General features: G+C 41.6%; 1 protein-coding gene across 1 annotated transcript; it reads right to left on the bottom strand.

The window, feature by feature from the left end:
- Positions 1-19,730: 19,730 nt before the first annotated feature.
- Positions 19,731-59,298, bottom strand: LOC124572279. The gene is made up of 4 exons (XM_047131126.1): positions 57,764-59,298; positions 54,064-54,171; positions 53,805-53,958; positions 19,731-19,946 (listed from the first exon to the last, which is right to left on the bottom strand). Exons 1-4 carry the CDS (start codon positions 59,296-59,298, stop codon positions 19,731-19,733), a joined length of 2,013 nt encoding a protein of 670 aa, XP_046987082.1.
- Between the last annotated feature and the right edge of the window lie 12,791 nt (positions 59,299-72,089).

Below are 72,089 nucleotides of genomic sequence, written 5' to 3' on the forward strand. Positions count from 1 at the left end.
TACTTTTCTTGCCTGTCCTTTGTACACTCATGTGTTTTCATGTGTGTTGAGAGTCATCACAATTCTGACACTTGCAGTCAGTGGTAAATGCATTTTCCATAAGTTATGACTTTGGGCAAAAAACTTTCCAAAACATTACACATTTGATATTTAATTATACCCTGTGAGCCAGGATAATCTATAAAATATGCCACTCATAACAGAATGGTTTCATTGGCTGATTGTAACTTCAGTTGTCATTGGATAACTGTGAAATTGAGCAAATATCTTTGGAGTGGAATGCATTTTAGTCCGATGAAATAGGTACCCATTCCACCTGCAATCCTTTCACAACTGTACTTCTGGCTGACTCTAGCATTCACTGCTGCAATCACTGAAAGTTTCTTGTTATTGCTGGTGTTTCTAACGAATTTACAAGAATTGTGTGTGCATATTACCATACATTAAACTACATGCAACAAAAGAAAATAAGAAAATTTGAGTGCAGAAAACTACACTGAAACTTCATAGTTACAAAACTTGGTTTGAGGACTGAAGCACTTAAAAATCTCTCCATTAGGGTGCATAAACAGTGGAAACAATCAACTCTGTCCATTCACTGGGGCCCCTGTAAGGATCACAGGTTAATGTTTTGAGTACTCTTTATTGGCTTCCCTTCCATGTGATGGTGGACAGTTTTCAAATTCAAGAGTGAGGAATGTCTATGGTGTACTGGTATATTTATGACTTGGAGCCATTTTTGTAATCATATGATGTAATTGTTCCTACAAAGCACTTCTCATAGCTGGATAATGCGATAAATATTAACAAGCTGACAGTAAATATTACTCCAACTTGTAAAATCTGGGAATCTAATAACTTTTCCCCTGCATTTTTTTCTGTTGGTCCTATCATAATCATTATCCTCCCCCTTCTCCTACCATTAAGAGTTTTGACTTTCCAAACTCTACCACAGGTTTCAATGTCAATTTTCAAAATTATTCACATGGAAACCAAATTGTGTTCTTTCTCATGTTTAACCTGTACAGTAACGCATAACAAAACTGTTTTGCACCCTAAATGCCTTTGGGTTCATTTAGAAAAAGATTTGCCATTTTTAGGTCTGCTTTCAAAATGGTTTCACAATGTTTCATCACCTGAGTGGTGGGGAGAGTGTTGTAGCTGGAGCAAATCTTTTCTGGCTGGGGCTTTGGTCAAGTGAAAGATTTTTAGAATCATACCAAGGAATGTAGATTAGAATCTGCCATAACCTGCTTTGGTCATTTTCGACTGTTTTTCTTGTTTTGAGTCATGGGTGCAGCTTTTGTAAATGTGAAGTAATCTACTTATTTAAGTGATGTAAAATACTTTACAGCTGTTTGGGATAACTTGTTCATTCTTCAGTTGCAGAGATATAAGGTGAGTAACATCAAAATTTTTTTAAAATGTATCACATAAATCATGGACTCATCTGTCCACGTGTCATCAGTCATGGAAGATGATGAACATTGAAACAGGAGGTGTTCTTGTACCTTGCTGATATTTGCCAACTAAGTTTCTTTAACATTTAAATAATTTTCCTTCTTGAAAATGGAGATTTGTGTTTGAAGCATAGCAGGTATTTCAACATATTTTTGACTTGTAACTGATTTTTATATATTAATTCATAAAATGATATTGCTTATTTATTATTGGAGTATTGTGGATTGATAATGTAACACAGACCACCAAGTACAATACTGATGTAATTTTCTCAAATATAAAACTTTTAAATTTTGATAGAATATTTGCCCTCAAAAGGCAAAGGTCCAGAACTCAATTCATCAAACAGTTTTAACCTGCTAGGATGTTTCATATCAGCACACACTTTGCTGTAGAGCTGAAAATATGTTCTATTGTAGTTTGATAAAGTTTCCGAATTTGTAAATTCTGAAAAAATTTTGTCAAAATATAATTTTCAAGTGTTCATCCAATGCAATAATCTCATTTAATTGGTTTGGCTTAAAACATTGACATTCACTTATGTGCTTTTGCAAACGAAATCGAATGTGGATGAATGTATCACAGAAAGTAAATCAGGATCTAGTTGTGAATAAAATGACAATGTTAGGCTTGATATAGATACTAAATTTGGTTTCCTGAAAGAAAAAAATTGTGAGTATGATTTGCAAGATTAATTCCTCAAACTTCTGCAGAAACAGCATAGATTGATTGAGAACTCCATCTGAGCTGCACGGCTGGAGGTACATCTACATACTCAACAAGCCACTGCACAGTGCTTCGTAGAGGGTACATTATACCACTACTAGTAGTTCCATTTTCTGTTCCAGTCTAAGATAGAGAGAGTGGAAAACAAATGATATATTTCTCCAAATCTGTCCTAAATACTCAAATATTGTGTCATAGTCCCTATATGAAATGTTTTTTGGCAGCAGTAGGATAGTTCTGCACTCAGCTTCAAATGCCAATTCTCTTAACTGTCATGTTCTTAGAAATGCATGTCTTCTTTCCTCCAGGGATTTCCATTTGAGTTCCCATAGCATGCCTGTAACACTTGCATGCTGATGAAATCTGCCAGTAACAAATCTAGCACCCTGCCTCTGAATTTCTTTGATGTCTTACTTCAGTCTGGCCTGGTGCAAATCCCATTCCCTCGAACAGTACTAAAGTGCAGGTAACACTAGAGTGCTATATGCAGTCTTCTTTACAGATGAACCACACTTCCTTAATTGCTCCCAATAATCCATGGCTGACCATTTGCCTTCCCTATCGCTATCTTCATAGGTACTGTGGGATGCTTGGACTTGCAAAGTCTGGTACCATTTGATGAGGACAGGAAGTAACCTTTTCATAGTAACAGCATTCTCGTTTCTCATGCTTTTTAGATAAATATCTGATGTTACAAACCTCTGGAACATGAAGTAATGAAAAATACTATGTCAAAAATTGTTACTATTAAGGTGCATTTATAAACATACAACATTAAAAATAGCACAAATACATGCAATGTATTCTACAGGGCATTTATTACGGGTTGTCTGTATGTTGGGGTGCAACTTACAACAGCTATGGTGACAGAGACCATACTGGATTTCAGTTACTTGTTTCAGATGGTGAGAGGATTATGTGTGCCATCATTCTGAACTGTCTCTTTCTCAGAAATAAACATGTGAAATCTGTTTTGAGAAACCTTTATTAGTGTGGGAGTTACGACCTGTTAAAATTTGGGACAGTTGGCAAAGCCGGTATTGCAGTATGTGCTCAATAAGACCACCATTATGCCAAACCTTCATTGCCAGTCATGCTGCACACATCACCAGATCTGTGGGTCCAGCTGTGAGACCAGGGCACCATGGTGGCCTTCTGATAAAATGCCTCCTATGTATCCTGTGACCTACAAACTGTTTTAGCCAAAAACAGTCTGACTTCAGTGGCATATTGGGGAGGTACACAGTCTCATTGGAAGGTGGTTGGGGAATCACCCTCTGATTTATCAGTGTTGGAAGCACATACCCATGGAACATATTAAGATACCTCACCCCATTCAAGGTTCCACCAATAAACACTGGAACCATGATTTTTGTCCCAAATCCCACATAAAATCATCAATTTTTCACCACCAGCACTTTTCAAGAGGTCCATGCAAAAGGGAGTTTGCATCTGACAAGTAAAAAACATTTTCTTCTCCTTGTAACTAAAAAGTAACTTTGTCACTGAAAAACACCTGTCAAGTGAAGTTAGGATTCCTATTACACTGATCAAAAGCCTCTTCTACGAATTGCACCCGCCAATCAGGGTCACCCTCAGATCTGGTACTGAGACTGTAGCTTATCTGGTGTCAAAGTTTTAAGCTGCATGTGTTGTAAACACACCAATGGCACCTGTATGTTTCTGAGAGCCAGGTCATGCTGTGACTTGGACTATCCACAAATGGTGTCAAAATTTCTGTTGCCGACTCTTCATCAGTGGCTGTTCTTGGATGTTCAATACATTGCTTGTCAAGTAACTTGGACACTGTCCTGTGTGAAATACCATTTCTCTTAGGATGCTGGGCATTGAAGAAGTCCGCATCAATCATTATGATACTTCATCCACCTCTCATTAACAAAATTTCACCATGACACACAGTAGGGACACAATGAATCACCTGCAACAAAAAGCAGAATTGACCACCTCCTAGCAGTTTCAAACTTGAACAGGCCATAACTCCTAGACACAGAGACAGCTGAAGAGAGACTTCACATGTGTGTTCTTGATAAAGGGGCATTTCAAAATGATGTGCTACATGAATGAAACCCTCAATACTAGGTACCCACACACAACTCTGAAACCTGATACTGCATATTTCACATGGACTCTATGGCAGAAAAAAAAGGAACTCACAGTGGCTGAAACCAACATACTGAACCATCAAATCCATGTTAGATAGGGTAAGCGAATGTTTGCATAACGAAGTCCACAGTAAAACAATGAAAACTCCGGCTCTTACAAGGGGAGGCCACCAATTGTGAAATTCAGATTTGATTCATACTGCGCATAATAAAAGCTCATGGCCAGAGGTGTAATGTGGCAAAGCACCAAGATGCACTTCTAAGCTGTTCTCGAGAAAATTGACAGTTAAAAGAAACCATTGCGGTGAAATACTCCCTACGATTAATAATTTTCTACAGCGTCGTGGCGCAGCGGTAAGCGCTCGGATTCATAATTGTCTTCATAGTGTTTACCACGTATACACTCCTGGAAATGGAAAAAAGAACACATTGACACCGGTGTGTCAGACCCACCATACTTGCTCCGGACACTGCGAGAGGGCTGTACAAGCAATGATCACACGCACGGCACAGCGGACACATCAGGAACCCAGGAACCGCGGTGTTGGCCGTCGAATGGCGCTAGCTGCGCAGCATTTGTGCACCGCCACCGTCAGTGTCAGCCAGTTTGCCGTGGCATATGGAGCTCCATCGCAGTCTTTAACACTGGTAGCATGCCGCGATAGCGTGGACGTGAACCGTATGTGCAGTTGACGGACTTTGAGCGAGGGCGTATAGTGGGCATGCGGGAGGCCGGGTGGACGTACCGCCGAATTGCTCAACACGTGGGGCGTGAGGTCTCCACAGTACATCGATGTTGTCGCCAGTGGTCGGCGGAAGGTGCACGTGCCCGTCGACCTGGGACCGGACCGCAGCGACGCACGGATGCACGCCAAGACCGTAGGATCCTACACAGTGCCGTAGGGGACCGCACTGCCACTTCCCAGCAAATTAGGGACACTGTTGCTCCTGGGGTATCGGCGAGGACCATTCGCAACCGTCTCCATGAAGCAGGGCTACGGTCCCGCACACCATTAGGCCGTCTTCCGCTCACGCCCCAACATCGTGCAGCCCGCCTCCAGTGGTGTCGCGACAGGCGTGAATGGAGGGACGAATGGAGACGTGTCGTCTTCAGCGATGAGAGTCGCTTCTGCCTTGGTGCCAATGATGGTCGTATGCATGTTTGGCGCCGTGCAGGTGAGAGCCACAATCAGGACTGCATACGACCGAGGCACACAGGGCCAACACCCGGCATCATGGTGTGGGGAGCGATCTCCTACACTGGCCGTACACCACTGGTGATCGTCAAGGGGACACTGAATAGTGCACGGTACATCCAAACCGTCATCAAACTCATCGTTCTACCATTCCTAGACCAGCAAGGGAACATGCTGTTCCAACAGAACAATGCATGTCCGCATGTATCCCGTGCCACCCAACGTTCTCTAGAAGGTGTAAGTCAACTACCCTGGCCAGCAAGATCTCCGGATCTGTCCCCCATTGAGCATGTTTGGGACTGGATGAAGTGTCGTCTCACGCGGTCTGCACGTCCAGCACGAACGCTGGTCCAACTGAGGCGCCAGGTGGAAATGGCATGGCAAGCCGTTCCACAGGACTACATCCAGCATCTCTACGATCATCTCCATGGGAGTATAGCAGCCTGCATTGCTGCGAAAGGTGGATATACACTGTACTAGTGCCGACATTGTGCATGCTCTGTTGCCTCCGTCTATGTGCCTGTGGTTCTGTCAGTGTGATCATGTGATGTATCTGACCCCAGGAATGTGTCAATAAAGTTTCCCCTTCCTGGGACAATGAATTCACGGTGTTCTTATTTCAATTTCCAGGAGTGTAGTTAACGGATATTCCAAAATGAATATTTATAGTGAAAGTTAAACGTTCAAATTAGAATAGAGACCCCATGAACACACATTTGCTGTGGCAGGTATGAAATGTAAACTCCATTGTTACACTTGAAGGACAGATGTTGAATGGGCCAAAATGAGCCGCCGCATAACAGCGTAGTTGCCAGCTAACTTCAAAAGGTACATGCAGTCCCTAGCGCAACTTATAACTTTGTTGAAAATCAGTGCGTATGTGAGTGCTTTGGTACACCCTGTTAAACAAGTGGAAAAATGGAAGCGGTACAATTGAAGAGCGATGCGGGCCCTTCGCATGATAGTGATGTGATCAAAAAAGATTCTATAAACAGCGAAGTGGCGAAACAACAATTGAAAGATGTGTTGGTGTATTTTGAAAGCCTCCTTCATAACAGGAATCGCATCTCAGCAGAATCGTCATCATCAGTCAACGAAGAAGCCATGGCAATTGGGGAAGAAATGTTCCAGAATACGCTGCAAATGCTCGCCAAAAAAACCCTCGTTCATGATGAGGAACTTATAGACATTAATGAAATCAACGATAATAATGCCTATGAAGACGTTAAAACGAGTCCCATTGCCAACGAATCATCAGACGAATACAAGCCAGATGAGAAGAAAAAAAAAGGGTACGACTATATTTCTCTGGATTACAAAATTAGAGCTGTCAATCTGGCCAAAGAACATCTAGGCTAGAGTCTCGAAACTCTACAAAAAGGGGTGCTCTTGTTTGACAAATATGTGCTATTTATCTAGGTGGGAAGAGCAAATCAAACATGGCGGTAGCAAATTTGATAAATATTGTACCATCGATTCATGGGTGCATGATTGCTTCTTAGAAGCTCGACAAAACTTCCAGCAAGTTACTACCAGAAACCTGCAGCAGTGGGCCTTGGGCGCTGCAAGTCAGTTCCCAGATTTCAACTTCAAAGCTTCAAAAACATGGGTCACCAAATTTAAAAAGAAGCATGGGATTCGGCAACGGAAAATCACAAAATTTGTTTCCCGGAAAGAGATGGCTACCCAAGACGAAATTTTGGCCGCAGCGGACACATTTTGGATCCAGCTGCGAACGTTGATAACTAACTTTGACAAAGATTTCATTATTAATACTGATCAAACAGTTATGTAAAGAGCTGTTCACAAATGTCATATGACATGATGATAGAATATGATAATCTGATATTTCTTATATAAACGATATTTTTTTATTTTGTTTGTCAGTGTGCCAGTACCAGTCCACGTTCAACAGAACTCTTGCCGAAAAAGTTTAAAGGCTGTTCTGGTAGCCTGAGACGACATGAACAAGGTGACGCATTCGTATACGGCACAATATTCAATCACAATGTCTGGGCGAGTCTTGCCTCTTGTTTTCATGTGCCTCCAAGAGTCCACAGGTACATTTGGACCCAGAGTACAGAACACAGTTGATGAGTACGCCAAGAAGTATACCAAGGTAGTTATTACATCCTCCAAATCCAGTAAACTAACAAAGGGTTTGTTCGTGGACTTCTTGCATAATGCTTTGCAACCATACGTACAAAAGAAAGAATTTCTCCTTCTGATCAACTATTGGGGTGGGCAAACGAACCCAGCACTATACAATGAGATGTTCCAGGATGATAAGAAGCACTATAAAAGTCATTCCTCCAAAGTGCACTCCTCTCGTCCAACCGTGTGATGTGTATTTTTACCGACAGATAAAAAATTTTATCAAGTGCCTTCAAAATTGTGCTTTTTTAATCGAGCAAAACCGTGACATCAACTCCAGAGAGGATTGTACAAAAATCCAATCCATCGTCCACCACCAATTGTCTTCTCCGAGTTTTTCCAATATGATACGATACACATGGTATGCATCAAACCTGACGAATGATAGAACAGTTTTTCATAATGTCAATCAGGTGTGTACCCCAACAGATAATTAAAAAAAAAATTGTTCTTGTAAAAACGCATCGTTTATCAGATGTGCTCGATGTCGTGCTGTTTTCTGCTTTCCATGTTTCTATGATAACTATCACTCAGGTTCATGCGATACTCCAGCTACTTCTGGTCACTAATTGTTAATTATGTGCGAGTGTATACCGAACTTTTCAATAGATTGTATCCACTTTAATATTATTTGTGATATTGTATTTTATTTCGAGTATTATTTTTCCACAACAAACGACTTTCAACAACTTATTATATGCATAATTGTTGCAACTGATTGCCATTACACCAACAACATGAAAACAGCTTTCACATCCCACAACTACCCTCCCGACCTGGTTCAGAAGCAAATTACCAGAGCCACTTCCTCATCCCCTCAAACCCAGAACCTCCCACAGAAGAACCCCAAAAGTGCTCCACTTGTGACAGGATACTTTCCGCGACTCGATCAGACTCTGAATGTGGCTCTCCAGCAGGGATATGACTTCCTCAAATCCTGCCCTAAAATGGGATCCATCCTTCATGAAATCCTCCCCACTCCACCAAGAATGTCTTTCCGCCGTCCACCTAACCTTCGTAACCTCTTGGTTCATCCCTATGAAATCCCCAAACCACCTTCCCTACCCTCTGGCTCCTACGCTTGTAAGTACCCCCAGTGAAAAACCTGTCCCATGCACCCTCCCACCACCACCTACTCCGGTCCTGTAACCCGGAAGGTGTACACAATCAAAGGCAGAGCCACATGTGAAAGCACCCATGTGATTTACCAACTGACCTGCCTACACTGTGAAGCTTTCTATGTGGAAATGACCAGCAACAAACTGTCCATTTGCATGAATGGTCACAGGCAGACAGTGTTTGTTGGTAATGGGGATAGCCCTGCAGCTGAACATGCCTTGGTGCACGGCCAGCACATCTTGGCACAGTGTTACACCGTCCGGGTTATCTGGATACTTCCCACTAACACCAACCTGTCAGAACTCCGGAAATGGGAACTTGCCCTTCAGTGTATCCTCTCTTCCCGTTACCCACCAGGCCTCCACCTCTGCAAATTTCAAGTTGCCACTGCTCATACCTCACCCTGTGTGTGTGTGTGTGTGGGGGGGGGGGCACATTTGAATTACAAAAAACAAATAATAGTTGCGTGGCGCGAGATTCGATCCGGCGACCTTTGGATTACGAACCCGAGCACTTACCACTGCGCCACGACGCTGTAGAAAATTATTAATCATAGAGAGTATTTCATCACAACGGTTTCTTTTAACTGTCGTTTTCTCAACAATGGCTGAGAAGTGCATCTTGGTGCTTTGCCACATTACACCTCTGGCCATGAGCTTTTATTATGCGCAGTATGAATCGAATCTGTATTTCACAATTGGTGGCCTCCCCTTGTTAGTACAAAAACCATGACAAACCAATAATGGTAAACCAATTTATATGACACCTACAACCACTGTCTAACAGTTGCCAAATACTAACAAGAAACTGATAGTGGATGATTTTTTCCATTAATTACAAAGAGTCGAAATAACTGTTGGTAGCTTATCATACATGATTTCTTCGTTCATTGCAACAAGCAATAACTTGCTCATAAATTCCTTTATCACTCACAATGAAATTGATATCCATCCCTTGTCCTAAAAATTTATTGTGCCACTTTTGGTCAGTTTTCATCTTTTCTTCTCATAGCCTTCAAAACAAAGCTCATTACCTTATCAAGCAGAGTAAAAAGGAATACTGGGAGCACTTTGTTTCTTCCCTGGGGACATACCTCTCTCCGTTGCAGGTTTTGTCTGTGCTCCGTAGCCTCCTGAGCCACCAGTGTCAGTCAACTCTGCAGGGTCTTATCCTCCAAGATGCCCTGTGGAATGATCAATCGGTCCTCGCAGAACACCTCGCGATGCACTTCACAGTGGCATCGGCGTCCTCTTCCTATCCTGTTACATTTCTCCAGCAGAAATGCCATGTTTAACAGACCCCCATCTGTTTCAACCCGCACCATGTTGAGCCTTATAATGAACCCTATAGTGAATGAGAATTATTTCAGGCTCTTACCTCTTAAAGAGACATGGCCCCAAGACTTGGATTCCGTCCACAGTTAGATAATCCGAGACGTGGTTGTTCCCCAGAGGCAACATCTTCTCAGGGTTTTCAATGACATTTGGCTCACGGGTGCTTTCCCATCACAATGGCCAGACGGTATAGTTATTCTTGTCCTTAATCTTGGGAAGAACTCAACTTCCCTCGACAGCTACCATCTGATTATCCTCACCCCTTCTCTTCCCGTTTCTCCGCTTTAGCGTTTGAGGTCACACTTTTTCATCTTCCTCCTCCCTGTGTGCTCCTGAAGGCCCCCCCCTCCCCCTCCCCCCCACATCTTACACATTACAGGTGACTGGGTAATGCATAATTCCCAGCCCTAGGTCGACAGGTAGGGTTCGTACATACCACTGGGTACAGATCGGGCCCAGACAGGTGTGATTGCCTGAGCAGCTACCTTCCAAATTGCCAATTTATCCATCTGTCAGGTGTTTGGGAGGTGTGACATGAGGAGTCAGTCAACTTCGGGGGTGCACCCCCTCCTGAAGCGGTCCCACAGTCGGGACGAGTGCACAAACGGAGATGCTGGCAATCGTGGCGATTCTCTGGCAGTGAGCCAATGGTCTTCAAAATCGACGTCTACAGAACATAAATGGAATGAGACTAAAGATTCAAAGACCCTTCCAGCTGCAACATGGTTCCTCATGGTCTCACATACTGAAGTGTTGGGCATCTGCAATGACAAATCCATGTATTATTCAGAAAGGTCTCAATGCCATTAACTGAACCTGTAAAATCCTGCTTTCATTTGTGGAATGGTGCTTGGCTCTTGTAGACTACTTCTGATTCTCGAGCATGACAATTGCTAACTGCCTCACTTTTCTGCGGCTATCCAGTTCACGCCGAGGCCCACGGAACTCTGAATTCTTCCAGCGGTGTTATTTATACTAGGCCACTCGACAGTCCGATCGACGTCAAAATCCGGTCTTACCTCTCTGATCAGGGTGTCATTCCCGTCCGTCAGATGAGGTTAAAGGTAGATTCCTCCTTAGTGCCCTCAAGCGCTATTATTCTCACCTTTGATAGAGTGGTGCTTCAGTCTGAGATCAGGGCAGGCTATGAATTTATTACAGTCTGACTGTACATTCCAAACCTGATGCACTGCTATCAGTGTCATCATTTCAACGACACCGGAACATCTTTCTGACACCCAGCCAAATGTTAGGGATGAACACGGGGCTGCCTGATACAGAGCGGAAAAGGAGGTGGACAAATGCAATGGCTCAAGTTATTGGTTAGTCACAAACCCTACGTTCTCCCATCTGGCACTTTTAGTTCTGTTCTTATTATCCCTTGTTCACGAAGGACATGGCCATGCAGAAGTGCGACCTCAAATACAATCTGAGTTTGTGAAATGGCCCAGTGTCGAGGTAACATTACCGTCACCCTGTCCGGCTGTGCGACGCACCATCAGATTCTCGCCTCGAGAGGCAAAGCCGCTTGCTACACAACTGGCAGACCGGAAAGGTCGGGAGGAGAACTCCCGTCAAAACTTCCTTTTCCCTCCAGCCAAACACCACTCTTGTCTTCCTCTGCTAACTGGTGAGGGTCGAAGTAGTCCAACAGAGGTGTGCGGTCTTCTCCTTTGCTGACTCGAAGATCCTCTTAGACTGTGTCGCCACGTGATGCCTTGGCCCGGCCGGCCCCCGTGTCGGTAGTACGCACTGCCAACTGTTTCTCTGCATTGGACTTCACAGACCGATAGCACGAGAGAGCCGACATTTTTGTGGACCTCGTGGCCACAGTCGACAGGGTCTGTAGTGCCACCTCGTGCTGTGGGTGGGGATGGGGTGCCCTGGGCAACCTCTGCTGTACTAGATGTGCAGGGGGGGATGTCATTGAGCCGACCTCAGGTGCGACTGAGCCAGCTGGCCAGCTCTCACTTCACTCACTTCAGTGTGGATGGCGAACTGTGTCTACCTATCTTGCCTCAAGGTGAAGGCTGCACAGGGGATGCAGGGTCCTGCCAAATTCCGTGCACTTTGCTAATAGATTCCGTGTGCCATCTGATGCTTGTTGGGTAGAGGTGGGGGGGGGGGGGTGTTCGCTGAGCTGGATCAGAATGTATCTTTTGCCAGGATAGTGGCCACTCCTTCGGCAAGATCAAGACGGTCACGTGGGGATAGGGGTTTGTTAGTTATTGGGAGCTCCAAAATTATGCTGGTCGTGTTGCTCCTCAGGAACATAGCAGCTAGGGTGGGGAAGAAGTCCAACATTTACTCAATGTGCTTGCAGGGGGGGCCTTGTCCAGAATGTGGAAGAGGCTCTTCCAGTGGCTATCGAGTGTGTGAGGTGCAGACACCTACAGATTGTTGCACGTGTTGGCACCAACGGTGCCAGTCATCAGGGTTCCGAGGAAATCCTTGGGTCCTTTCGACAGCTAGCTAAATTGGTGTAGGAGCTCTCCATCTTTCGAAGAGTGGAAGCCGAGCTGATGATTTGCACCATTGTACCCAGGGTGGACTGAAGTCCTCCGGTTTGGAGTGGAGTGGAGAATCAAACCGGAGGCTATGTCGCCTCTGTGATGAAAATTGTTGTAGATTCCTTGACCTACGCTATGGGGTGGACGATTGTAGGACTCCCCTTGATAGATCAGGGGTGCACTACACACAGGAATCAGCTACACGGGTAGCACAATACTTGTGGCTTGCACATGGAGGTTTTTGGAATTGGTTCCTTCCCATGGGAAACAAATCATTGGCCTGAAAAATTACCAGTTCATAACACTGATGCAGGAGTGCCAACTGTAAAAATTGTTAGTTGGCGCAAACAGGTCATTCCAAAAGATTTAAATACGCTAAATCTAATGTTGGTAAATTGCTTAAGTGTCTGTAGCAAGATCCCCGTAATACTCTCTGAAATAATCAGTAGAAATGCCAATATTGTATTAGGTACCGAAAGCTAGGTGAATCCAGACATAAATAGCAGTGAAATTTTGAACTCAGATTGGACAATGCTTAGGATGGATAGGACTGATGCTATGGAGGTGGTGTGTTCATTGTAGTTAAAAGTTGTTTAAATGCAGTTGAAATCAATACTGAGTCAGACTGAAATAGCCTGGATAAAGCTGTCAATCAGACAAGGAGTGACTATTGTATTAGGGTGTTTTTATAGACCATCAGCATCCACAACAAACGTTGCAGAAAATTTCAGGGAAAATCTTGAGCATATAGGAAATAAATATCCAAATTATCCATTAGTTTTAGGTGGACACTTTAATCTGGTGTCTATTGAAAGAAAATTACATGTTTATCACAGGGGCAGAAGCAAAGACTCGTGTGAAATTATTCTAAGTGCCCTCTCAACATAAAACCTTGAGCAGTTGATTAGAAAACCAACTTGAGACGGGAACATATTAGATACCTTGGCAACAAACAGAACTGATCTTTTTGAGGAAGTTAATCTAGAAGAAGGTATTAATGACCATAAATTCGTTGTGGCTTTTATGTCAGTGTGAAGTAGCAAAAAAAAAAAAAAAAAAAACAGAGAAACATCATAGAGACTTTTTTTTTGGGAAAGCAAATAAAAGTGTCATTAATGAATATCTTCATAATCAGCTCCAAGCGTTCACCACAGGACACAAAGATATTGAGCATCTTTGGTCAGAATTTAAATGTATTGTCCACCATGTGCTAGAGAAATATGTGCCTAGAAAAAATATAGGAGTGCGAAAGGATCCACCTTGGTTCAATAAACATGTTAGGAAGTCGCTGAGAAAGCAGAGAATTTTGCACAGTCATTTTAAACGTAGTCTCTGTCCTGCTGTCAAACAGAAATTATGTGAAATGAAAGCAGCTGTCAAAAGTCAATGAGAGATTCTGACGGCTATCTGGAACATCCAGTTAGTTCCGGATCTCTCAACTAACTGTCGCGCAGGATACCTTAGTAGACACAGTCGTAATCTCTAGCTCATTGTGTCAATACTTTGCTCATATTTCAAACTTTTCTAATTACTCACCAGCCTTTCTCTCAAAGAATTTGGTAGCAGAATAGTGACCTCTTACTTTTTTATATGAAAATCATGAAAGCTACAAAGCCTTTTATTCTACGCCGGAACTCATACATGCATTCTCCTCCTCCCCGCTGCTCTGGAACTGGATGCTATCCATGTCCTAATGTTGCTGCACCTATCATACCCTAGTTTGTGCTACCTCCTTCACCTTTATAACCGACTTCAGGTTGACAGTACCTTTCCCAGAAGTTGGCTGGAAGCTATCATTATTCCTGTTCCAAAACCTTGAAAGTAAAAGCATTTCCCCTCTATCTATTGCCCAATCTCTCTCACGAGTAGTGTATGTAAGATTTTGGAGCATATGGTAGATTGCCATTTAGGCTGGTGGCTGGGGTCCCAAAACCTTTTAACACCTGCCCAATGCTGTTCCTGAAAGCATTGTTCTGCAATTGACCATATTTTTGCTCTTATCACTTACATCATGAACGAATTTCTCAGGAAACGCCAAACAGTAACAATATTTATTGATCTGCAGAGGGTTTATGATACCTGTTGAAAAACAGGCATCCTCTGCATACTGTGCTCTTCTGGCTTTCGAGGCTGGCCATCCCTTTTCATCCATGAATTTATGTCAGAGTGCACATTTAAGGTGCAGGTGAACATTTCTCTATACTGCACTTTCTTCCAAGAAAACGGGGTGCCCCATGGCTCTATGCTAAGTGTTGTACTGTTTGCCAAAGCCATAAATCCAATTATGGATTATCTTCTTCCTGATGTCTTGGGCTCCCTCTTTGTGGATGCTTTTGCAATTTACTACAGCTCTCAATGGATCAGCCTTCTTGAACATCATCTTCAAGGATGTCTCGATCGCCTCTACTCATGAAGCATTGAAACCGACTTCCAATTTTCTCGCAGTAAGACATTCTGTGTAAATTATTGGCATCGTACGGAGTATTATATGCCTTCCCTACACCTACGCCCTGTTGACCTTCCATTTGGGGACATCGCCAAATTCTTGGGACTTAAGTTTGACAGAAAACTGCTGTGTCATATCATTTGGATTGCTGTCTGCAATCCCTCACATCCTCCGTGTTCTGAGTGGTATCTCCTGGGAGTTGACCGAGTGGTCCTCCTTCGTCTCTATCATGCCTAAATGCATTCGAAATTGGACTATGGAAGCATAGTTTATGGCTGTGCACAGCCATCTATTCTTTGGCATCTAGACTCTGTCCACCACCATGGATTGCATTTAGTGTCTGGAGCTTTTTACACTAGCCCTGTGGAGAGCCTTTACTCTGAGACTACTGAACATCTGCTGTCAACTCGGTGAGCTGTCCTTCTGAGTCATTGCACTTGTCATTTGTCTTCCATACCTGCTCATCTGACCTATGCCATTTTTTAGATATCTCCTTGGATTTAGAGTATGCAGGCAGCCCTTCCTCTTTACTACCACCACCGGGAGTCCACTTCTGTCAACTGCTACATTCACTCTCCTTCCAATTTCCTAAAATTTTCTACAGAAATGGGGGTACGACACAACCTTGGCTTCACCCCCAGACCTGCCTCCTCCATGACCTTTTTCAGCTTCCCAATGATAGTACCCCCCCTATAGTTTATCATCGGGCATTTGCTGCTCTAGGCACACAAATAGAGGATGCCACATTTATTTACAATGACGGCTCCAAGACCACATTTGGTGTCAGGAGTGCCTATATTCTTGGTGACACCCTGATTAGATTTCTGCTTCCCGACAAGTGTTCAGTTTTTACTGCGGAGCTTTATGCTGTTCACCATGCTGTCCAATAAATTCGTCACCATCTAGGAATACAGAATATTATATACTTGGATTTTCTCAGCTCTCTTCTCAACTTCCAAGCCCTTTATCCCATTCACCCTCCGGTCCACCAGACTCAGGACTGCCTCCACTTGCACTACTTGGAGGGCACCTATGTGGCATTCCTCTGGATCCCAGAGTATGTTGGTATACGTGGAAATGAGGCAGCCGATATAGCGGCAAAGGCTGCAGTCTCTCTCCCTTGGCCCACTGTTCGCATGGTTCCCTTTGCCAATCTACAGAGCATTTTATGTCATCGTGTTGCTCTTTTATGGTGCACACACTGGTCCGCACTCCAGGATAATAAATTATGGGACATTAAACCTCTTCTCTGTTCTTGTACCTCTTCCTTGCAGCCTCGTCATTGGGAGGAGGTAATTTTAACTAGACTCCAGATTGGGCACTGTCTTTTTAGCTACTGACATCTTTTGAGTGGTGCTCCTCTCCCGCTTTGTCCCTACTCAATCATGGATGGTGAGATACCTTTTACTTCAGTAGTGCTACTTTAATCTGCTATGCACCTGTTTACAGCTGTCGCCTGATATATATTCTGTTTTAGCAGATGATGTGCACTCCACCGATCCTGTCCTTGAGTCTATAAATGTTAGTGAGATGACGTCAGTCATTTGAAGCTCTCTTCAGGAAAAACAACCCCCCTTCAATAGCACTTTTCTCAGGTCTCCTTCCGTTTTTAGTTTCCCCTTCTGCTTCAGTTTCACTCCAATTCCTCTTGATTTACATTCTTGTTTTTATCCTCCAATAAGCCACAGAATGGGTACTTTTTTACAATGGTTGTTTTTCACCCTAAAACCATAATCAAAAATAAATAAATAAATAAATAAATAAAACAAAATAAAGACTGGAGCACCCACATTCCTTTCTGATTCCTCACACACCTATTCCCATTTGAATGTATCCTTGTGCACTGCCCAGCTTGCCCATCATCTTGAATGGTCTGTACTTTCTGAAACCTACTCAGGCAACCATTTCCCATGTGCCATCCATTACTGAATCCTATCGTACCTACGTGCACACCCAAGTGGGAGCTTACTAAGGCTGCTGTAAGAATGTTCCATTCCTCTCACCTCCTCTTTACCACACCTTGTCCCAGTCCATTGGTGGTCTGAGGTATGTGTCAATGCAATTCATGTGCTGACACGTGCTCTCCGAATTATTAATTGTCATCCTATGAGTACAGTGGCATTCATTATAATCAGATGTATGCGCAGTGTTGTTGTGTTCTTTGGGATATTAAAAAAGCTAGCTGGATTTCATGTACTAGTTCTTTTAACAGTTCTACCCCTGCCTCTGTTGTGTGGACCAACCTCTGACAGCTCTCTGGGACCAAGATCCATTTGCCAATTTCCAGACTAACAGCAATAGGGTCTACAATGAGAATGCCTGCTACTATCTCCAATACCTTGGGTCCCCATTTTGCTGAAATTTCGAGATCTTCCCACTATCACCCTGCCTTCCTCCATCGGAAATGGGTGGAGGTGGCCTGGCAATACCTTTCTCTTCTCAGAATCGTGAGTGCCACAATGTCGGCTTTACTATGGGGGATCATGCTCTCAGTTCATCCCAATCCTTCTCCGCAGGGCCAGACATTGCAGATGTTGCAGAACCTTTCTGTTGTGGGCAAGTACTTTTTCGTTCAAACGTACAACCACATCTGGCAGAGGGCGCATTTCCCAGATGTTGGTGTCAAGCCACTGTCATACTCATACCTAAGGCCAGTAAGGACAAAAACCATCCTTCCAACTACTGCCCCATGATAGTAATTTGCGAGATTCAAGCCAGCATACCAGCTGAGCATGAATCATACATTCTAATGACTGCACAGTGTGGACTTCGAGTATGCCGTTCTGCAGTTGACAATCTACTTACTTTGTCCACCCATGCCATGAATGGTTTTCTGTGGAAGTACCCGACTGTTGCCATATTTTTTGATTTGGAGAATGCCTACAACAACTACCGGAGAACTGGTATCCTCTGAACTCTTTACACATGGGGCTCCAGTGGCCCCCTGCCCCATCTCCTTCAGGAATTTTTAAAAGACAAAGTTTTCAAGGTGCGTGTGGGTTCTGCCTTGTCAGACACCTTTATCCAGGAAACTGGTGTGCCTCAGTGTTCTATCACGAGTGTCATCCTCTCTGCCATCACCATTAACCCTATAATGGCCTGTATCCTGTTGGGCACCTCCAGCTTCCTTTTTCTCGACAATTTTGCCATCTATTGCAGTTGTTGCACCCAAGTTTTAAGTGTCTGCCATTTCCTGATGGAATTCCCATTTATTTTAACTGTTTACATTTCCACTTGGGTTTGCCATCTGAGTTACTTGCCGAGTTGTCGACCTCATTTTAGTTTTTATGGTGAAGGCCATTTAATTTTTAGTTCTTGACCTCTGTTTCTCTTTGGTGTACTTTATAGACCTTTCTCCAAGTCCCTATTTTTAGCTGCCTTCTCTTACATTGATTGGGATTGATGTGTATTCATTTTTTGACTCCTCTCTGTCTTCAGGTTCTATGGTTTTGACTTGGGCGTGTATGACCCCAGTTGTTTTTTCCCCTTAAACAAAACAGCCCAATCCAATAACAAATTTACTGCTAACCAAAAATAGACTGGTCAGAATTGAAGCGTAATATCCAACAACCTTGTCAGTTTGAGAAACCTGCTGTTCTTGTTTCAGAAAAAAAAATCTCATAAATTTAAATGGTTAAAAAGTTATTAATGAAGATATGATTTCAAGCATCCCATTTTTATTCGATCACATTTTTAAAATCTGTGTTGATAAAGTTGCGGCCTGAAATTTTCTGAACAGGGTGATATTCTTACTTTCAAATATATTGCAATTGGAAGGATTTATCTAAAGTTCAAGCCTTTTTAGAATAAATTGTAAATGGTGACAATGGGAAACTGGAACAGTTCTGTCGAAAATAAGGTGATGATATCAAAAGAGTAATCATCAAGCTTTTGCAAAATGCAGATACAAATCAATGAAACATGAAATAATTAGTCCTAAAACCCAGTTTGATTCCCTTTATGATACTCTTGTTTTTTTTATTGATTAATTCATCATTTTCTTGTTATTGGCACACAAATCACAAATCACAAATCACAGAGTTACAGTTTGGCATCTCGTGGAAAGGCTACAAACAGTTGTGATCGACACCAGACAAGGAAGATGAGAAGTGTATTCAGGAGAGGACGAACAGTGACAGTTGCAGGGGTGAAATCCCATGTGTGAATTATGAAGTGTGTCCCGTATGATAACTGCACAAGTCATCCACAACTGTTAATGGAAGACATTAGGGTGTGAGCAGTTAGGTACTGACCCATCGGCACTGTACTTGTATGTGACGGAGCAGAGCGTAAGTACAAATGCGTATACTATATATTCCAAGGTTGCAAATTATATCTGGCATTATTCATATTATATGTTGTGGGAATAGACTACCCATGAGTAGCAACTCTCTCTCTCTCTCTCTCTCTCTCTCTCTCTCTCTCTGTGTGTGTGTGTGTGTGTGTGTGTGTGTGTGTGTGTGTGTGTGTGTGTGTGTGTGTGTGTACTAAATCACTCATACACACACACACACACACACACACACACACACACACACACACACACACTCACTTATTCCATATCCTAATGTACCACTGGTGACATTATGATTTTCAGGGGAGATGGTAGGCATGACAAGGAATGGAAATTTTTCACACTCTGTCAGCACCATCCCACACCCTCACCAAGGTTCCTGGGGGCCATCGCATCTATTGTCTGTGGGATGCTCTCCTGGAGCCACTCCTAGATACCTGGGTATGCCATTGGTGATGTTACCATTCAGGTCTACACTGCTGTCACCATCTGTGGCTGCTGCTTCCAGCTGTGCCCGGATGTTGTGTAGGTCGTGCAAGGGCATGCCTGCTGCTGGGGGCATGCACCACATTGTTACATTCTCCTTCACAGACATTATTTTTAGCAATGAACTAAATGAGTTCTGAGAAGTTACTGCATATATAAATATGGTTGTTAGTAAGAACTGCAGAATAGAGGAGATGGATGAGAGACAATACGTGAATAAGGAGGTACTATGAAAGGATGGCAGTAGTGCTCGAAAATACACACACACACACACACACACACACACACACACACACTCTCTCTCTCTCTCTCTCTCTCTCTCTCTCTCTCTCTGCATGATGAGTGAAATATTTTCTAATGTCCATAAATGATATCATATTCAGTTGCAAATCAGCCTTAATATAAATACTTTAGTTGAAACTTCATATCATATTAAAACTGTGGCGGGCTGAGACCTGAACTCAGAACCTTTGCCTTTTGCGGGCGAGTGCTCTACCAACTGAGCTACCCAGGCATGACACACGACCCACCTGAACAGCTTTAATTCTGCCAGTACCTTGCCTCCTACCTTCCAAACTTCACAGAAACTCTCCTGCAGACTTTGCAGAACTAGCACTGCTGGAAAAAAGGACACTGTGGAGACATGGCTTAGCCACAGCCTGGGGGATGTTTCCAGAATGAAATTTTCACTCTACAGCAGTGTGTGTGCTGATACAAAGCTTTCTGGCATATTAGGAAGTCAAAGGCCCCAAGTTCGAGTCTCAGTCTGGCACACAGGTCAAATCTGCCAGGAAGTTTCATATTAGCACACATTCCACTGTGGAGTGAAAATTTCATTCGGGAATACGTCAGTTATTGGTTGTAACAACGATGGCAACAATGCTGCTGCCAAATGAGGTAACAACAGGACAGTTAATTACAAATGACTTAATTGTAGTCATTTTTTCCACTCAGTGTAGGCAAAACTCAAAGATGTACACAGGTAGCACAAATGGAAAGTACCTTGAGAAATTTATTTAAGAAGCTACTTAATAGAGTTTTACTTTTTGTTTATGTTTGATTATTTTTGTCTATATTTCTTTCTTCCTATCTGCTCACATTTGTAGCTATTGTTAAGATTTATTGAATTAAATAGTATTTTGATAGTGAAGAATTAGAGAATTATTAGAGAAAACATAGACTATTATGTACAGAAATTCACACATCTTGATGTATCATACTACTAATGACTTTAGCCTTAAAGGAGAGCCTTTGTGATGGCAATATGTAAGTAATTAATAACTAAGTTGAATATTCTCCTCCAGATGCACATTGTAACGTATTTATGTGAAATGTTTCCCAGTGATAGGACACCGTGACAGCTGACCTGCACCTGCCATTATCATGGACCCTTCTTTATGCTGACGATGTGATACTGGCAGCAGAAAAGAAGCTTGATCTGCAGAGCCAGACTCAAAAATGGAGTGACCAGGTGGTGCAACACAGTTTGTGCCTTAATTTGAAGAAAACCAAGTACATTATATCAGACGGACATGAAATGGGAACGATCTTGATTAATGGTGAATATCTGACTCGTGTGAGTAAGTTTAAGTACCTTGGTTTCACGATCCCTGTTGATGACCACCTCACCGAAGAGGTCAACACCACAACTCTGGAAGCCTGGATGAAATGGCAAACAACAACCAGAGTCATTTTCAACCACAGGATGAAAGTGCAATAGATTTTTGATTTTAAATTATCTGTCATTTGACCAGTTGCCTTGTATGGTTGTGAGTGCTGGCCAACTACAGTTGAGACAGAACGCCACCTCAGTGTAATGGAAACAAAGATGCTAAGGTGGACAGTGGGCCACACTAAGTTAGATCATGTTTCCAATAACAGCATTAGGAAACAGTTTGGTGTTGCACTGATCCAAGACAATATGCGTTAGAGTCATCTTCAATGGTGTGGGTAGCTTTTACAGGCCGGTGATGACTCTGTGGCCAGAGTGAGTTAGACACTTGAAGTCATCGGCAGAAGACTCAAAGGATGACCTAAGCAACATTGAGCTGATACGATTCATAAAGACCTTAAATACATGAACATCCACCCAGACACCCAGATTACAGCCCGTGATAGAGCAAAATGCAGACAATGGACCCATGTAGCGGATCCCACAGGAATGCGGGACAAAAGCTGAAGGAAAAGAAGAAGAAGAAGTTTCTTGGTGATAGGTGCTGATAGGTAAAAATCAGTTAGTCAATCAGTAGAATTTTCATAGGTTAATTCTTCAAAGTAATTGCAGTATGTATATTAGTTGCCACATTTCATGTGCTGAAAAGGTTCTGCTTATCTGTGTGGATCAGCTCTTCTGAGCTCACTACTTTTCCTTTTGTGTCAAAACATGCTGAAATAGATTTCTGCTGCTCAGTGTGTCCACTGTAGTAAGACACCAAGATAGTTTGAACTCTGTGTATTGCTTGTAACATACAATTTTAGATGACAGATGGACAATATCTGCATCTATTCCAGTCAGACAAGAGAATATACATCTATTGTATCATGGCAAGCATTTCGTGGATGTCACTGCAGTCACATTTTCTCCATGAACTTCATCCATAGCACCACAGAGCAGAAGTACTCGACACAGCATGTAGAAGTGCCCATTCGTGAATTGCCTCTCCGGCAGCACAGGATCAGTACCACTCCGATCTACACAGAGTGTGAAACACCTCCTGAAAGTGCGGTGCTTGCTGGTTGCCAACTACCTTAACTCATGAACATCTTCCTTTGGCCAGCAGAGAGGAGAGAAGTGGACCTCTCATTCTCAGAATGACACATCATGCTTCACCACTACGGGCACACATGCACGCAAGTTCCCCAGATATGTGATATGCAGATGAAGCCCCTCATTGGTCATAAAATGACATACAATTGGCATATGGAGGCAACATGTACAACAACCTAGAAGAAACAGTAAGAATGGAACACCAAGAATGAAGTGCTCCAATTAAAATGGTCTAACAAGGGAACAGTGTGGTGAATGAGTTTTTGCAATTTTTTATGTTTAATATAAGTAATGTCCTGAAATCCATTATTAATTTCCCAAAATAATTCAATGCACTTCTCAATAATTCTCAAGAAATTCTACTTTTAAGTTTTCTGACTGCCTTTAATATGTATAGTGAGGTCCCTTTCTGTCAATAGGTCATGCAGTAGGATGCTCATGTACCATGTAGGTGTTGTAGGTTCAAATCTCACCTATTGCCAATTTTTAAATAAAGGTTCCTGTGCTACTAGCAGTTCCATAAACTTAAAATACACAAAAATAGAAAAAAATTCAGTGTGCAAGGCTGGTAATTATTGGTTTGCATCTCATTTCAGGCATTATTTTTTTCATTATTTCCCTTTTTTCCATTCACTTTGAATCACTAAGCCATTTAAATATAAAAATCAGCATGTATCTGCAAGGTATCATATCGAGTTGCTATTTTTATCAAAAATGCACACCTCCAAATTATAATTACATATCACACACAAAATATTTCATTGCAAATATACTTTTGAAATTACTGATCTTTTATAAAAGAATTACTGATATGTTGTAAAAGATTCCTTAAATTAAAGAAAAGCATTAAAAATTAAATTCGTTTTCATCTTCACATATTTTATGCTCCATGGGATATCCAATAAATATGCAAATTTGTCTAAAATTTGAGCAGAGCTAGGGATTGAACTTGTGCCAAACACAGAGTAGGCAAGCATTCTACTACACAGTCACATGACCTGTCAAAAAGAAGTGACCTCAATTCAACTTATCAAAGGAGCTCAGAGAACTTCAAACTTTATTGTCTCCAGACGTTTTGAGAGTTGCATTGAACTGCTTTTGCCAACTGAATTTGAGATTCAAACTTCATGTAACAAATGTAAAAACACACTAAGTTCAAGTGTCATGTGGCCTCCTCTAAAGACAAGGATGTGAGCTTTCTTCCATGCTGTTCAATCTGTGCACTGAAAAATCTGTGATGGAGCTTAGAGAGGTTTGTGAGTGGGCCTAAGATTCAGGATGGAAGGATATCAATGGTGAGATACACTGCTGGCATCGCTATTCTCAGGAGAAGTGAGAAAGAGTTACACAACATACTGAATGAAATGTACAATCTACTGATAACATAATACGGACAGAGTAAACTGAATGAAGACTGAAGTTCTGAATAAAGCAGAAGTGAGGCTACAGAAACCACAAAGATAAAGTGAAGGAACTAAACTGCCCTGGGAGCAAAAAAAAAATGTATAGTGGATGAAGCATTCTCCTTCCAGCACACTGTGCCTTGTGAGCTACTCCAGCTGCTGCTGTAGGCATCCTGTACACACCCAGATAATACACATTGTAGGAAGAAACTACCAATAAATAGCAGTTACATGTGTCAGTGTGTTTTATTATCACCCAAATCATTCGTACACCAACACTCTGACGCTGAGTGCCAAGTGAAAATCTGAATATAAACAAACACACGGAGAAGCTCAACATGATAAAAACCAGAAAAGACTATTTCGACATGCTGAGAAGTTTATAATGCATTAAAGTCTTCCCCCCCCCCCCTCCCCCCTTGCCAACCCATGTAACACTGGAGCCAGTATGTGCGAGGATGGTGGGCAGTTCTCCATTGAGACTGCGGACTACCCTAATATCAGTATATAGGACACAAGTGCCACAATATGCTGAACTGAAAGTGGCATCCCACAAACCTCACAGAGTGGTGGATCCTCCCACTGGAGGGGGCAGCCATGTGCTAGAGGGCTATGTCCAATGTGCTGGTAAGTAGACCCTCCTTCCAGCAGTGCTGTCCCGCGCTCATCTGGACCATTTCGTTGCCGGCAAGTCCCGTGGTGGAGTACGGCCATTGCCATTGCCATCCATGATCGCCGTTGAGCTTTGCAACACTTTAAGAGGCACCTATCCATAGCCAGCCTTACTACCTTTAGATGCCTTCACGCTAAAGCCCGTTATTTAATCAAACAGAGCAAGCGGATATGTTGGGAACGATTCGTTTCTTCCCTTGGGTCCACTGTCCCTCTGTCACGGGTATGGGCTACACTTCGCTCTCTCCAAGGTTGCCATCAGCAGTCCACCCTCCCAGGCCTTCACCTCCCAGATGGCATTTGTACGGACCCATTAGTTCTCGCAGAACATCTTGCGACCCATTTTGCAGTGGCATCAGCGTCAGCCTCCTATCCAGCTGCTTTCTTTCATCGAAAACAGCAGGCTGAAGCTCTCAGCTTATGTTTCACCACTTGTGAGCCAGAATCTTACAACGAACCTTTTACTGAATGGGAATTTCTTTCTGCTTTATCTTCTTCTCATGATACGGCCTCTGGCCCAGATTCCATTCATAACCAACTGCTTCAACATCTCAGTGCTCCACAACGGCAACATCTTCTTCGGGTGTTTAACCATATCTGGCTCCAGGGTGACTTCCCTTCTCAGTGGAGGGATAGCATTGTGGTTCCTGTCCTTAAGCCTGGTAAGAACCCCCTATCTGTTGACACCTATCGGCCAATTAGTTTGACCAATGTTGTTTGTAAGTTACTTGAACGTATGGTAGCCCGTCAGCTCACTTGGGTCCTCGAATCTCGGGATCTATTGTCCCCTTACAAGTGTGGCTTTTGAGAGGGAAGATCTCCAATCGATCATTTACTTCGCTTGGAATCCGCAGTTCAGCAGGCTTTTTCCCACCGCCGTCATTTGGTTGCAGTGATTTTTGACCTTCGCAAGGCCTATGACACGGCCTGGCGCCATCACATCTTACTAACCCTTCATCAGTGGGGTCTTCGGGGCCCACTCCCGATTTTTATCCGCCTGTTCCTGATCCATCGGTCATTCAGAGTTCGAGTTGGTACTGCTTTTAGTTCTCCACAGACCCAGGAGACGGGCATCCCACAGGGTTCTGTCTTGAGTGTCCTTCTTTTCCTCATTGCTATCGATGGACTTGTGGCCTTTGTCGGTCCCTTGGTCGCTCCTGCCCTGTATGTGGATGATTTCTGCATTTGGGTTAGTTCCTCCTCGATGGCATCTGCAGAACGGCAGCTCCAGGTGGCTATACGGCGTGCCTCTGCATGGACCCACTCACACGGGTTTCAATTCTCTCCTTTAAAATCGCGGGTGGTCCACTTCTGTTGCCGTACTACGGTCCACCCTGATCCAGAGCTCTATCTTGCTGCACAATTATTGCCATTGGTTCCACAGTTTCGTTTCCTGTGTCTTCTTTTCGACAACAAGCTCACTTGGCTGCCCCATATCAGACTCCTGAAGGTAGGATGTTTCCGTAAACTCGATGTCCTTCGCTTCCTTGCCCACTCCTCTTGGGGTGCGGACCGTACCCTCCTCCTCCGTCTTTATCGTGCTCTAGTTCTGTCTCGTTTGGACTATGGTTGTCAAGTTTATGGTTCAGCTGCTCCTTCCACACTGCACGTGCTGGATCCAGTCCACCATCGTGGTATCTGTTTGGCCACCGGTGCCTTCCCTACTAGCCCTGTTGATAGTCTCCTGGTTGAAGCTGGGATCCCCCCCTCCCTTTCTGTTCAGCGGTCCCAGCTTCTGGTGTCTTATGCCCTCACTATCCGTTCTCCTCCCACTCATCCTTCCCATTCTATCCTGTTCCCAGACCAAGGACGTCGCCCACCCGACTCCCGCCCTCGGGCGGGTTTACCGGTTGGGCTGCGCCTTGCATCTCTTTACCGTGATTTTCAGCTTCCTTCTTTGTCCTGTCTTCCTCGCTCCCTCCCCTCCACCCCTCCTTGGTTAGTTCCTCGGCCTCGAATTCGGATGGATCTCCGCCGTGGTCCGAAAGATTCCATCCCCCCTGTGGTGTTCCGTGCCTTTTTCCGCCAAATTTTATGGAAGTTTTGGGATACTGTTGTTTTTTACACTGATGGCTCTAAGTCTGCTGATCATGTTGGGTATGCCTTCACGTCCTCTGTTGGAACGGAAAATCATCTGCTGCCACCTACATGTGGGGTGTTTACTGCGGAATTGATGGCAATTTCCCAGGCCCTTACCTTTATTAAACAATCACAACACAACCGCGTTTTGTTATGTACAGACTCGATGAGGTGCCTTCTTGCTATTGACCGGTGTTTTTCGTGCCATCCCTTGGTCTCTGCCATCCATGACCATCTCGCTGATACTCACCGTGCTGCTTGTTCTATTGACTTCCTTTGGGTCCCTGGCCATGTGGGTATCCCGGGTAATGAGCTTGGTGATCGTTTGGCTGGGGGAGCAGTTACTTACCCCCCATTTTCTGTAACCCCTCCTGCAGCGGATTTACGGCTTCACATCAAATCCCACTTCGCACAGTCATGGGCCAATTCTTGGGAGGCTACTCCACTGTCTAATAAACTTCGTGCAATTAAGGTGAAACCAGGCCCATGGCATTCTTCCTTTCACCTCTCCCGAAAGGACTCGACCACACTGTGTCGTCTCCGCATTGGCCATACCAGGCTGACCCATGCTTTTCTTTTGCGTGATGAGCCACCCCCGCTATGTGGTTGTGGCGCCTTCCAGTCAGTAGCCCACATTTTGGTTGAATGCCCCCTTCTTTTGGCTCTGCGTGTTAAGTACAGACTCCCCCACACTTTACCTTTGATGTTGGCTGACAATTCCCGGATGGTCTCCCTGGTTCTCGGTTTCCTCCGGGAGAGTGGTTTTTATTCTCAGTTTTAAGGTTTTTAATCTCTCTCTGGTGTTGGGGCAGGGCGGTGAGTGTTTGGGTGTCTCCCACTGTAGGTAGTGTTCAGAGATTCCCGATTCACCTCACTGACCGGAATTCTTTTTCTTCCCCTTTTACTCTGTTTTTACGCCCTTTTTTTTTTAAGGCTTGGTTAGTCTTTCTATTCCCATATGTACTTTGTGCATTATAGCAGTTGTATCTTTTAAGTCGCAGGTGGTCTTGCCTATGCTGCTTCAGCATAGTGTTGGGTTCGTTTCTCTTGCCAACTTCCCTCATTTATTTTTTATCAATGACAACGTGACTGCCCTTTTACGTTTTTCCCTCTTTCCGTTTTATTGTCCTGACTTTTCTGAGATGTCCCGTTAGCAGAATGGAGTATATTTGAAACAAGGGACTGATGACCTTGCTGTTTGGTCCCTTACACCTCAACCAACCAACCAACCAACCAACCTTCCAGCAGTGAGGCTGACATGAAGTCTGCCATGCCATTGAGGTTGATTTGAGAGACCGCAGTTGGTTTTCTGTCACATTCAACAATTCAGTCTCCCACTGATGCATGATGCATCTGTGAGAAAATGGGATGGTGGCATGCAACAGGTGGGACATTGATGGACAGCACAATCCCAACATGCTTCCTTGGTGACTTTGTTAGCCATGTTGTTGTCCTGTATCACGATGTGGCCAGGTATCCAGCAAAGGGCTACATCCTTATCACAGTGTTGGAGCCACTGCAAGGAGTCGTGGATGAGCTGAAGAGCTGGTCGACTGGATACATTTGGTAAAATGCTTGCAGTGCACTAAATGAGTCAGGACACACAAGAAAACTTGTATGATGATGGCTGTGAACCCTCTCCAGTGATATCAATATGCCATATAATTCCAATTCATAATTTATAAATTCTTCTGAAAGACACACTTTAAAAACCCTATCAGGGAAAACAGCAGAACAACCGAGGACATTCCCTTGCTGGGATCCATTTGTATAAACTATGATTAAACTGTAGTACATACTTAAAATGGACAAAAACAAAGTTATAAAAACATAATCTGGAGTCCAAGTTTTCTTGTACTGCGTAAAGCCAAAAATCATTTTGGGCCTCTGTAGATGCCAAAGCGGCAATGCATTCCATCCTTTGCTTGGTTGCATGGACCCAATTCATGAACAGCCATTCAATGTTTCATCGGACCACTGAACTAAATGTGATGACCGAGGTGACACTGAATTTTTTCAGCACCTGGCGAGCCACAAGGATATGTCGCCGAATCCGGAGTGATAAGGGGTACACTCTGGTGACTCATTAGGACGCTACAGTCCTTGCCTGGTTTCCAGAAAGGAATTAATATTGCCTCCTTCCAAGTCGTGTTATACTGTCCATCAAAGCAGATCTGATTGAAACAAGAGAGAAGCTCTCCTTTCACTTCAGGGCACAGATGACGAAACATGGCATAATGGATCTCATCAGGTCCTGGAGGAGTGTCTCTGTCTGCAGACAAAGCTGATTCACTTCCAACATGGAGAACTGTATGTTGTAGATTTCTTCATTATGCAAGAAGAAACTGAACTTCCTCATCTCTGCAGCCCTCCAGAATACTTGAAAAGCAGAAGCTTGTCTGGATAACATAATAACAGTTTAGGTTTCAGCTGAACAATTGTTTACTATGTCTTCTGGTGTGTCCACAAAGACGCCATTTCTTAACAAGGTCATAAGGGGACGTGTACTACCCTTGATGAAATCCGCAATACTGATTCCCAAATTTGTGCAGTGGAAGTGGACTGATTAATGGGAGTCGTGAATTCCCTCCAGGAATCTCTTCTGTTCTTTTGTCATTCACGAGGCATGTACTCATGCAGATCTGAAGACATGAAGGTTTTCTGTAGTTGGACAGTGTTTGAAGTTCCACAGAGCTATTTGTCTGGCCCAACTGCCAATCGACAGTCGTCATTACACCAGGTTAGAGGCCACTGTCTGAGATGGTTACTAGACCCAGGAATGGACTCTGCGGCAGCACATAATATCTCAGAAGTGATATCGGTCACCATCTCCTGTACACAATACTTTTGTTCAGAAATAACATGTTGACAGCACAGCAACCAATTTCCCTTTGTAGCATCCATCTACGTGGTCTCCTGTCAGCCAACACCCTAGTTGGCAGGCAGATCCACACTGGTAAGTGGTCACTAGAATGTAAATCTGTAGCCACTTCCCACTGAACTGAGTCTGCAATAGCTGGGGAACAAAAACCAAGATCAATCGCTGAAAGAGACCCTATACCTGTGGGAAAGTGTGTCACCTGACTTGCATTCAGAAGGCAGTAGTTCTCAGAATGGACGGGTTGCTCTATCATCCATGCCATGGAGCAATTAGGAGCCAAGGGCCATAGCACATTGTGTGCATTGAGGTCTCCCACAAGGAGGAAAGAGATTGGGAGTGCCTGGAAGAGTTCTACTGCTGCCTTTGCATCCAATGCATCATTAGGTGGAAGGTATAGAGAACACACTGTGATATTAAAGGGTGCAACAACTTTCATGGCAATTGCTTGAATGATCATGGTAAGGGGGACAGGAGAGGAGCAGCATCTGTTCTCAATGAAAAAGCGACTCCACGTTTAGCCCTCTCTCCAGTAGTATTATCCTTCATGTATGAGTGGTAACCCTGTAATACAGGTGTGTCGGTGACTTTAAGATGCGTTTCTTATAAGCAGATGCAGAACGGTTTCTCCTGAAGCAGGGGCTGTAATTCTGACAAATCTGAGCGACGCTGTTGTTGTTGTTGTTGTTGTTGTGGTCTTCAGTCCTGAGGCTGGTTTGATGCAGCTCTCCATGCTACTCTATCCTGTGCAAGCTTCTTCATCTCCCAGTACCTATTGCAACCAACATCCTTCTAAATCTGCTTGGTGTATTCATCTCTTGGTCTCCCTCGACAATTTTCTCCCTCTACGATTTTTACCCTCCACGCTGCCCTCCAATACTAAATTGGTGATCCCTTGATGCCTCAGAACATGTCCTACCAGTTGATACCTTCTTCTTGACAATTTGTGCCACAAACTCCTCTTCTCCCCAATTCTATTCAACACCTCCTCATTAGTTATGTGATCTACCCATCTAATCTTCAGCATTCTTCTGTAGCACCACATTTCGAAAGCTTCTATTCTCTTCTTGTCCAAACTTTTTATTGTCCATTTTTTACTACCATACATGACTGCACTCCATATAAATACTTTCAGAAATGCCTTCCTGACACTGAAATCTATACTTGATGTTAACAAATTTCTTTTCAGAAACGATTTCCTTGCCATTGCCAGTCTACATTTTATATCCTCTCTACTGCGACCATCATCAGTTATTTTGCTCCCCAAATAGCAAAACTCCTTTACTACTTTAAATGTCTCATTTCCTAATCTAATTCCCTCAGCATCACCTGACTTAATTTGACTACATTCCATTATCCTCATTTTGCTTTTGTTGATGTTAATCTTATATCCTCCTTTCAAGACACTGTCCATTCCGTTCAACTGCTCTTCCAAGTCCTGTGAGGTTTGCTGATGACATTGTAATTCTGTCTGAGACAGCAAAGTTTTTATTTCTTCTCCATGGATTTTAATTCCTACTCCAAATTTTCTTTTGCTTGCTCAATATACAGATTGAATAACATCGGGGATAGGCTACAACCCTGTCTCACTCCCTTCCCAACCACTGCTTCCCTTTCATGTCCCTCGACTCTTATAACTGCCATCTGGTTTCTGTACAAAGTGTAAATAGCCTTCGCTCCCTGTATTTAACCCCAGCCACCTTCAGACTTAGAGAAAGCTTTTGACAATGTTGACTGGAATACCCTTTTTCAAAGTCTACAAATCCTAGAAATGTAGGTTTGACTTTCCTTAGTCTATCTTCTAAGATAAGTCGTAGAGTCAGTATTGCCTCACGTGTTACAATATTTTTACGGAATCCAAACAGATCTTCCCTGAGGTCAGCTTCTACCAGTTTTTTCATTCATCTGTAAAGAATTCGTGTTAGTATTTTGCAGCTGTGACTTACTAAACTGATAGTTCGGTAATTTTCACATCTGTCAACACCTGCTTTCTTTGGGATTGGAATTATTATATTCTTCTTGAAGTCTGAGGGAATTTTTCCTGTCTCATACATCTTGCTCACCATATGGTAGAGTTTTGTCATGACTGGCTCTCCCAAGGCTATCAGTAGTTCTAATGGGATGTTGTTTACTCCCGGGGCCTTGTTTTGACTTAGGTCTTTCAGTGCCCTGTCAAACTCTTCACGCAGTATCATATCTCCTATTTCATTGTCATCTACATTCTCTGCATTTCTATAATATTGTATTCAAGAATGATATCCATTAAATTCCACTGCAACACAGAAGTGCCTGTGGAAGCCATTGTTTAGGGATGGTTGTCCTTTTCTTTCTCCATCAGAGGTATTGATTTATTTTGGAGGTCAGGGGGAACTTTAGCAGGTTCACGGCTCTCTGGTTCCTCTGACTGGAGGTCCATATCCTCCACAGCATAGTCCCCATCAGAGAGGAGGGGAGCTTGCTGATCCGAAGGTGTAACTACACTTTCTTGGATTTGGAACAACTTTTCAAAGGACATTTTTATTTACTGATGGTAGAAGGTGGTTGCCTGGGTTGCAGGGATGGCTTAGTTGGCTTCTTATGGTGGGTAGTAGTATGTGGCTTAGGTGGCAAGCCCATTGCTGATGCTTTCGAACAACTTCAGTTTCATGTGGAAAATTTCCCCCACAGGTACACCCACAAATGCATGTACTCATACTTGAACCTATGGTCTGAGTAAGTGTGAAGGCATCACACTTAGTGACTGGCATCTTAAGGGCTGAATTAACAGATGTAGCAAAGACCCAGAGGTTGTGTAGCTTTGAAAGCTCTTTTAGCTTCACCATAGAGTATGCATCTCTTGACTTTCAATTCCTGAATTTTCCTTTCCTCGTTGTAAACCTCATACATTCTGCTCCACACTGGGTGACCCCTGGGGAAGTTTAGACATTTCAGAGGAAGTGTACAAGAATGGCCTGATTCATGAGCTGAGCCTCCACAATTGCTCATAACATCCCATAGTGGTATGGCCAAATTGTTGACATTTGTAGAATTACATTGTGTCAGGAACAAATGGGTGAACCTTAAGACAGATATAGCCTGCAAGGAATGTTCTGCTAATTCTGGAGTATTAAACATTAGAACAGACGTTGCTGATTTTTCCAGTTTTCCATTGACTCTCTTCTTACAGTTCTGCACTTCTGTGATGCCCATATTTTTCCATTCATCATGTAACTCTGTGGTTTCCACTTCCAAAATATTAGAGGAGGTTACCACACCCCTACTAAAGTTAGGGGTGTTATGTAACTCAGACTTGACTGGGTAGTCAGGTAAGGCCTTACATCCCAGAAGCTTAGATACTTGGTTCCAAATAGCAGTTTCAACTAGAAGTTGTTTCATTACAAAGTTGTTTGACATTTTTTGGAACCCAGCAATACCTTCCAATGCCTTATGAATCTAGAAATGGGAGACCTTCACAAAGGTTCCTCCTGTTCGCTTGATTACAGTGGAAGTGTTATGGCACACTAATGCCCTCTTAACGTCATAATGAGACTTCTTTTTGAAGGACTGACCAACTGAGCTATTTTGATGAGTGGGTATATGTATTACCTGACAGTACACCTGCCCTGTGAGTAGTAATAGTTTGATGGGACCATTCCATAGGGATGCTAGGGAAACAGCTGTTGACACAGGCAGTGGCCTGCATGCTAGAGCAATCCTTATACAACTGGGCTGCAGCAGGTGTCCCAGAGGTTGCCTGCTAGTTTTACCTCAACAGCCACTCACCTCATCAGGATGTAACACATCTTGAGGGTAAGGTTTTTTTTTTTTTTTTTAAATAGAGGTATGAACTTTCCTCATGGTCCAGGTGGTGAAGCCATGACCCCCATTCTCCAAAACACATAACATTCCACCACTGCACCACATGGTGGTCGCAGAAGCATGCCCAGAGCTGTGGTGATAGAAGGCTGGTGGTACTTACTAGTCTCCAGCTAAGGAACTTCAGATCACCAAGCCCGTACTCAGCACACAAATGCTGAGCCCCTGAGGGGTGGCCAAATGCATGCCATGATGATGGATAACATTGAGATAGCATAAGAGAGACAGATGTACAGATGCATAAATGAAACACCCGTAGTCTAGTTTTGAATGGACAAGGGACCAGTATAAATTGAGGAGGGTGGTTGGATCTGCATCCCATAAATTACCATTGACGACACATAGGACACTGGGGGATCAAATACAGTGGGCTGGCACTTAAGACATGTAGGAGGACCAAGAGAGATTATTATCAAGCATGAGCCCAAGAAATTCCATAGTTTTAACATACAGAAGAGTAACAGATCCAAGACTTAAGGACAGTGGAAGAAACCAACTGCAACACCAGAAATTCATACAAATGGTTTTGTCAGTGGAAACACGAAAGCCACTGTCAACGCTCTATGAGTAAAGACAATTGAAACAACACTAAAACCACTCAATGAGACAAGTCCATGCAGAACTGCAGTAGATGGCAAAATCGATAATGAAAAGGATGCCAGTGAAGACTGGCGGGAGACAGACCATTACAGGATTAATGCTGATATCAAAGAGGACGATGCCCAGGATGGAGCCATGAGACATACCATTTTCAAGGATAAAGGTGTCCGTCAAGGCAGAATCCACAAGTACCTTGAAAACTCGGGCTTTTAAAAATTCCTGAAGGAAATGGGGCAAGTGGCCATGGAAACCACACGAGTAGAGTGTACAGAGGATACCAGTTCTACAGCAGGTGTCATAGGCTTTCTCCATCTCAAAAAACATGGCAACAGTCTAGGATTTCCACAGAAAACCATTCATGATGTGAAGTACTGTATATTCAGTCTCTTTTGCAGATGAACTAGTTTCCTACAATTCTTCAAATAAATCCAAATCAAAATGTTGCCTTCTTTACTAACATACCTGTGTTAATTCCATTTCATATTGCTTTGCAACATTATGCCTAGATATTTAATCAACATGGATCATGTTGAGTGGCCCATTTCATAACTGCAGCAGTGCACCAAAGTACACTGTTTTGTCCTGCGAGTTTACCCAGCTTCTCTCTAGATGTGACTTATTCTGAATTTCCCCAAGGCTCTTTAGACAGTTAATGAAACATGGAACTGCATGTAACATATACACAAACATACACAAAAGATGTTTAACTAGATTGTATCACCACCATCCATAGTGTGGATAGGAACTTTGACTGCTGTGTGTTCAGGTTCCAGGTGAGTTGATGACTCTTTACTCACAGCTGCAGGAGTCTTGGCTTCAGTGACACAGCTTGAGGCTGTTGCAAATGGGCTTACTATGGGGGGGGGGGGGGAGGGGGGTTCATACATGGGGATCTGTGGATGTCCAGCACGTGACCTCTGTCCCCCCAATTGGTTCACAACTGTGGCTGCCCTGGGTGCTGCCCACACTGCGGTTGACCTCTCACATGTGGTTGGGTAGGAGGTGGTTCTGAGTTGATGCGAGTAGCAAAAGACTGTCCCAGGGGTCGATCACAGTGCCTGTACAGTAAGTCTGTCAACTGCAGACATCACTCAAAACTTGTTTGTCAGAGACCCAGAGTCAGATGCAGTCACCATACTCCATAGGTAGCTTCTTGGCTTTCACAGGGGGTGGGATAACATGCAGTTGCAAGCACCAGTGTTAGGCACACATTGGGGCCCTTTCTGGATATGGATACCAAAGAGGGGAACCAATCCAGTGTACTCATTGTGTGCATACCAGGAGAAGTCAATCCAGATGTGGGAAGGTTGTTCCCAGATGGCATGAAGTGCACAGGGTGCAGCCAATTGAGGGGGCTGGATCATGTTGCAACTAAGGATGTGTGTTACTTTGGACCAGAAGAGATTCTTTCTGGTTTCAGATGGCTAACTGAAGCCTTAAAGACTGCAGTCTTGCTTGCGAGATGAAGATGGAGCTCACAATCTGCAACATTATTGACAGAACTGACTGAGGTCCTTTGATTCAGAGCCTCCACTCATCTCTGTACCAGATATTAAAATGGTTCTGTGGCCATGTAGGCTGCAGATTCATTGACTTGCACCATTGAGCAGTGAGATTCTGGGTTCTGCTTTCAGAAGTAGTTTCTCTTTCAAATAAATGGAAGTAGATAGTTCTACGGGAATTTATACCTATGTGTATGAAAACTTTGTAGTTCTTTCGAGATGCTTCTGCTGAGCAATCCTGTGGGCCATATATTTTGCTAAAGCATTTCTTCAACTGGTGGGTCTTGATTTCTGGACAAATATCTATTGTGGAATTTGGCACAACAGTGTTTTGTAGCAAAGAATTTCCTATAACAAGGAATGCAATTTTTTTGCTGTGTTTCTCTTTACTGAGATGTTTTGAATTCTTTTTACTGTATGTTACACAGCTCAGCTGTATTGCAAAGATCTGTACCATCAAATACCTTGAGGACAGCAGTGTTGCCTCCCACCCCCGTTCCATCCAGCCCTTCACTTCACCCTTGCGGATGATTGTGGCATAGTGAATAACAAATTGGATTGGGTGCAGACTTTACTAAATTTCTTGGATGAAAGAATGATTATAACTAGGTTACTACACTTGTTGGGGAACACTTTGAGTGAAGTAGCAATGTTACAAAAAGCAGTTCACCATGCAAATAACTGATGATTAGGTCCTGAGCTGTTACTACCATAACAGTTCCTAGCCACAAAAACTACAGCGTGGCTGAACAGTTTATTTGCAGCACGTAGGTGAGTTTACAGAATGAAGATTTTCGTTATTCCACCACTTGTGGACTGATGTAATCTTGCTTCATCTGTGTTCATTCCATACTTGGAGTGATTCACAAAAGTGAGTGTAGATGCACACCTCCAATACTTCATGGTACATCCTTTGCAGAGAAGTAAAAAGCTATGTGAAAATTGGTATGGGTAAAGACACAAGAAGTGCTGCTAATATAGGAAGGAAAGGAGACCTATGTGATGATGTCAGCAGAAGAGTTACCACAGTGTGAGGGAGTCCCACAGTTTGCCTTATGTAACAAATCCAGAGAAGTAAAGTTGCCACTCACCATATAGCAGAGATGCTGAGTTGCGATAGACACAACAAAAAGATTCACACAACTGTAGCTTTCGGCCATTAAGGCTTTTGTCAGCAGTAGACACAGACACACACACACACACACACACACACACACACACACACACACACACACAGCGAGGAGCAGCACCAGTGCATGATGGGAGTGGGGACTGGGTGGGAGTAAGAGGAGGCTGGGGCAGGGAGGGCGAGGGATATTATCATGGGGGTGGCGGACACTGATGTGTTGCAGTTTAGATGGAGGACAGGAGAGAAGGGGCAGATAGGGGGAGAGGCAAAGTAGCACAAAGGAGAGAAATAAAAAGAAATTAAAAGAATGTGTGTGGAGGTAAAATGACAGCTGTGTAGTGCTGGAATGGGAACAGGGAGGGGACTGGTTGGGTGAGGACAGTGACTAATGAAGATTGAGGCCAGGAGGGTTACAGGAACATAGGATGTACTGCAGAGAAAGTTACCAACCACACAATTCAGAAAAGCTGGTGTTGGTGGCAAGGAACCATATAACACAGGCTGTGAAGCAGTCATTGAGATGAGAGATATCTTGTTTGGAAGAGTGTTCAGCAACAGGGTGGTCTACTTGTTTTATGGCCACAGTTTTTCGGTGGCCATTCATGTTGACAGACAGCTTGTTAGTTGTCATGCCTACATATAATGCAGCACAGAGGTTGCAGCTTAGTTTGTAAATCACGACTGGCTTCACAGGTAGCCCTGCCTTTGATGGGATAGGTGATGTCAGTGAGCGGACTGGAGTAGGTGGTGATAGGAGGATGTATGGGACAGGTCTTGCATGTAGGTCTATTACAGGGGTATGAACCATGAGGTAAGGGATTGGGAGCAGGGTCTGTGTACAGATGGACGAGTATATTTTGTCTGTGGGTGGTGGAATATCATGGTAGGAGGGGTGGGAAGGATAGTGGGTAGGGTATTTCTGATTTCAGGGAACAACGAGAGGTAATCGAAACCCTGGTGCTGAATATAATTCAGCTGCTCATACCCCTCTAATAGACCTAGATGCAAGACCTGTCCCATACATCCTCGTACCACCACCTACTCCAGTCCGGTCACTAACATCACCTATCCCTTCATAGGCAGGGCTACCTGTGAAACCAGTCATGTGATTTACAAGCTAAGCTGCAACCACTGTGCTGCATTCTATGTAGGGATGTCAACCAACAAGCTGTCTGCCCACATGAATGGCCACCGACAAACTGTGGCCAAAAAACAAGTGGACCACCCTGTAGCTGAACACGCTGCCAAACATGATATCCCTCATCTCAAAGACTGCTTCACAGCCTGTGTCATATGGATCCTTCCCACCAACACCAGCTTTTCTTAACTGTGCAGGTGGGAACTTTCCCTGCAATACATCCTATGTTCCCGTTACCCTCCTGGCCTCAACCTTCATTAGTCACTGTCCTTACCCATTCAGCCTCCTCCCTGTTCCCATTCCAGCACTACACAGCCGTCATTTCACTGCCACACTCAATCTTTTAATTTTTTTTTATTTCTCTCCTTTATGCTACTTAGCCCCTCACCCTCTCCGCACCTTCTCTCCTGCCCTCTGTCTAAACTGAAACACATCACTGTCTGCCACTCCCAACATACTATCCCTCCCCCTCCCCACCACAGTCTCCCCTTACCACCACCCAGTCACCACTCCCATCATGAACCGGTGCTGCTCCTCGCAGTGTGGTTCCACTTCTCTGAGACTGCAGACATGTATGCAAGTTGTGTTTGCATGAGTGTGTGAGTGTGTGTGTGTATGTGTGTCTACTGCTGACAAAGGCCTTAGTGTCTGAAAGCTATAATTGTGTAAATCGTTTTGTTGTGAATATCGCGACTTAGCATCTCTGCTATATGGTGAGTAGCTGCTTTCCTTCTCTGGTATTGTTACATTCCATCCTGGATTTTCCATTGTTAGACGTTTGCCTCATGTGGATGATTCAGACTAAGACACAATTATGTTATGTGTAACTGTTCCTGGGCAAGGCAGAAGCAGCTGAATAATTTAGAGAAGTGTTGTTGCCACACCTTTTTTTCAGAACATGGGCATTCATTTAGTTTAGTATCACTGTTTCCTTAGAAAATATGAAGTAAATTGTTACAAGCAATGAAAGCCAAGGATCATGACCAGAATGGATTTACAAGATATCAGATTGCTAATTAACGGTAGAAACAGTGACATTGTGGGCAAGGCATTCTGTCTCCCAGCTACCATCATGGAGCAGCTCACATAATGTGACACAATCTATGTTGTATTGGCCAGAAAAGGCCATACATTTGTTACCAACCCATTACCTAACGCCGGCCGCGGTGGTCTAGCGGTTCAGGCGCTCAGTCCGGAACCGCACGACTACTACGGTCGCAGGTTCGAATCCTGCCTCGGGCATGGATGTGTGTGTTGTCCTTAGGTTAGTTAGGTTTAAGTGGTTCTAAGTTCTAGGGGACTGATGACCACAGATGTTAAGTCCCATAGTGCTCAGAGCCATTTGAACCATTACCTAACCTTCCAAAACAAGACCCTAAACCCAGACCTACATTCGTTAAATTAATTCAAAACACAAAAAAATCCTTCAGCAGATAGAACAACATTACAAAAGAGGACTCCACGGCATCATGACTATAAGTGTACAGACTTAGAGTGCTGTATTAGTTTGCTTGGCTTATGGCAGGTGCAGTCTGCACAAAATACAAGACCTGTACACCCTTCAAACTGCCGGTATGTAACATACTTGCTGACTGGTTTATCAGTAAAAGTAATAATTATGTAAATTAGAGTTAGAATAATAGGTTATCTGTTATATGAGAAAAAGTAAGCGAGCTTGTGAACTTTAGACTGCTTTGGAATGGTGCATGAAAAATTAGTTTAAAGGAGAAACATTTATGTACAAAATGTGGAATTATGGTACTGATGACACACACTCACAAATTACTGTGTTGAGTAGATGACCCTTTCTTCAGCTTCTGCTATTGCAGCATACTGCCATTTCAATTTTTGACTGTTATCACAGACTGATGTCTATGTAACTGATGTCTCCCCACCTGTTAGGCACAGGCTGTGACAAGGATGTAGTTATGTAAACCCCATTAATAAATTTCCTGTAGAGATGGTTCTGAATGGAGCAGATCCAAAGAGGTGTCAAGGGGGGTCACGTACCATCAACCAAAACAATATTTTTGTAAAAGCTTTTATAATATCTTAAAGTTTTCTGAGCTAAGCTTTGTCAACTTCAGCATGTGGATGAATTCATGCCTGTAACCTTGTCCTTATGGACCATGAGGCCAATGTTGCCAAGTGGTGCTTGGCAAACTAATTTGTAGCCAGCACTACAAGGGGTTGCAAGTGTGGTTTAGTTACAGCCCTTATTGCTCATAATAGAGAAGTACAGACTGTGTGCAGTGGAGCTGCAAAAAGAATGGCCAGCAAATGATTTGCCTTATTTATTGAAGTTCTTGGTTTCTGAAAAGTAAATTGAGTTATGTCAAAAATTTTTGGTAACCTATAAGCAGGTAAAAAGATGTGGGAACTTTATCACAGATAAACTTTATCAAACAGAGGAGACAGCAGTGGACTAGAAGAATTTCTGAAGAGATATTTATATGGAAATTTGTTTGAAACAAAGTGAAAACCCTGACTGTGATGGCGTTATTTCCAAAAAAGACTTAAGCTATTCTGAGGAGTACAAAGATGGTGCTAACAAGAGTCATAAAAGGAAAATATCCTTCCAGGCACTACAAACTACTGTGATTCCTCGCTGTAATTTACAGTCATACTTTTAAATCATTCATTGTTCACTTATGTGACCTGGAACAATGTGATATTCGCAGACTCTGACATATATTTCTATGTGCACCCATTTCAAAGGCATCTGGTCGTCAATAAGAAGTTCGCTGCATGGCGATACATAGCATTCAAAAAATTTTGATAATATGCAGACCACATCTGCAGTAATATATTAATGATAAAACGTTGTGTTCAATCATTTAGTGTGGGTTAATGTGGAGAAACTGAGTTTTTGCAGAAAAACACAGATTCAAACAATGATATCTACTATGGTACAGGATGCTATGTTAAAACAAAACTTTTACCTCTCCCACCATCAAAACTAAAACACTGTTGTCATTTCCTGTACAAATCAGCTGTTACACCATCTTGCTCATGACAGGTGTTAGCAATGAACAGTTCAAGGTAACTGTGTGGATGTCACTATAATGTTTTTCAGAAAAGGTTAAGCAAATCCACACTTTCCTTATGTGCAACTGAAGAGTGACAGCAGGTTACAGACATACCACACAACCTACTAATACTTCACCTGGCCAATTTAGGTGAAAGAATGAACCTACTCTACGAAATTTGAATCTAATCTCACAAATGTGCATCCTCAAATGACATTTTGTTGGATAACTCTGGTCATTTAGAATGTTTCCATGAAAATTCCATCATTTACTTATACAACCACAGCCCAAATACTGATAATGAATAAAATACCATATATCTCATCCAATCAGTTTCCTTGTCTTTATTCATTAAAAATCATCAATTCAGCAGGCCATATATTTTACCTACAATTTTTAAGTTTAATTTTAAAATTAAAAATATTTAATATATAAGCCAAAAGACAGCAGCAGTAATTTCAGTATTTATTAGGAAGGTGTACTTTGTTTATATCAAAAAATTATATCTATTGTCACTTTTATCAGTTGGCAACATGGCAATGCTCCTGTGTTTATGCATCATACAAATAAAATGTGTTGTGCCATAGTTTTAATGGAGAAATTATTAGCAACAGTATGCAGAACAGAAAGTAAGTGCATCTAAAGAGTAATGTACTGTAGACATACAGCTCTTGAAATATAATAGACAAACAAATTTGTTATTTTGAATGGGGCAGCTGCAGCACCCAAATTGAAGTTAATTTCTGTAATGATGTGCCAACTGATGATTTAAGTATGTATTACACCAGTTGAAGATGGGTTAAATTCTGAAATGTATGTTGCTACAAATAAAAGGTCATACAAAGTGGCTGCTTACTACATTGTTTAAAGCAATAAAGAAATTTGTTTGGTTTAAGGCTACACACTATCTTCATTGTTTTCAACACTGATCTCTGAAATTTACCTATCTAAAGAAAGAACTGGAATGGATATATGCTAGAAGGCCTACAGTACATCAGAAAAACAATATCTTCAGGCTATCCAGTGAAGACCACTTCTGGGAAATGTTCCAAGTAGACTGATGCCTGAACACATGCACCGTGAGCTGTTTGCAAAACTGTCTCCTGATATTCTGAACAAAATAGCTACTTATGTTCTCAGTAGTAGACACAGACCTTCTAGCTTGCCCCTGCCTAGACTTCAATCTACTCAATTCTCATGACCCTTAATCAATAGAACCTCTCAGTCCAGTCCCCCCCACCCGAGCATGCACCTGTGCTTGCTCTCTCTCTCTCTCTCTCTCTCTCTCTCTCTCTCTCTCTCTGTTCAGAGGCTAGGCACAATTTCAGTTTCATACTTTTGCCAATCAAATTGATAGACAACTGGAAATGTGACAACATTTAAAAAGTGACAGGAGTGCCAGTTTTTGTTTGTGTACAGTAACAAAATTTGATACAGAATGAAATTGGAACACATTTCTCGTGGATGAGTACTGCTTACTTTTGAACTCTAAATGGGCTGCAAAATTAATTGAGTCAAAGGAGCAGTCAGATGACACCTAATGAATCTGGTGTATTGCTAGGATCATAAGAGGTTTACACTTTTCTTTTAGTACATGTCTCATCTAATTGGTGTAGTACTTTAGGAGCACAGATCTCAACTTTTCTGAATGACAGCAGTGACAGCCCATTGGTACTTGGCATTAGAAAATGATTTTTCAGCTCTTGCTGTGTCAAGTGCAACTTTATAACTTCTGAGTTGATAAAAGAATGCATTAATGATGCTGCCAATGTTCTGCATCCACTGAATGCAAATTGGTTTGGAATAATCAGTCCTTCTTGGCATGAGAGAGCAGTACATGCCAGAGAAGTATGTGAGGTTATAGTTCAATTCATTTATCTTGGCGGCTTGCGCATGCCCGCCCAGATGCGGGAGATTGCAGCGTTGCCAGTTGTACGCGCCAAGAGAAGCAGCGCCGTAGCAGTGTAGTTCTCAAACTTACGTTTAGGGGGGAGCGCGCAGTTTATGAAGTAAAGCCACCACGGCCGCATTAAACCTTTCGCTGCTACAGAGACGTGCTCCCCGCATTCCACGCCGTGCGCGATTTTGTAACCACTGCACTGCTCGCCTGTGCAGACACATAGTGTTCCGACTGCTTTGACACACTTATCATTCGATTTCACAAAAACTATTTGGCCCAAAAATTTGATTTTGACACATCTTCTTGACTGATACCTTCCCCCCATAAATGACTTAATTTTGTTTCGATTTTCAACGCAGTTATATTGCAGCATTAAATGTAGTAAACCATTGCACGAAATTTTGAAGAGTTTGCAGAGGTAAAGTTCATAGCGTATACTTTCCGTATGTTCGATTGTAGTTACCACAATGTTGAGAATGAAATGTGGACAAGATACCTAAATTTCATATAAAATTTACTGTATAACAACATCTCATTTAATTTAAGTACCAGATTGGTGTCGTATGTAATATTGAGAAATATTCCGTCTCTCGCGACTGTAATAAAAGTTTTATTTACACCAGGCGCATTTGACTTTATTTTAAAGCACTTCAATCAATCAAAAGGAAGTACACAAAATACGTTAAACAAAACTGTGGACTTACAAAAACATTAGGACTTGAATATACTGTGTATCAGTGCTCTGGGCTATGTCAAATATAATTTTTGTGTGTAGCACACACAAAAAGCATTTATTTGCTAAAACACTGATCGGCCGACACAAACGTTGAATATTGTGTTACCTCAGCACAAAACTACGAAAGGTGACTTGGCAATGGAGGAGACACAATGCTGTCCAATGAAGATGCTTCAAAAGAGAAAAACGCGTCTGGTCTAAATAAGACGCTTATTACAGTTGCAGAAGAGGAATATATTTCAATACCATTGGTAAAATTGCAACTGTGGAACAAAAACAAGAAAGAGAACATGAGTATTATTGTGTATGTGCCTTACCCTTCATTGTTGTCAATCGCTGCGATAGTCTTCTGCATCGCTGTAGTCAGTGTCGCAGTCCGAATCATCAGGTCTTAGAGTTATGACGATGGGTTCAAGCAGATTGTCAATTACAATTTCCCTGTCCATGTCCTCCTCCTGTAGCCTTTGTGCATGCCGAACACATTCAGCCCATGCTGAAGAAGTAATTCTGTCAAGTGCTTCGTGCAGAAGCCTTTCTGTATCGGCAATTTTAAATGTCACGTTTCGTTCTGCGACATACCCTTTCACTTGTGCCCAAATTAACTCTATCGGATTGTATTGGCAATGGTACGGTGGCAAACGCAAAACTGTGTGTCCATGTTCCTGTGAAATACAATCGATTTCATAAACTTTTGTGCGAGGCTTATGAAGCACTACAAGATTCAACATTTCAGCACGAGTTTGGTTGGCAGTATGTGGAATATTTTTACTTGCAAGCCATAACATGATATCGGCTTTTTTTGTACTTGTTGTGGGTGTCTTGTCAACAACAACAGAGTGATAAGTCGCATTGTCCACTACAATCACCGAGTTTGCAGGCAAGTAAGGGAGAAACTGATTCCTAAACCACAATTTAAATGTCTCAGAGTTCATTTCGGAATGATAATCCCCTGAATTTCTCTTTTTTGCCCGGAACACTAATTTGCTTTCTGGAATGAATCCAGAAGCAGAACCAGCGTGAAGCACAATTATTCATCCACCTTTACCAACTGGTACTTTAAACCCACCCGAACCATCACTCATTTTCCAACACGCTTTCCTTGTGTGATTTTGGTTCACCTATGTTTTGTCCAAGAAAAAAATGTTCTTATTCCCGGATTTTCTTACTTCAATAATATGTCTTAAAAACTGTGCCCTTGAAGCAGCGATATCACTATGTTCCATTAAAAACTTTCTTCCGTCATTTGTATGTACATATTTGAATCCAATGTTTTTAAGTATTCTATTCATTGAAGTCATGCTACCTTTAAAATTTATGGTTTCACGCATTTTCACAGTGATTTTTTTTTACAGTAGGAAATTCGCCTGTGTTGTACATGTTGAGCACTTCTCGTCTTAGAACATCTTTGTCGAAATTATCTAAATTAGTTACAGTCCTCTCACGAGTGCGATATTTCCCTGGCGATCTGAAGAGTGGGCTTCCACAGGTCTCCGTAGATAACTTTCCTTCATTGGCAATCCGCTGAACGGTTCTCAAGCTAACGCCTGTCGCTTCTGCAGTGCGTTCCTGAGATCTGGCAACATCCGTGATAGGTCCACCGTTTTCTGCTTCGCGCTTGAAAAAAGCGTGAATCCGGTAAATTATGTCCCTCGCCTGTTTATGGAGAGTTTGTTGCTTACCACCATTATCAGCCATGACAACTTGCAACAAATGCGATAAAAATTCACCAAAGAATAACTACAATCACATTTAACACTCGCACTCGCCAAGACATTCCCAGCAGACCTTTCAGAAAACTACTGAACACTCATTGGCTGTCAGCGGATGCGTGACGTCAGGTGCGTAGAACGAGCCTTAAATCGACCGCAGTCGTTCATGGTTCCAACTATACAGAGTGTTCATTTTAATTGGAGACATTGAAATATCCGCAAATCTACACATCGGATCAAACAAATTTATAACCAATTTTTTTTTGACTCAGAGGGGGACATCCAATGTTACCAAATTCGACGAATTTGTAGTCAAATTTGTTATAATTGGATGTCCCCTTCCGGGAGGAACTAATTTTCATTAGGATTTCTTTTGGCTCTGTGTGTCGTTTTCAAGAGATTTCAATGTCCCCATAAAATGAACACCCTTTACAACGTAAACAGTGTTTATAAATTGGGAAATATTCTATCTTTAGCAACTGTAACAAAACTTTCTTTATACCAGAGTCATTTTGCTTTTTTCTAAAACGTTCTGATTAAAACGAAGTTGGCGAAGTACACAAAACTGAATTTTGGACGTAATAAAACATAAAACTAAAATATATTGCCAGCGAGGCACAGTGCGCAAACATTTTGTTTTTGTCACAACGGACAGCAAATACTTGCCAAAACATAGATCAGTCGACGAAACCATTCAATATGATGTTGCCAAAGCAGCGAAGCAAAGAATTCCGTCAGACAATCAAATAGCTCGGCAACATACGAGCCGAAATTCTGCTCTAAATAATACTTTTAATACTGCCGCAAAAGAATATATCTCAATATGAATAGTAAAACAGCGACTGCGGAAGAGGCGATATACAAACAAAACGGATAACATGAATATTGTATGTGTGCCTTTTCGTTGTTTTTAATTGCTGTGAAAAGAAATATTGGAGGAGAAAATTACAAAAACTGAAAACTTATTATGATTATAATGAAGCACAGGAAATTTCAAAACATTACATGCAAACGAATAAAATTCATTAAGTAAGACACTTCGCTATTGTTTTTAAATAAATAAAATATTTAGTATGCAACAAGCCTTGAACTCAGAATCTTCCGATTAGCAGCCCAACACCTTAACCATTACGCCAACGCAGCTACTCATTTCTGGCATCTCCTGGAGCACTCTAAACGTTTGCAAAATACCGACAAACACTGTTTGGGTGACTATGAATTACTCACGTTGCGTCGAAGTACAATAGGAAATAAACAATTACCGCTGTTCTTTATTGCGAAAACGCGGTTCGTGAGACTGATACAAACACCTTTCCTTGCTATCGCCTGAATTAGGAGGCTTATTGTTTGTTTGGTTTAATTAATTAATAGAATATGAAGCAATTGGTGTAAAGAATGCTTTTTCCAAACTTTCTATAAAAGAAAGTCTGCTATCAAGACATTGCTTTTGTTCAATTACTTCATTTATGACTGAACGTTTCTAAAATTAAAGACACTCGTCCGTGCTCTGCACTGCAGTCGAGATCTGGCAACGTCGTTTTCTGTTCATTGGCTGACTGATTTGTGACGTCAAATGTGCAGAACGAACCTAAACTCGGCCGCCAAGATATATGACGCGCACCTTAGTGAAAGAAATGTACAGAGGAGCAATGATGCAGGTGAGAAGTAGTGTGGGCATGACAAAGGAGTTTTCAGTAAAAGTAGAGTAACATCAATGATCTGTGCCTAGTCCCTATCTCTTTGACCTGATTATGGATGTGCTGGTGAAAGATGTGAAGAAGGAGGCGCCATGGAATATGATGTTTGCGGATGATGTGGTTCTTTGTGAGCAGAGCATTGACAGACTTGACGAAAAGCGGGAGGATTGGAGGAAGGCACTAGAAGAAACAGGGATGAATATTAGCAGGAGAAAGTCAGAATATTTAGCACTGAAGGATGTCCAGATGAGGTCTTGCAAGATCCAGGATGATGAGCTGAAATCGGTCTGCAAATTTAAATACCTGGGTCATACATACAGAGCGACGAAGGACTGGAAAGCAAGATACAACACCAAATAAATTGTGGTTGGAGCAACTGGAGGAAAATGAGTGGAGTGTTGTGTGACAAGAAGGTGAGCATTGGGTTGACAGGGAAAGTGTACAAGTCAGTGGTAAGGCCTGCTATGATATACAGGGCAGAGACATGGCCAATCACAGTAGCCCAGGTAAGGAAGATGGAAGTGGCAGAAATCAAGATGCTGAGGTGGATGTGTGGGTTAACAAGGAAGAACAGGATTAAAAATTAATTTGTTAGAGGAGCTGTGAAAGTGGGACCCATGGGGAAAGAGATACAAGAGAGCAGACTAATGAGGTATGGACACTTACAAAGAAAAGGGGAAGAGTATATCAGAAACAGAGTTGAAGATATAAAGATTGAAGGTGCAAGAAGGAGAGGAATACTGAAGATGAGGTGGAAGGATAAGATATCCAGGGACCTAAGGGGGAAAGGATGGAAGAAGGAAGAGGCAACGGATAAAGTACTATGGAGGAGAAGGATCCAGAAGATCAACGCCAACCCTATGTGACATGGGTCAAGGCGACGATGAAGAAGAAGAAGAAGAAGACAATGTACGACATCTTCAGGTGTGCAATAAAATTCCTTCATGCATCTGAAGTCTTGTCCTTCATGACATTAGATCCACATTCCAACGTTCATGTTGCTACAATCATGGGTTGTATAAGCAACCAGTTAATCAAAATTACTACACAGTTAAGACTAGTCAGTTGCTTCAGAGTATCATCAAAGCTGTCAAACAATCTGCAATGTTTGTTGTAGCTGTGACTTATAATATAGTGTAAAAATATTAAATAAAACATTTTCTAAATCCAGCAGGTAACAGCAAGAGCATGTAGGTTTCCTTGAACATACATCTGTTGAAATCTTATTGGAGCGAGTACACTGACGGAGGCATTTTATTACGTAATATTTTGAAAATTAGAAAGTTTCTCTATCTTGCCATTTGTTAATACCAAAAGACTGACTTAACAGTAACACACCAGGTTACCAAAATGCACTTTAGTGTAAGTAGATGACAAAGCAGAAAGGATGGCATCATGCATATCTTCATGACTAGTAGTTCAGCCCTTGAAGTATCATCTATACAAGGACACTATTGAAGTTGTTCAATATATCAAAGATGCCATTGACTCCAGACCTCCAAATGATAAATCAATATTACAATAGAGGAGAATACTAGAAAAGAGATAGTTGGAAATGTTCAAGTAATCTAGTTAGTGACGACAGACTGTTGCTTTCAAAAAATGTTTCATTACAGCAATAAAATCTTTCTTTGACTTTGTTGAAAGCCAAAAGTACCATGAATGCCAATTATAGGTGAAGTTACATGTTAAGTCAACATTACGTGTCATCAAAATCAGGAAAAAATGTTTATAATAATTCTATGCTGTTTGGTTTAAGTATCTTACCAACTAGCATAAGGAGATGCACTCTGTTCCTACTTGACACCTCAACATTAGCAACATATATCCTATTCTTGTATCATTCTGCTACATCAATTGCTCAGCTACCACACACAAATGCTACAGGTGGCATGTACAATGACACTGTTATGCCTGACCTTTTGGGCTATTCAAATAATTTGGTCAATGCTGTTCATGAGATACCTGCAATTAATACTGCTGCAAAGATCTCGGTACGGAAGTATGATACAGAAATACTGACCACTAATTTCTATCCAGAGCATTCACTTCTGCCCAACACCATGTCGTGTATCTCTTCCATACACTTCAGTCATGGTTCAATCCAGGAACTGCCACAACATGAGGTCCAAATGATTGGAAAAGAGCACAAGTAGTTCCAGTTTCCAAGAAGGGTCGTCGAGCAGATGCGCAAAACTATAGGCCTATATCTCTGACATCGACCTGTTGTAGAATTTTAGAACATGTTTTTTGCTCAGGTATTGTGTCATTTCTGGAAACTCAGAATCTACTCTGTAGGAATCAACATGGATTCCAGAAACAGCGATCATGTGAGACCCAACGCGCTTTATTGGTTCACGGCACCCAGAAAATATTAGATACAGGCTCCCAGGTAGATGCCATTTTCCATGACTTCAGACTGGTCAGATACAGGCTGCCAGGTAGATGCCATTTTCCTTGACTTCTGGAAGGCATTCGATACAGTTCTGCACTGTTGCCTGATAAACAAAGTAAGAGCCTATGGAATATCAGCCCAGTTGTGTGGCTGGATTGAAGAGTTTTTAGCAAACAAGACACAGTATGTTGTTCTCAATGGAGAGACATCTACAGACACTAAAGTAATCTCTCGCATACCACAGGGGAGTGTTATGGGACCACTGCTTTTCACAATATATATAAATGACCTAGTAGATAGTGTCGGAAGTTCCATGCGGCTTTTCGTTGATGATGCTGTAGTATACAGAGAAGTTGCATCATTAGAAAATTGTAGCGAAATGCAGGAAGATCTGCAGCGGATAGGCACTTGGTGCAGGGAGTGGCAACTGACCCTTAACACAGACAAATGTAATGTATTGAGAATACATAGAAAGAAAGATCCTTTATTGTATGATTATATGATAGCGGGACAAACACTGCTAGCAGTTACTTCTGTAAAATTCTGGGAGTATGCGCATGGAACGATTTGAAGTGGAATGATCATATAAAATTAATTGTTGGTAAGGTGGGTGCCAGGTTGAGATTCATTGGGAGAGTCCTTAGAAAATGTAGTCCATCAACAAAGGAGGTAGCTTACAAAACACTCGTTTGACCTACACTTGATTATTGCTCATCAGTGTGGATCCGTACCAGGGCGGGTTGACAGAGGAGATAGAGAAGATCCAACAAAGACCGGCGCGTTTTGTCACAGGGTTTTTTGGTAAGCGTGATAGCATTATGGAAATCTTTAACAAACTCAAGTGGCAGACTCTACAAGAAAGGCGCTGTGCATCGTGGTGTAGCTTGCTGTCCAGGTTTCGTGAGGGTGCATTTCTGGATGAGGTATCGAATATATTGCTTCCCCCTACTAATACATCCTGAGAAGATCACAAATGTAAAATCAGAGAGATTCGAGTGCACATGGAGGCTTTCTGGCAGTCATTCTTCTCACGAACCATACATGACTGGATGAGGAAAGGGAGGTAATGACAGTGGCACATAAAGCGCCCTCCACCACACACCGTTGGGTGGCTTGCAGAGTATAAATGTAGATGTAGATGTAGGTCATGGTAAGTTACCTGAGCTGGTTGGTTAAATACACAAATCAGGATGCTTTGCCATCACATTTTGATTTTACGAGTTGACTGACTCACCTCCATTCTGATGTTGGGATTAGATTAGACAACAACCTCACTTCAGCAGAATTCCATGCACACTATGTCTGAATATCACATTGGCCCCAGTAGCAGAGAGGAGGTGATACACTTTACAATACAAAGAAAGGGAATCTGGCTATCTCTCACTACTCCTGTGGAGACACCATCAATACTAACATTGTTCAGGATGCATACTCTTGCTGTACAAGTTCGTGAATCATCTCAATTATGAACCGTGAATCAATGCCAGGATTAACTCCTGTCTCAAATACTGATTTTGTATGTTCAAAATCTGGCACAAGGGGAGTGTGGCAGAAGCCAGACATTTTCTGCATGTGAGATAAACACCCATTGTAAAATTTGAAGAGCTTTACTGTTGGTGTTTAATGAGTTAAATCTGATACAAAATTCGTTTACATTTGAAAAATATTGAACACTGAAATGATATTGACCAATGGATAGCCATCTGATACATGTAAATCTTCTACTACAATACTGACAACACTCTGCTATGAAGTGCTGTGCCGAGAATGAATATAATGGCACAGTCCAGTAAAAATTCAGACATCTTACCTGGCAACTTAGGAAGCAGAGGAAAGCAGGCCAAGCTGCAGTAATAGAGTGACATTTCGTTTTGGGGAGACGGTTGATATTGTAATTATGTCCAGATTATGGAACAGATTGCTGCATACCATATGAGCTGGGCTGTCTGAGAAGCCTATGGAGCAAAATATCTTAGGAGGGAGGTGCTGTCATTCTGTTTACCATAAACAATTAAGCAAGAAAGTGTAACTCAGATGAAATAGCAGTATGCTGATGCTACGAAATACAGCAGCGAGAGTGACTGGAAAGTAAAGTTGGGTCATCATGGAGCGTTCAGGAAAGCTGAGCAGACGGACAAAGCAGATCAGATGCATGACGAACACATAGCAGCCTCCCACAAGAACTACTCATTTCCAGTACAGTTATTCATTCTGCAGCAGAGCAGGCTGGAGGAGCAACCTATGTCAGTATGCTGTCTACTTGTCAAGCTGTCTATGTGATTCTGTGGAACAGCAGGACCCATTGTGGAGACTGATGTCGTTTAGTGCAAGTTGCATAGAAGTAGTGTAGATGTAGATTGATGACATGCTCCAGTAAGTGCATGTCAGAGGGTTCTTTGAACCATGTTCACATTTTTTCTCTACCGTTCCACTCTCCAGCTGCATGTAGGAAAGACAAACACTTAAGAGAGTTCAGTTTCCACATGGATACATTTAAGTTGTTAGAATTGTTGAATTGAAATTTCTCCGTACTTACATAGGTGTCAACCAAATATTTCCACATTTCTACGTAAATCTAGCTTCAATGAAAAAAGTGTTTGTTTAAATGGTTGCCATGACAATTATCATATCAGTGATTTTCTCTCCGCTTCACCTCCCCCCTCCACCCATTTCACGATATTACAAAATGAAGTGTCCTTCTTTAAACTTTTTCAGTGTACTCAATTAGTCTTATCTGATAAGGATCCCATAAACCACAAGAATACGTTGGTGTCTACTAAATGTTCTAGCAATAAAATGCAGTCTTTGGCTTGGCTTCTAAACAACATTATCATTTCAATTTAAGTTGTTTGTAACTCAAAAGCCTACATATCTAGTAGAACAGACTACCTTTTATATTTATGTGGTTTCCTGTGTAGTTGAAATTTAACAGATTTATTTTGGTACTTATGTGAATGACCTCACACTTTTTATTTATTTATCTTTTTTTTTTGGGGGGGGGGGGGTGGTATCACATTTCCATTCTTCACACCACCATACAGATATTAAGATTAAATAATTTTGCAATTGATTTTAATACTGTGATGTCTTCCTTGGATGGCAAATATCAGTATCAGCTGCAAACAATTTCAAAAGGAGTCCTCCTAAGCCATTTATATAGCTTGCCTCGAGTGAGAGAATGGCCCATTATCCATGGGATATATGCAGCTGGTGGCAATGCTCTTCCTTCCCATTGCCCCATAAAGTCTTAGGCAGGCTGATGGGCAAAGCTGGTTGGGACCAGTGAGAGTCTACTGCATTTTTCAGAGCTCTGCAGTCTTCTAAGAACCAAGCTTCAATAATGCAGAATAAGTTTTAATTTCTTCCTGTTACTAGATAGAATTGATCAGACTAGGAGATGCATGTATTTAATTCAGATGTTTGCCACATTTCTTTATATGAGCTATGACCGTCGAGTCCAAACACTACATTGGTTGTTTAATTCAATACGTACCTGAGCCAAAATGATCTAACAGTGTTTCCATGTTCACTAACCTCACTGATACATGGAATATAAGTGACCAGTCAATTTTCTAAGAAATCATCGCTCATATGAAACATGTCCAGTGAGAATCATCTTACTGCCTCATTTGTGAATTTTATGTAGATTCATTTTAAGCAAGGAAAGTATGCAGATATTTTCGCAAAGGTTCCAATGATACCATTCAGGAGTATGTAGGTCTAATATTTTAGATTTTATCATGTGTTGAGTGATAATGGCCAAAAACAGAACAAATTTCTTTGTGTCCATACATCAGCACCAGCAGCTTGACCAGTGTACATTTTGAAACCTTTATATCGTGATTATGGACTGCTTTGTAGATCATCGCTCAGTTCTTTCTTGAAAGAGCAGAATGTAAAGTTAATCAGAGCTCAATCAGTAAGGAATTCACTTTGTGAATAGAAAGTTTGGAAGATTCTTCAATAATTATTATAAACCAGAATATAGGTGAAAAATTTTTCAATAACTTATACTCCTGCTATTCCCAATTCTTGTCACATATATGATGTAAGAAGCTGTTGTAATCATGAAAATGGTAAGTTTGTTTTGTTATGGGAAGGTCACTTATTAAATTAGCAATTTCCCATTGATCATGACATTAACTTTGAGATCAAGTCGCATGGCATTCATGTTGGATAATGTGATACTGATGCAAGTATCTGTTGTGTGACAATAATTCATTGTCTATTAATTCTCAGAGCACGAGTGACAGAACAGCATTCGGGCATCTCAAGTGTGCACGCAACAACTGGATGTATCTTAGTGTTGCAGACTGAATGCCAAAAACACAAAAGTTAATCAAACTAGATGAAAGGTTAAAAGCCATGATCTGTCATACCAAATGGGAGGGGTAGGCACCAAAGTGTTCAAACCTGTGCAGTATAAATGAAAGATGAGACATGAAGGTAGGTAATACTTCACATACCAAGCCTGCACAGAATATACCCAGTAACTGAGGCACACTTTCAAAGTGTCGGCTGCATAGGACTGACAGGTCTGGTGCCATTACACAGCCGGAGCTGATGCTGCTGCCACTCGCCTCAGACAGCGTGTACTGGGTGGGTGCTTCTGCCACTGTGCTGGAGTGTAGAAAAGTCAATCATTGCACTTTATCAAAAATAACAGTTCTGTGTCTTGATACTGTTTCACTAATGCCCGTGGGTGTCAGATGAGAATCCACTCACCACACCTGGTGTGATGGTTGGACAGCCTCCTGAACCCAGCCAGCCCTCTGAGCCCAAGTGATCAATTTTTTTACGGTGTGAGTAGCATGGCTATATACTTCAGCAACTCTGCAATGGAGCAGTAGTATTGCATGTGCAAAGGAGCAGTAATGTAACAGGAGCCCATTAAGATTTTGTAGCCATTAAAGAGTGTTGGCAAGCTGAGCCGGTACAGGGAAAAGCCTCACTGAATATCATTAGCTGCAACAGGATTTATAGGCATGGTAATTTGGTGCCTCTTTGTTTTGGATAAATTCACTGACAGTGTATCAGTATTTATTCATGATTTGAAAGCTGACCTTAACTAACCATATACAATCATATCTCATCAGGCCGGTTTGCAAATTTAAGGTGGAATGGTAACTCAAAGCTACACATAATGTACCTTGAGAGATAGATTAAGGAACAGGCATCTGAACAGATTATTAAAAGGCTTTACCAACTGTATTGCAAACGGTTGAGTTGGACACTTTCTAGAGAACAGCTGAATGGTTTGTCACTGAAATGAAATCAATCAGTAGATGCATTTTCAGACATAATTACGAAGGTCAATACACAATCCTAAGCATTAAGGTAAAACGCCAAAACTGATAAGATTTATTCTGGTGGAGGCTAGACCCTGGATGTATTTTTTACGAGCATTTCCAGGCAATATGTTGCAACTACATGATATAGGTTGTGTGGAGTAAGAGACAATGATGTGGTGTCATTGAGATCAACATGGCTCAGTTTCATTGTTGGTGTATGAAATTTTCAGGACCAGATGTAATTACTGCCACTCATTGCTGATGGGTACTGTGTTGCCCCATATCCAGAAAATGCAGATCAAGGACAACAGTCCAGATGCAAACGACCACTGCTAGTGTGACATTGTCACAAGTTTCAAGTATAATGCAGGTGATACCAAATACACTGCAGATGTGTCCACTGAAGTTCAGTTTGCACAGTATTTTACCAACAGATACAGAATTGATAGTCTTGGTGACCTATCAAGTGAGATGATGAGTGCTGTGGAGCTGTTGGAATCCACTAAAGAGATGAATACATTGTATATTTTCTGCGTGGTAATATAGCAAGCGTAAGATAATAGATCGAGCTTGTATAGTCGCGAGGTGTGTGGATAACTTCAGTTCAGATGAGGTCTGTCTGCCAGGGAATTAAACTTGGACATCCTGCGGGATGATGATTAGGTATGTCAAGAGGAGACAGTCCCACGCAGACTGTCAATCCATCAACATCACATGAAGAGGTGATTCACTTTGTGCAGACAGACAGAACAGTGGTCAAAACTTTACTGTGATGACTTAGACCTTTTTAAATTGTGGTGGACCATTACCAGCAACAACAGCTATGCAATGTATGATACCAGTGGGTAGTGATGGACAAATTCATGGGAAACCATACAGAATCCTGAAAGATCTACAGCCAATAATGTAAGAATTGCTCGAGCAATAGGTTGCTTATGGGATTATTGAATGTAATGATAATCTGCATGGTGCATCTGTTTTAATTGTTTCCCAAAAAAGTCATCAATTGGAACAAGGAAGTATAGCTTTTGATTATACAGGAGACCCTGGCCATCATCTATGGTTTAATGTACTTAAATTGTTACTGGCATGGAAGAAATTATTAAGATGTGACAGACCATGCTGCATTGAAGTGGTTTCTAGGATTAAAACACTCTTCAATTAGATAACCACCAGTAAGCAGAAAGGCTGGAGTACTGTGAGCAATGAATAAGAGCACTACAGAGTGAAAGAAGGAACTTTTGCTAACACTGACAGCCAAATTTAGGGAGCAACCACAGTCTGTGACACACAGAGGCTTGTTGCGCAGAATGACTGTGGACCATGCGTGGTGGTACCTGCAGCTTTCTAGGAAAGCACTAATGCAAGCATATGACAATTTTTCGGTAGATCATGGAGGTTGGCCAAGGACCAGAAGCAGGAGCCGGATTTTAGAAATGGTATGATGTCCTCCTCCTTGCCGTGTCCGGCGACAGTGACTCCGTCAGTCTTCTCGGTCCTTGTTGTGGTAGGCTCGGATGTGGCTCGCGAATCCGAATTTCGCTTTGAATATCATGTTGCATGGAGCACAGTGAAGTTGACCAGCAGAGTTGTAAGTATACGTGTAGACAGGCTTGAGCTGAGATTTTCGGAGCTCTCTTTTAGCATCCAGGTCCATTACACGCTTTTGCTCGAATTGTTCGATTCTCTTATGTACAGTTGATCGCCACTCCGATCAGCGCAATGCTAGCTCCTCCCAACGGTTGCTTGGGATGCCACAGGCTGCAAGGTGGCGTTTAATGGTGTCTTTATATCGCAGGTGTTGACCACCTTTCCTCCTCTTCCCGCACGAGAGCTGCGAGTAGAACACCACTTTAGGTAGCCTACTGTCATCCATGCGTACTATGTGACCACTCCATCTCAGTTGATGTTTCATTATTAAAGCTTCAATACCAGCCAGTTTCACGCGGCGCAAAATCTCCGTGTTTGGGACACGGTCTTCCCATTTGATGCGCAGAATTGATCTCAGACATCGAAGATGAAATTTATCTAGCTTCTTAATGTCAGCTTTGTAACAGCACCAGGTTTCCGAGGCATAGAGTAAGGTGGATAATACTAATGCTTTGTAGACTGCAATTTTTGTTTGTAGTTTGAGATCATGTGATTTCCATACTCGGTCATTAAGCTTACCGAAGGCTGAGGCTGCGCTGGCTATACGCGCTGTGATTTCCAATGTCAGGCTGTTGTCACTTCTAATTTGGCTTCCCAGGTATTTGGACTTTGACACATTTTGCAAGGGTTTGTTATTTATCTCAATACTAGAGTCATCTGCATTAAGACCTCTAAGTGGTTGTTTAAGAACTTGCGTCTTAGTGATGCTAATGGCTAAGCCAAATCTTCTGCAGGAGGCATTTAGCAGGTTTATGTAAGTCTGAAGAGTTTCGCAAGAATTAGCCATCATGCATACATCATCCGCGTAGAGAATCTCTAAGATGGATAGTTTGGTTACGCGACTTTTTGTTCTGAGGCGAGAGATGTTGAAGACACTTTTGTCTGTCCTTGTGTCGAGACTAATTTGATTACTACAGGCTTTGGTCGCGTCTCTCATAACAACTGCGAAGTAAAGTGAGAAGAGTGTGGGAGCCAGAACACAGCCTTGTTTTACACAACATGTCACGGGAAACTGTTCTGAGAGCTTGTCCTCATGGCGGATTTTTGCCATCATGTTTTCATGAAACTGCCAAATCAAACTGACAATTTTGTCAGGGCACCCAGTTTTCTTTAGTATGATCCAGAGAGCTTCCCGTGGGACACGATCAAAAGCTTTTTCCAGGTCTACAAAGCACATGAACAAAGGCCGATGTTGCTCTAAACTTTTCTCTTGCATTTGTTTGACAACAAATATGGCATCCACTGTGCCTCTGTTTGGGCGAAAGCCACACTGGGTCTCTGGTAGCAGTTTTTCTGCAAAGTGTGTTAACCAGGTGTTAACTATATGGGCAAGGACTTTTCCCGCTGCTGACAGAAGAGAAATGCCCCTGTGGGAGCTGCAGCCTGATATGTCACCCTTGCCTTTATAGATCTTGGAAATACAAGCATCTTTCCAGTCTTGTGGAATCATTTCATACTCCCAAATCCTTAAGATCAGAGCAAACAATGGTTTCTTGATGTTTGGCCCCCCATATTTATATAGCTCTGATGGCAAGTTATCTAATCCTGCTGTTTTGTCATTTTTCAGCTTAGCCAGTGCTGAAATGAATTCATTGTAGGAAGGGGCATCCGCAAGTTGTTCCTCAACTGGCAGGTCTTCAAGTGCTTCTATGTATGGAATATCGGTTGTCTGATGGTCAGGATTAAGAACGTCATTAAAATGTTCCGCCCACCGAGACAGGATGTCACTCTGTTGCGTCAGCCGACAACTTTTATCTTTGTTATAGACTGGTGCTATCTTCCCAACTCTTGGACCAAAGATAGTTTTCAGGGACTCAAAGAATCTGCCCGTTTGGTGTGTGTCGGCATATAGCTGTATTTCATTTGCTTTATTTGCCCACCAACTGTCTTTGAGAGCACGTACCTTCACTTTCAGATTGTAATGTGCTGCTCTACGCTTGTTATCATCAGGGGTGCGAAGAGAGGTTCTGAAATCATTAATTAGCTTTCTGATCTCTGGATCTGAGTCGTCAAACCAGTCCTGGTGCTTCTTCTGAGGCTTTCCCAAGACTTCTGAAGCACAGCCACGCAGTCTGCTAGCGTATGCACTCCACTGTTCATCTACAGGGGCAGATTCAGATATCAAAAGGCCATCGACACCAAATTTTTCATCCAGTTTTGCTCTCATAGTCTGATCATTGGCCAAGATTTTGCAGGACAATTTTGTTGGTATTTTGTGTGAAGCTCGGCGTGGTGCCTTCAAAGTTATCTTTAATTTGGACCTCACGAGTCGATGGTCTGTCCATCCCTGAGCGCCTCTCATTGCACGTGTGACCAGTACGTCACCAAGATCTTTTTTCCATACTATCACATAATCCAGAAGGTGCCAGTGTTTAGATCGCGGATGCATCCATATCGTTTTATATTTTTCAGGCAGACGAAAATATGTATTTGTCAGACAGAGTTCAAACTCGGCACATAGAGTTAGAAGATCCAAACCATTCGAGTTGCATTTTCCAATCCCATGGCGACCGAGGACTCCATTCCAAGCACTGAAATCATTCCCAACACGAGCATTAAAATCACCAAGTAACAGAAGTTTATCTGCAGAAGGAATATCCCTAAGGACATGTCGGAGGTCTTGGTAGAACTTGTTCTTCTCTTCATCCGGAGATGGCAATGTAGGTGCGTATACATTGATCAGGTGAAGATATTTCTTGGATGCCAGGTGAAGTCTGAGTGTTATTATTCTGTCACTGATACCTTTTGGGAGTTCTGTTAGTGAGCATGCCAATTTATCGCGTATGGCAAAGCCTACCCCACTTTCCGCCCTTTCAGTGGATGATTTTCCACTCCAGTAGTAGGTATAACCTCCGAGCGGTTCACATAACTGTCCAGAGTCACTAAGATGTGTTTCACTTATGGCGGTAATGTCGATGTTATATCTAGCCAATTCCCTTGCGATAAGTCCTGTCTTTCTCTCTGGGCACTGATTATGGTCATTATCCTGTAAAGTACGGACGTTCCAGACTCCAATCATTAGATATTTAAGGTAACTGTTTATTTTATTATTCTTTTGACCGCATATGTTAGTGAACAAGTGACCGCAGTTTGCCACTTGTGCTGGGTTGAGACGGGCTATGTTTAGGCCACCTTTTCTAGGCCCCTCCCTGGATTAGGGAAAGCAGAGCGATCCTAAATAGGGCTGCTTTGTCGTCTGACGAGCTGCCGAACCAGTCCTCCCGTCTCTCACGAGTACCAGAACGACCATCACCGTCTGACCGCCTAACGTGCAGAGCACCAACTAAGGTTCAGGTACACCAAACCCTTGCCTCCAAATCAGTACTCCATCGCCGCAGGACTTTCAATGCTCATAGTCCATTGAAACTTTGCCGGAGTAATCTGCGCGTGAAGCTATTTAAAGTGGACAAGCAGTTGCTCAGATGCAGATCCACTCTCTCGTCCTCTGCCTCTGAATGGCAGTGGATCGTAGGGCCGATACAACTGGCAAGAGGCAGGGGATGCAGTGAATGGCCATATGCCACTGGAAGTATCCTGACATATGCCCTTAAGGCACATCACAGGTGCCTTGCTTCGTCAGTACAGAAGCCGTGAGTGTTTACCTATCGATATTACCCGCCTCCTACACCGATGAAGAGACTGACAGAAGGGAAGAAGGAAAGGGAAGGGACTGGAAGGGAAAGGGAGGAAAGGACGGTAGGTCGTTGTGAGGCACACTTTGTCAGGCTCCTCTGCTGAGACCTGACTGGCTAGGTTGAACCTGCCAGTAGCCACGCTACCACCGGTGTAGCTCTCGGCATCACAGGAACACGCAAACTCTCCCACCCGCACGGACAGTGCTACGATAAGGTGGTGATGGTATACTGTGTGCACAACATGCCGATTTCAACCTATTATACAGACATCAACTGCAAAGTTTGTCAGAAGCATCCAAACAATTTGAAATAGTGTGGATGGCTGTTGCCTGATAATTTATGGAATACCAGGTGCTACTGAAATTTCATGTTGCTGACAATAATAACAGATGAAGCTATCAATTTTATGTCCGATTTGATGAAAAAGTTATCAAATTTGCTAAGCATTCACAACCTTAGGACTAGACCTACCCTTCAAATGGAAGAAGGCAGCATTTTCATCTTACAATTGCCAAATTTTACATTTTTTGGTGAACACCAACCAAATGACAGAGGTGTGACTCCCATATGCTGTATCAGCTTAGAACTGTAAAAGAACACAGCAATAATGTGCTTTCACCCTGTCATATAGTGTAGTATATGGCAGGAAGATGCCTTCACCATTTGAGGTAGTAAAGCCTTTATTTGGGAGAAATGGGGACTCAGCACAATATTTTTAGAAACTTCTTCACTATCTGTAACAGAGGGTGAAGAAAAGCGATGCTCAAGCATCAGGACCACACAGGACAGTGCGTCAGCAACCTGCCTCAGTTGGACAATGGGTTCTGCAGACGATGATGGGTTATGTCATCTCTATGGATCCATTTTCTATGAAGAAATACCTCTGCTGCTATGCATTGAGTCATGTTATAGGACATTGCATATTGGCCAGCAGTATGGCTATCTTAGTAATGGATATATGCGCACTTTTGGAAAGGGGGAAAAATTGACACACATTTCTTTCTGCCAGATGGTTTGATCCACATCCTAAATACTCGGGAATATAGTTCTATTGGTTCTATCCTTCAATAAGTGAAGAGTAGTAGAATCGCTACAGTATCAGCTGCCTAAATCAGGAGTATTACTTGCCAGAAAAATGGGACACCACACTTGCTAGTAATCATTAGAAGTTGAGACTGTTGCTTCTTATATTTAAAAGAAGTCTCAGAATTATCAAACTCTTAAGTATGGGCTGTTACTGGCTCTAAAATTACATGGTAAAGAAAACAATAGATTTGATGTGTACAATATTTGCTTCCATACTTAAGGACTGTTTACAGTCTTCAGTGTCTCCCAATTCCCTCAAAGTTTGCAAAGTACTTCCAATATTTAAATTAGGAGACAGTCCTGATAATAAGACAGTCCTGATCAGAAGACAGCCCTGATCAGAAGACAGCCCTGATCAGAAGACAGCCCTGATCAGAAGACAGCCGTGATCAGAAGACAGACATGATCAGAAGACAGCCATGATGAGAAGACAGCTGTGATTAGAAACAACCCCCTGTTTTCAAGGGCATTCTTGAGAAAAAATAAAGTTTTTTCAGAGGCGGAACGAAGTTCACCGGGTATAGCAGGCCTTAAGAATAATATGTTATTTTGTTTCGCCATCTAAATTATCTCTGGTCTATAAGAATAATGCATATGTGTAACACAGTGTATACATGTAACACAATAGCCATTGTTGGTGGTAGCTCGTGACACAAACAATAATAATAACTGAAAACTGTGTAGGGAGTGAGAAAAGGCTAAGGGGGAAGGGCGTTTCTATGGTAGATCACTTGGATTTAACAATTGCAGCCAATACACAGTTCTTCCATGAGCATACAAACATAGCAGCAACTTTGTGTAGAAACGTGTTCGCCAGCATTATGAATTAGGCCAAGCCCACACACATCGATTTTTATTGTAAGTAAAAATATTGTACAGTTAAATTCTTGTAGAGGAACAAAGGAGAGCAGAGGAATTTCTTTGTCCTACTAAAAGAATTTGATTGTATGATATATTTCCATATGATAAAAATCGATGCATGTGCACTAGGCCTAAATGTCGGTTTGGCAAATGATGCGTGCTACCTAGGTGAACTTCTCAGTCTAGTTATGTTGATTTAAAGAGGGAAATTTGAGTCATGCATTTTGGTACATTTTCTTCAATTGACTATCTATTGAATATCATTGGTACACATTTGGAGAGGATAACTGATCAAGTGATAATTGATCAGTTATCGACCGGGGTTGAAATTATTTAATTACTAAAATTGCTATTAAAAATGGGGGTTGGTGATAGAGGGGTGAAAATTTAGGGTTTTGTGTATTTTGTAATGCCACACCATAAAAAAAATAAAAATAAAAAGTTCTGTCCAAAAAACAAGAAAAAATTTTTTGGGGTGGACCATTCTTATCACTTAGGGGTATGAAAAATAGATTATGAGAGATTCTCAGATGTACCAAATATACATGTAAAATTTCATTAGGATTGATCGAGTCATTTCAGAGGAGTATGGCACTGTGACACAAGACTTTTATATATAAGGAGGTGGATATTCTGACTAATCAAAATTACAAACTGTTATAGTATCTGTCTCAGAAGTTAACATAATACCTGTTCTAAATGCATGCCATTTGTTCATTGTTAACAATTTGATAATGGAAGGACAAATAAAACAAACGAAGAAAAAAAGTTTTACATTAATTTTCTGATGGATTTCCTTTATACATTTTTCACATAGCAACCCTGTCATCTGGGGTACCACTAGTTTTTACTCATCATCATCATCATCATCATCATCGCACATCTGTGAAATTTATATCATCGTGGTCACATTTGGCTGTTTCTTCCTAATATGTTGCCATTTCTGATGATGTGGTTACCTTGCGATCTCAGAATACAGCTATTTTTATGCATATACGTATAGGATTATGCTTCTATTTTGACATATGTTACAATATGTCTTGCATCCAAAGATACTGCCAATGAGAGAGTGGTGAGAAGACAATGTTAATCCAGCATCAGAGACATGGTTTCATTCCCGTCATATGTCACAGTGACTGTCGACTACATGGCATCATGAAACACTTATGTATGCCTCTGTTCCTCATCTAGACTTTCATTTTCTCCTGCAGAAATGAATACTCTTGTTGAGTTCTTGTAAAATTTTACAGTCAAAACTCAATTCCGACTACAAACTGATTCAGGCAAACTGCAATTTAAACATGTTACATGTTCCTAAAAAGCTGAAGCACGCAAGATAGATTCCAATGGTTGGCCAATAAAACAATGTAATTTGTTGGCCATGCGCTACTCCCCTGCCTGTACTAATCAAATTTTCACCTAAGCTGATATCACTGTAGAAGGATTGGAAGAGGAACAGTGTTGTGCTTGATCAACTGTTAAACACTGACTTGTGCCCCAGAAGAGATTGCAATCATATGTAACAGCAGCAGCAGCAACAGCTAATACATAATTTAATATCATGATTCAGTTCAACTGTCAAACTTCCTCTCGGCTTCCATCTTCTGACATCTATTGGTACCAGCTCTACATCACGTCTTGAGACTGTAATTTATTCTTGCAAATGCATTTAATATGATCTATTTCATTTGTTCGATCATTTTTTGTCAGAATATCAGCATCATGTTCAACAGCTGATTAAAAACTGGTAACATTTTTATACAGAATTCTAATACATGAACAGCGACCGAATTTATCATTTGCAATGCACTTATCAAATCATTACAGTCTCTCAATCAAAATATTGATCCAGTTTCAGAATCCAGTAACTTTTTTGAAGGATAACATTTCTCCTTTATTTCAACATGGTATCCATACATGTACGAGAACTTCTACTCTGAAGCTGATCAAATACAACAAGAGTCTGTAAATGATACAATATGGCACAGTTTCCTCCCACATTCCAGAAAATAGTCAAATTTTATGCAGAGCAACATATTTTTGTAGTAGCTGTTTCATAGTTTCTCGCATATCACTTACACAAGCAATGTCTGAGTTGTCACATGACTCTTTGCATAGCGTTGATAGTTTATCAAGGCACTTCGGCATATCGTGATATCTTGAACCTGTTGGAAGTCGAGTTTTATTTGGCCACCTCTGTCCTGAATTCTTCAAAATAAATTTCTGTGTGACCTCAATAGCCAAAGCTTCATTTGTAAATGTAAGACAACCACTATATATCCTGTTAAACAATGGAAAAATGTTGACCTTAGCAGCTATAGCTTTATCAGTGAATATAAGGTGACTCTTTATTTTCCAAAACATGAAATGGGGAAAAAACCCTTGCCTTATAATTGTCTGAGATATCTCACTTACTTACATACATCCAATTACTTACCTTATATGAAATGAGCAAAGCATTTTGTAACACCACAGCTCTTATGCTGTATGGATTTATTTATTTATTTATTTTTTTTTTTTTGCTTTATTTAATGTTACATTGTTGATCTTCTGTAAATGTGATTGAATCGATAACATAAAATTGTGTACTGTTTTCTTTATATAAACTTTGATGTCATGTTTTGGTTCTATGCAAAGTAGTGTATCTGTAATTTAAAATCTTTGTCCCATTTGGAGGGAACAAAACTTACTGTATATAATTGTAATTTTGTGTGAATAATTTGTTTGTAGAAGTGTCAATATGTGAAAATGTTCTGTTTTATTTAATGTATTTGTTTGCTGTTATGTAAACTGCTGACCTTCACTTAGGTTTCTTAGTTATTCTGTATGTAAAAGGTGTAGTGGTTCCCCTCGGGAACAGAACTGTTTAGCGCGCACAAATTGTGGTTGGCCTAGGTGGAAAAGGTGGAACTGATAGTCAGTCGGAGACGAGCCAGCAGTCGGGGACGAGCCACGAGTCGGGGACGAGCCACGAGTCGGGGACGAGCTACCGGTTGGGGACGAGCCACGAGTCGGAGATGAGCTACGAGTCCGTGCACTGCTATTATAAAGGTGCATATTGTGCTGATTCAGAGAGAGGCTTTTCCTGCTTCTTTCCAAGGCCTCGGATGGATGCATAAATAGCTGGAACTATTCTGGAATTTGTATCTGTCGTCGCCGCCAAGAAATGACAGAGTCCAGCAATTCTGTCCACGACTCCACCTACCAACATGCAGTTGCCACCACGTTGCGCAATCATTGCAACGTAATACTATAATAATGTACAGTGAAGGATCAGCTTAATGGATGTGCTAATGTGCTGAAATATAAGGTAATTTGTATCTAAATTTATGTACCTACCTTGATTTTCTCCCCATCATAACACCTCTCAGGTTCCTTTCCATTTGAACTAAAGTAATTACCGAGTGTCACTACTGAAAGAACATTTATGACCAGAGTTTTGCTAATTAATGCCTCTTGAACTTAGTAAAAAGAAAGTTAAAGTTAATGTGGCAATAGAGTGAGTTAAAGTAAATATTATATTTCAAAATAATTTTCCTATTAAAACTGCTATTTAAAGTGCTGTTGCTAACTTCAATATTAAAAGTTCTTAAGACTGAGGCTTATAAGGCAAATGATCACATTATTGTCGGTAGTAAATTCTAAAAGGTGAGTCAGTTTCTTGCAATTTGATCAGTATTGTGTTTCGCTGTGGTAAAAGTGAGAAAGCTGCAGTTGTGAAACATTAAATATTCATGTTTGCTAAGTGTTTGTGTTTCTTGTGTATTAGAAGTGCTTGTTAATAGTAATGTTATAAAGACCATTCACTTTATGTAAGCCTGAAAGTAATAGGGTGTATCGGTATCTCTTATAATTTAGCAAATAGTTTGTGCTGCTCCAGTTGTTAGCTTCAATCTTAAAACATATGTGTGTCAGAGTTCATTGCACTCGCGTGTGGCTAAGTCTAGGTTGAGTTTGTCCATTATAATTACTTATACCTACTTTTATAAACGAGAACTTTATTCTTTCTCTTGCCTAATTAGGCTGGCGACCGTTTCCCTTATTTTATAAACAGTATAGCTAGGCAAAATTTTGTTTGTTACTATACAAATATTTACGTAATTCTGACTTTCATTTCCGATAAGCCACCTCCGTTAGCAACAACACGGTCAAACTCACAAAATTCCTCTCAGAGGGTAACACTGCTCTGTTGCTTTGTGCCATAGTTGCTTTTACAAAATTGTTTTATGTTACAACCTGCTTCTGGCATTGAGGTTATGGTTTAACAGTAGCAGGTAGGAGTGTTATACGTGGCGACCGTGACAGGACGTTGTTCAGTTTGCACCTACAGACGGAAAAAATTAAAAGTAGTTAGCATTTTACAATATGGCACAGTTTCCTCCCACGTTCCAGAAAATAGTCAAATTTTATGCAGAGCAACATATTTTTGTAGTAGCTGTTTCATAGTTTCTCGCATATCACTTACACAAGCAATGTCTGAGTTGTCACATGACTCTTTGCATAGCGTTGATAGTTTATCAAGGCACTTCGGCATATCGTGATATCTTGAACCTGTTGGAAGTCGAGTTTTATTTGGCCACCTCTGTCCTGAATTCTTCAAAATAAATTTCTGTGTGACCTCAATAGCCAAAGCTTCATTTGTAAATGTAAGACAACCACTATATATCCTGTTAAACAATGGAAAAATGTTGACCTTAGCAGCTATAGCTTTATCAGTGAATATAAGGTGACTCTTTATTTTCCAAAACATGAAATGGGGAAAAAACCCTTGCCTTATAATTGTCTGAGATATCTCACTTACTTACATACATCCAATTACTTACCTTATATGAAATGAGCAAAGCATTTTGTAACACCACAGCTCTTATGCTGTATGGATTTATTTATTTATTTTTTTTTTTTTTTTGCTTTATTTAATGTTACATTGTTGATCTTCTGTAAATGTGATTGAATCGATAACATAAAATTGTGTACTGTTTTCTTTATATAAACTTTGATGTCATGTTTTGGTTCTATGCAAAGTAGTGTATCTGTAATTTAAAATCTTTGTCCCATTTGGAGGGAACAAAACTTACTGTATATAATTGTAATTTTGTGTGAATAATTTGTTTGTAGAAGTGTCAATATGTGAAAATGTTCTGTTTTATTTAATGTATTTGTTTGCTGTTATGTAAACTGCTGACCTTCACTTAGGTTTCTTAGTTATTCTGTATGTAAAAGGTGTAGTGGCTCCCCTCGGGAACAGAACTGTTTAGCGCGCACAAATTGTGGTTGGCCTAGGTGGAAAAGGTGGAACTGATAGTCAGTCGGAGACGAGCCAGCAGTCGGGGGACGAGCCACGAGTCGGGGACGAGCCACGAGTCGGGGACGAGCTACCGGTCGGGGACGAGCCACGAGTCGGAGACGAGCTACGAGTCCGTGCACTGCTATTATAAAGGTGCATATTGTGCTGATTCAGAGAGAGGCTTTTCCTGCTTCTTTCCAAGGCCTCGGATGGATGGATAAATAGCTGGAACTATTCTGGAATTTGTATCTGTCGTCGCCGCCAAGAAATGACAGAGTCCAGCAATTCTGTCCACGAATCCACCTACCAACATGCAGTTGCCACCACGTTGCGCAATCATTGCAACGTAATACTATAATAATGTACAGTGAAGGATCAGCGTAATGGATGTGCTAATGTGCTGAAATATAAGGTAATTTGTATCTGAATTTATGTACCTACCTTGATATTCTCCTCATCATAACACCTCTCAGGTTCCTTTCCGTTTGAACTAAAGTAATTACCAAGTGTCACTACTGAAAGAACATTTATGACCAGAGTTTTGCTAATTAATGCCTCTTGAACTTAGTAAAAAGAAAGTTAAAGTTAATGTGGCAATAGAGTGAGTTAAAGTAAATATTATTTTTCAAAATAATTTTCCTATTAAAACTGCTATTTAAAGTGCTGTTGCTAACTTCAATATTAAAAGTTCTTAAGACTGAGGCTTATAAGGCAAATGATCACATTATTGTCGGTAGTAAATTCTAAAAGGTGAGTCAGTTTCTTGCAATTTGATCAGTATTGTGTTTCGCTGTGGTAAAAGTGAGAAAGCTGCAGTTGTGAAACATTAAATATTCATGTTTGCTAAGTGTTTGTGTTTCTTGTGTATTAGAAGTGCTTGTTAATAGTAATGTTATAAAGACCATTCACTTTATGTAAGCCTGAAAGTAATAGGGTGTATCGGTATCTCTTATAATTTAGCAAATAGTTTGTGCTGCTCCAGTTGTTAGCTTCAATCTTAAAACATATGTGTGTCAGAGTTCATTGCACTCGCGTGTGGCTAAGTCTAGGTTGAGTTTGTCCATTATAATTACTTATACCTACTTTTATAAACGAGAACTTTAATCTTTCTCTTGCCTAATTAGGGTGGCGACCGTTTCCCTTATTTTATAAACAGTATAGCTAGGCAAAATTTTGTTTGTTACTATACAAATATTTACGTAATTCTGACTTTCATTTCCGATAAGCCACCTCCGTTAGCAACAACACGGTCAAACTCACAAAATTCCTCTCAGAGGGTAACACTGCTCTGTTGCTTTGTGCCATAGTTGCTTTTACAAAATTGTTTTATGTTACAACCTGCTTCTGGCATTGAGGTTATGGTATAACAGTAGCAGGTAGGAGTGTTATACGTGGCGACCGTGACAGGACGTTGTTCAGTTTGCACCTACAGACGGAAAAAATTAAAAGTAGTTAGCATTTTACAAACATAGAGTGAACATAAAACGTCCAGCGGCATGAACCTGTACATTAGCTGACAGAACTAGTAGTGAAAGTTCAGTTTAAATTATAAATAAAAGGTATCAGTACTTTATAATAGCTAAAATGGACAGGAAACTAGAAATAAATGTAGACACGCGAGAGCAGAATGCAACCGAGAGCAGTTCAGGCCGCACACCAACAGATCGCATGACGCGCGAGTTAAATTATGTACGTTATCACGCAGACGTTAATAAACAGATCGAAGCTATGTGTATAGCGCGTACTAAGCAAGACAATGTAGGCGATGTTGTCGAAGACAGTGGCTATGCTGATGAATCGATGGATATGCTTGAATCACCAAAAACTGAAAGGAAAGTAGAACTTGAACACGAAAATGTAGCAGGACATAAAAGTGAAAAGAATTCAGATATGATAGAATTGTTAAAAATGTTGTCTGCACAAATTGCAGCACAGGGGCAACAAAATGCAGCAGAAAATGACAGAATCAAGGCACAAATTGCAGCGCAAAATGACAATGTCAATGACAATCTTAAGGCACAAATTGCAGCACACAGTGACAATATTAATGCACAAATCGAAATGCAGATTACCAGACTTAGTAAACAAATTGAAGAAGTCAACTCAAGGGTAGGAACAGTGAGTAATGAAATTAAAAGTATTAAAAGCGAAATTACTGTCATCAATGGCAATATTGCCAATGTACAAGGACAAATTGATGACATTAACGAAAGATTTGACTCTGAAGTAATTAAAATTCAAGATCAAATTGAACCCTTAGTCTGTACTAACGTTGACGAAAAGGTATTCGGTATTAAATCCGAAATACAAACCGAATGTAATGCAGAATTTGCACAGATTAAACAATCTGTAACAGAAACAAGCAGAGCTCTAACCAAACAGATTCTTACTTGTGAAAAGAAGTGTGAACATAACACTTCACAAATCCAAGGCAAAATGTATGACTTGGAAAGAAAAATACAAACCAGACCTACACATTTTACTGAAAAAATGCCGTTCAGTAAAATATTAGAGAGCGAGGAAAAATTCGACCCAGCAAAGAGGCATAACGGATGGCACCCCCCTAGACTTTGTAAAGAATTGCGAAGGAAATTTTCCTGAATATTTGTCTGACCAGGAAAAAATTAATGTTGTAATCAGTGCATTAACGGGAGAAGCAAAAAGGTGGGGGTTGAATCTTGATACTAACCAGATGTCTTTTGAAACTTTCAAACAAAAATTTATTGACGAATACTGGTCAGAACAAAAACAAGACCAGTTGTGGTGTGAATTTCTAATGGCCAGGTTGTATGACATCAGAGGTAGGCAAACCATGAAAGAATTCTGCGAATCATGGTATAGAAAACTGATACATTTGAAGGCTAGAAGAACTGAAGCTGAGATCGTTTGGGTGCTTTGGCAGAAACTGCCTGAGGATTCGAAACGATATGTTGGGAGTACACACAGAAGTTTTTCTGCGTTCTTGGAAAGGGTAGAGGATGAAGATCACTGGCGAAGAAATCGCGAGTACCGTCCCCATAATAACAATAATTATTCGTGAGAAAGTAATGACCAAGCTGAACGACAGGAAAACGATAGATTTCGTGTAAACACGATTCATAGAGGTCGTGCGAGAGGTAGAGGAAATTATACAACGCGCGGCAGAGGATACATAGCACGGAATCCCCAAACTAGAGACGAAATGGAAAACTAAAAACCGCGTGTGTTACGGGCCGGATTCACGCGGAAACCGGTTTTGGGCCCAAAGAAAAGATGCCAAATATTAGATTCGAGAAGGAAAGATGTAAACTACGGGGCAGGAAGGTTAAGGGCGCGCCTATAGCAGACGGGCGCGGAGTGATACATAGTGGCGTTCCCAGTGCGAAGTCACGTGACCGTTCGTGCTCGGGCCAGCGGTTGCTGGAGCAGCGTACATTGCACTTGGCAGCAGACACAAATGGCAGACGTCAGAACAAGATGGCTGCCGTAGAGAGAGACAGAAGAGGCGGGATCGGACACTTCCAATGGCCGGTTTCAGTAGTAGATGAAAGAAGAAATGAAAATAAAGTTAATATGTCATATGATAATGATAACTCGGTATTGGAATCGTGTGAAAAGACTTTATTAAAGAATAAAAGGGAGCCAGAAAAGGCGAGTGAAAAGGAGAACATTTGTACTGCTAATGATGTGTATGAGGTAAAAGATGTAGATGTGGGGGAGGTTGTGATGAATAAAGAGGAAAGGAAGGTAGAATACGCCACGCAAAAGACGTGTGCTCAATTAATAATAGGTGAAAATGAGGTAGAGGAGGACGTTAGTAATCATGACATTATGAGCGGTGCAGATGAAATTATTGTTGATGGAAAGTTGTTTAATAGTTTTGATGCAGAAGGGTCTAGTAAGAATTTCGCACGATTACCTGAAAATGACAGCATGGAAGAAAATGAAATGAAAGTTATTGAAGTATGTGATGATTATACTAAGTATGAAGTTAAGGCTGAAATCGTTCAAAGTGATATAACAGAAGTGACTGACTGTCCAAACGATGTGCATTGTGTAGAAAATGGGTCGGAAAACGAAGTGACTGAAACATCTAGTGATAATCTGCCTCACTGTTTAAAAGTTGCCTTATTGCTCGAATCTGATGACAAAAATGAAATCAGTGATAGTTCAGACGATGAAGGATATATGAATACAGATAAGAATGAATATAATAACTTTCCCTATTGTTCAAAAGTCGAGTACTTAAGTGAATCTGATAGTGAGGAAAAGAGTAGTGATGACTCCAGTGAAGATGAATTCTCAGGTGTAAATGAAAGTGAATATACTTTTACTGAAAGAGGGTATGAGAAAATTAGTGACATTTTTCCAAGGCAAGATACAGAAAGTGAAACTGGGCCAAAACCGAATGAATTATTCAGTAATGTAACACAGGGGCATAATTTGCAGGAACCTCCAGATGATACTATACTGGGGCAAGCCTTAACAAATGTAATGAAAGAAATAGATTTACAGATACCAAAAGAACCACCTGTTAAAATGATAGCAGAACAAGTAGTGATGTACCTTGCTAAAGACTTTGAAATTCCAAAACCTAAAAAGCCACCCGATGAAACAAAATGTTGGCAAGATCTGAATGGGTTAGTGAAAGATGTAGAAGATAGGAGGCCTAAAAAGCTACCAGACTTAGTAACTGTTTTATGAACCATAAAAGACTGCCTTGTTAATAAAGTGACTGGGGGCAGGTTGCTGTATTTGTACATAATTTTAATATAATGCATGACTTTATTATTATTATGTCTGAGTGTTACCTGGAAATGAATTATTGTTCTGTCGATCTTCAGGCCTGTGGGAGGTTGTTGCTTATATACTGTAGTGTACTGTTTGACTTTGCTTAGGAAATGTTTATTTTCAATTTAATACTTACTGTTGCCAGTCTAATCATAAAGGCAGGTCCATGTAGTG

This window comes from Schistocerca americana, unplaced genomic scaffold (genome assembly GCF_021461395.2).
Source record: "Schistocerca americana isolate TAMUIC-IGC-003095 unplaced genomic scaffold, iqSchAmer2.1 HiC_scaffold_18, whole genome shotgun sequence".
NCBI classification, from domain to species: Eukaryota; Metazoa; Arthropoda; class Insecta; order Orthoptera; family Acrididae; genus Schistocerca; species Schistocerca americana.

Bases quoted from the DNA above. Each gene is read 5' to 3' on its own strand.
- LOC124572279 (XM_047131126.1), bottom strand. From the start codon at position 59,298: ATGATTGGAGTCTGGAACGTCCGTACTTTACAGGATAATGACCATAAT. The intron at 53,959-54,063 runs GTGAGTGGATTC...TCTACACTCCAG, and splicing joins CAACCATCACACCAGGTGTG to CACAGTGGCAGAAGCACCCA. The intron at 19,947-53,804 runs GTATGTGAAGTA...ATGTCTGTGAAG, and splicing joins GTATATTCTGTGCAGGCTTG to GAGAATGTAACAATGTGGTG.